A 72,089-nucleotide genomic window follows, 5' to 3' on the forward strand; every position below is an offset into this window, starting at 1 on the left:
TGTTTTTGTTTTATCCATTAGGTACCTTCGTTTTTTCAGCTCATTTTAAGAAATGAGCCTGAAAAAATATCGGCTTGATACAAAACTTCAGGGTATTTTCAATACCCATTACTTCGGGTGGTGTGGTCCATTTTTAGGCTCATGCAGTAAAATAATCTTGCAAAGTAAATGAACAGCATGATAAAACACATCTATCATGGTGGGGCTGACAGAGTTTTGTGAGGTATCTAGTAGCCTGTAGGTGCTGTTTTCTAGCAATCCGAGTCCAGTGACCCTATACAAATGTCCATATGACAACGTGGATACTTATTTAAAGTACCATTTTCAGAGATCTGATCACCTACAGGCAACTACACCACTACCAATTTTCAGGTCAGAATACCCAATTTCTGTGATTAAATAAAAAAGGTAATCTTGCTGCTTAAATAAGAAACATCCTATGTAGAGCGGGTCATGGACAGTTTCATGGCCAAGATGGATCAGAAAAGGCCTAGTCGACGACAGAAGTGATCCGGACCATGAGACCTTAAATTAGGTGTATCTCGCAATCCAAAATGAGTTATCAAACATAAAATATATGATTTTAGGTAGAACGGGCTACTTTAGCCACCCAACCCCACTACGCTGGGTTGCGCAAGCCGGATTTGCAAAATACTCTGAAATCGACCATCATTTCCATATTTTATAAATTCTGCCATATTTTAATTCTGTTTTTTACTATAAATAATAAGTTTTAGTTTAATTATAACTCTTCATTCGTTGGGCTTTAGAATAATTAGAAGAACAGCTTGGTGAAGACAAATAGAACATTATTTTTCGCTGAAAACCTTGCGCACTAGTAAACATCAGGATAGTCTATAAATAGGAAGTTGCAAATTCCAGAATGGTTTTGAAATTTCTCTCATTGCTTGGTATCCCTATTTAAAGGGTTCTGAACTCGTTTATTTGATTCATCAATCAAATTACAAATTTATTTATATTTTCTTGGTTTCTTTCTTCATGGATTCGAGAAGTCTATGTGAGGAGTCTGAAAAAGCTCCGTGCATTCGTAGTAGTAGTTATCCTTGAGGAAGATGGTGATCGACCTCATCTGCATCAATTTTCATTATTCTAATGCCTGATACACAAGTGGCATTGTGATGGATGAGAATGATTTGATGGTCAGATGATTTTTGCCTTTCAACTATACCAAAGTGGAAGTGAGAGCAGTTTTAGAAGGGATACTACAAGAAAACTGTCTTTTGCCGGCGACCGCCGGTAAACACCATGAAAACCGCCGCTAAAAGATTTATCGGTAGTCAGAAAACTGCTGGCAAAAGCTCAGTCAGTATAGGTTTTAGCAGCAGTCTATCGTTTGCCGGCGGTTGTGCTGGCCGCCGCCTACTGTAACATTTGCCTGCTTAATCCCAAATAAACACCAGTAAATGTCTACTGAAATGCCGATATGTGCCAGTATTTTTGAGGGCTAATGTTTATATTTGATTTAAAACTATTGTTGTTTTTTTAAATAAAAAAAAATCTATATTTTATACCTGTAGTTTGAATGTCATGCATACATAACAATGGCCCCACACATAGGGCTGTAGGTTAAGCTTAATCTTGAAAGCTTTGTAGTGGATTGTGGGGCCCAAGGTCTGATAATCAAGATTCAGATTGTGTGAATGGGGGGCCCAAGGTCTGATGATCCAAATATTGGATGGTAGATATCTAATATTCAAAGATCTAAACCATCTTATGTTATGGCTTAAGAACACAGAAGAAAAATACATTAGTGAAAACTCAAGAGGGGCCAAATATCAAAGGGTGATTCATCTACAGTGATCCCAATGTATCCCTGAAAACATAACACTGTAAGATGCACTCTGAAATAGCATAATACCAAATGCATTTCATCAGTTCTGTGAGTGGGCCAATCTCGATCTGAGCACTTGATCAGGCCTAAGAAATAAAAAGGCCAGCCGGGCCTATATTGGACAACTACTGAGAAATGGCCTTATTCCATTCCACGGCCGTTCATGTGGCGTAATGCATGCCCATCAACCTACTTCATTTCATGGGTTAAATCACTTACAAGAACACGTTAAATTAAATAATAATAATAATAATAATAATAATAATATAATAACAACTTCACCAAGGCCAGACCCCATCCACCACATTGACATCGCAACACCCACACATCACCTACACCATTGCATTGCCACAGAGGCAAGACCCACCACCTGGTTCTACCAGTGGTTTATCCAACTTCATCATGGTTTTTATGGCCATCAAGCATCTGTATATCCACAAAAAATCATCATAGATATCAGAAAGCATATCAACAAGAAAACCAACCAAAAATTAATGTCAAAAGGTTCAAAATGCAACAGTAAAAAACCATGGTTTTAAGACTCAGATGAGCCTAAAAAATCATGGTCCTGTTTTCCATGACCACCAGAAATCCATTAAGATTTTCCAGTGGATATTAACAAATTAAGGGATTGGAAATAATAGAAATGACATACAAGTAACCAAAATTGAATTGTTCGAAATCATGGGGCCAACAATCCTAAGCTTTGGATAATGGGCATTAGTCTGTTGCATTCAGAACATTGCCATTTTTTCCATTTTAACACCCATTGGATTCACACCATAAGTTGTGCCACTGTTAGTTCAAGAGCAATCAAAGGTGCTTTGTGGGCTTCTGTTGATGAAAGGAACATTCTCTAGTACACATGCTAAAGCGTACAACGTCGACGGAGATATTTCCGCTTCATTCCTGTCCAAAGATGTCAAGAGATTTTATGTGGTATCGTTCAACCCAACAACTACATCATTGTCTCTTTCTGTGTTAGCTGTCCACAAGCGTCTACGATTCAGAGGTTAGGATTCTTTGACGAACCTGATGGCATCTTTACAATGGCATGATACTCTGCTTCTGGAATTCCAAGATGCTTGTTGGAATGTCCCAAGATTAGTCTTTGGGGACTTCCACTCTGGGAAATGTTTGGGGCATAGTCCATCCATAGTGGGAATGTGGATTACTGGACCATGGGTCCAAGTAGACAAAATTGAAAACTTAAGTATATTGTGAAAAGGTGTATCAAACAATTCCTTAAATCTGAAAATACTGATTAGAGCTTTTCTGAATCAGAAAGGTAAAAATCAAAATTCAAACACAAGTGCATAATCCTTACGTTTTCTTTAATACTTTTGTTGTTTGAAGATCACTTTTCTATTGTGAAGGCAAAATCTCAGTTTGTATTTTGTAATGGTATGAACCAAGTAACAAATCAAGAGTCCTCTCATCCATCTATAATACCCAAAAGATTCCTAATGCAACACATATGGCTGGTCACACCAGGAATTTGTAGCACTAGCATCCACTGTGAAACACATTAAAAATTCAACCTATCTGAATAATGAATTATCCAAAATAATAAGCAGCAAAAAGAAAAACCAGCAATCAGTAAATACATACCTGGGCAACCTTGATTGAATTCTGAGTAGCCCCTGGATATATCAAAATGGGATAAAACTGAAATGTTAGTCTGTATAAATAGATATAAAAAATATACAAGACATAACACTCGATCTCATTTTCAAATACTTGTTGAAAATGGAATACGATTACGAAATGATTATGAACAGTTCTCCAAAAAAAGGTTCTCTTCTATAATGTACCAACATCATATTACCTTCACAGCTGATTGACAATTCTCAAAGAAATCAATGATAAAGAACACAGGAAATAAAACGATGCATTCATATTACAAATAGCAATCAAATCATACAATGCAGCCTACATTCACATTTCTAAATAAACAAATTTCAGAATACAATAGATCGCTAGTTGTAAGTATAATAGGAGCAGAGGACGATGATCAAACAGAGCAAGTTAGAGGATCAGACCCAAAACCATCCAAAATTGCTAGCAGGTTCGCTGGAACACAACTCTGAGAATAACCACTACAACCTTGCTCTGACATGGTGACACCAAGCACATTCTAACTCCGATTCTCCATTAAGACTTCATCATCTAGCTCTTGGATCTGAAGAGAAAATGCTTCAGCTAAAAACCTGAATTCAGATTCATCCAAATCCAAAGGAAGCAGCTGGAACCATAAGAAGCTGATCACACTCCAAACATTAGCAGGAAAAACTTTCCCATTCCAACCAACATCAGCTAAAACCCGTCCAAACAAAGGAAGCTGCAACCAATACCTGAACCAACTAGCAACAGCAGCCCATATGGAGCGGTTGCATTGATTTACATTTAAACACAAAACACTTAATTAATACACACTCCTCGATTTCAAACTTCAAAGGATATTAAATAGACAAGAATGACAACCATCCATATTCAACATATGCATGTGATCTACCATATGAGTGGACCGGCCTGTCTTTTAGGCCACGAGCTCGTATCACAATGCACACCATCAGATAACATATCCTGCGATGCACCATATGCTATGAGGCATGATAGATTCAAACAGATCCCACACAACTGCATAGGAGCTTGTTTTGCCAAGGCCACAACTTAGGATCAACAGCATGTGTTGCCCCATGGAGGCTAACATGTAGTGAGGTTCAAAAATCAAAACCATCCTTCCAATTTTGAGGAGACTCTGGTCCAATGATCACACTATAACAGGATCTAGACCATTGTTTGGTGGAGTTGAATGAAAATTTCTTTTCAATGGTCCATGTTAAGCCAGATATGATGATCACAATCATCATTTCATGGAATTTTCTTACTGTAGCACATCTATGAAAGCACCTGGAGGGTGGACAGTTTCGACCATCAGTGCATGTGGGCCCCACCAGGGTGACACATGCTGGCTATCCAATGGCCTGAAATGGGCAAAACAAATTCTGTGCACATAAGGCTTTTTGGAGAGAAGGATGAATCAACACTTTATCCAGGAAAAAAAAGCTAAGGTGTTGCTCTAGATTAACTTCCAATAGTGTTTTGGTTCTGAAAACCTTATTATTAGCTAAGGGCACTTCTAGACTAGATGCATATTCAGAATTTGTTTCAAAGGACAAGATGAGATCTTTCTCAAAATAAGTAAGAAAGAAATCTTTCAATTAATAAAATCTTTCTCAAAAAAAAAAAAAAAAGGAAAGAAAGAACAGAATGAAAGTAAAAGGTTCAACCAGGTTTGAGCTGAACTTTCTACCCTTTTACTGACATAATGGTAGTAGGGGAAGGTTGTATGCTCTTTCTGTCATTCCCTTTGTGTGTTTGTAGATGGTCTGGCCTATGGGATTACCCGCAGTTGAAGATCTGGGCAATTCTCTGCTCCTTGCTGCCACTGTCATAATGGTAGTAGGGGCAAAGCTGTCTGCTCTGCCTTGTGTTCAAAGGTGATTTTTATCATGTCAGCTAGTTAATATCTCAATATGCACTTGTGTGTCATGAATATGTGTGTGTGTGTGTGTGTGTGTGTGTAACGAAAGTTTCATGTTTCATAATCAGCAGTCTTTTTTCTTTTTTCTTTTTTTACTTTGCTAAGAGACTCAAAGATGATCTACATGAATGAAGATCACTATTTAAGAGAACAATAGTCTCTTATGAATATCGGTCAATGCCTAACAAAGTAAAAGAAAAAGTAAAAACCAAAAGAAAGAAAGAAAGGAACGATTAAAAATTCTGCTAGGCTGAATCTTCTAGATCAGAAGACATTTACAGGCTTAAATCAGCATTCAAACACAACCTGTAAATCATTTCAATTAGCCCCATTTACAGGCATCCTGAGAATGAAAGGTTATATAATGGATAAAAAATTAACAGATTGAGACATGAGGAAAAGCAGGAGGGAAAAAAAAAAAAAAAAAACAAACAAACAAAATGGTACCTTAAATAACTTTCAGAAAACCATATGATATCTTCAGCTCACAGATAAGTTTAGAGTCCTCAAGCCCTGAGTTCCTACCAGTGTGGACTACAGTGCAGCAATCTAGACCATTGATCATATGAATGGACCATGCCCAAACAGTCGCCTAGATTGGATGACACCAGCAAACCATTAAATGCCACTTTCCATCGCTAAAGAAAACAAAAAAAGCTACTGATTTCAGGCTTTTTCATACATTTCTAAACCAAACATAGTTGTAGAAACACAGTTGCAAAAATCCACTATGCACCTCCTATTTCTTCTTTGAAAACATTGGAGCTTATAACCAAGAGCTTGTAAGGATCCCATACATTCACCCAAGGGAACTTTGGAAAGCTGCCTGCATAAAAATTTCTTCAAGTTTCTTATAACAAAAACAGAGAAATGAGAAGAAATTTACAAGCACCCACCTTTTCTTTAAGTTTTTTGAGCCACAATGACTGTAAACTTTGGCGGCCAGCTCTCATCAAGGAATTTACAGTCCTACAATGATAAAAGATAAAGGGAGCTCCACAAGCAGACCTACAGAGGAGAAAAGTAGTGTAAAGAAATTGTTTTTCACATAGCCCATGTACATATCGTGAAGTGCAATAAGGTTTCATGTATTTAACTATGGAGTTAATGTGCACCACAGTCCACTCAGACCATTATTAATGGAAGATAACCAGCAAACAAAGAGACTATGAATTCAAAGTTCCAGTCTCTGGATCATTGATATGTTGTGCTTTGGCCCATTCCTTGATCTGTATGCAAAAATCAAATGTAAATCACAAACATCTATGCACATCAGATTTTGGACTTGATTTGACCAAGAAGATAACTGATTGAGATATCCACAACAGATCATAGTATTAGAACCGCTATGCCAATTAGTATTAGAACCACCACACTAGTTAATATTAAACCGAATCCTTTCATCAAGTCCAAGACTTCAAATAGTGGTTCTGTGGAGCTCATTCACATCCTGAGGAAACGTTAGTCAGGAAGGATCTTACTTACCAATGGTTCTGTGGAGCTCCTGTCGTTCGGGCCCGGATTCCTGCATATGTTGTACCATTTACGGATCTCCCAAGAACTTCCTGCAAAAGGAAAACTCATTGAATTTCTATTGATCCCCCCAAGATAGATTTTGGGTTGGAAACTCCAAGATTTTGTATGAAAAAGAATAGAAAATAATCAAAATAGGAATAAAAAAGGAAATGGCAACAAACACTAACAAACAGGAAATCACAATTCGTTAGCAACATATTTAGTCAAGAATCGGCAGGCGACTCTAGTGGCTGAAGTTTAAACATGCTAAACCTGGTAATCTTGACTGTTTAGCTTTTTTCATGGGCGACGATCCTTTATTGAATAGGAAAATATAAAAGACAACATGCTTTGGTACCCTAGCCAACTACATACGAGGCTCCAAGAGCAAAGAAAACAACATAGAAACCCCAATTTGAGATAAAACGGTAACAAACAGGACTCTAATTCCTGAATGAGACCACAGCCCTGAAAGGCTGAAACTGAACTCATCCGACACATGGCCCACAGGCATTTAGAGGCACAGGAAGATTTCTCCCAATTATGCATGATCATCCCCCTTGAGAATCCTCTAAAGTGCTGGATGGCTGTCGCCCAAACTAGGCCTCCATTGATTCTGCTAAGGATGCCACAGACTGGGAACTGTTTCCCCTTGAAAATTTCTCTTATTTTTCTCATTCCATATGCCCCAAATGACAGCATAGAAGACTCCATGCCACAGACATCTTCCAATGGGGCTCCCCATGCACTTGCTGACCAGCTCTGAAATAGACACGGGACAGCTCTGAAAGAAACGAAAAGCTCGATAAATACAATACCCGCTTGCAGATTGTAGTAAATGAAACATGTGGAGAAGATAACAAAAAAGAACTTAGAATTACTTAAAGATGGAAAAAAAAAAAAAAAAAAAAAAGTGGATGTTTGCTAGGTCACGTGTACATCTTCACATGCAGATGAGGATGTGGAACATACGAAAATCAGTTGGCCCCACTGTAGATAACCTGGCCCAAAAACTAGGCTGGTTATCTAAATTGTGAAACTGGAAGATCCAAAACAATCAAAATCTGGGAAGATAAATTAGCAAAAGAGTAACTACAGAATGAATCAAGAATCAAAAGCAGCATACAAGACATCACTAAACAAAACCCAACTAAGAATCTCAACAAAACACACCAAAAATAAAAACCAATTGCAGATTCAAGACGACACTATAAGAATCCAAAAGATTCTTTCGTTCTTTCTTTCTTTCTTCTTCTTCTTCTTCTTCTTTTTTTTTTTTTGAAAAGTAACATAGAAAATTTATTAAAACAAGCAAAAGATACAACCACAGAGAAGCACACAGCAAAGAGAAGGATGGTGAGGGGCCATCCCTCAACCTCACTGTACCTAGAATTTACAACGCATTTACCTAGTCCTGTGAAAGATCTACCCTATCATCACCCATAAAGAGGTTCGGTGCCAACGCCCAAGAAATGACTCTCCTTTGGCCCTAAGAAAAACAGTGTCCTTTTTATCAGATCTGTTATTGAAAGTCCTAAGATTTTGTTCCTTCCAAATCGACAACACAACGGCCCACATGGTGGGCCGCCAAAGAAGTTTCCTTCTCTTACCAATTGAGAGCCACAAGAACCAACTCATATTGCTGAATAAAACTCACAATGAATGAGGAGATACTCCAAACTATTTATGACCAAAAAAATATACACAATAGAATCAAAATTCACCAAGGAGAATCCATGCCAAATGCCGCAAAACCAAAACCCATCAAGGCAATTGATCATAACGAGGTGGAATTAATCAAATACAATATGCAGGAACAATGGCACGAAAACTTCGAAAACCAAAACCTTTATCCAGAATCAACAAAAAATAAATAAAAAATCATGTGAATTGAATTGCAGCAAATATTTAGTTTAATCAAGAAGAAATGAGAAAAACTAATGATGTTTTCTAGTATTTATAAGGGGAAAGAGGCCCTCGTCTTGCAGTCATGTTTCATTTGAGTCCAACTTGAGAGGAACAGGACTGCAATTTGGAGCTCAACCCTCGATAGGAAGGCCAACTACAATCTATTTGTCTCCACTTTATTACACAACAGAATTGCAATCCAATTTAAAATTGCATCCAAACGCACCCTAAAGAACCAAAAACAACATGTAATGCATAATCTTCACCAAATGCTCAAAACCAAAACCTACTACACATAGAATCTACAGGCAACACTGCAACCATTTAAAAATAATCTCATGCAAAATCTTGCCTACTGCTCTGAAAATAGGTTTTGGTTTTGCGGCGTTTGACAATGGAGGAGTAACAACAGAATGGTTCCATGTACTGTAAGAATTTTATGCGTCTTTCAGAACTGAAAAGGAACAAGTAATAATGTAGGAGACATGAATATAGTCAAACCATCCGTTTTCTGTCAACATTCATCTGTTTCACAGTGCTGATTTTAAGGCCCATTTGGATGTCCAGAGAAACAATCAAAGGAAGGACGAATTTCATAAATAATGACAAAAAAGAGGGTTAATTCTGTTTTTCATTCAATTTGTGGTCGAAAAAGTTCTGCTGGTTTCAATTTTTTTCTGGAACAGATAAACATCCTTGTTGCAATGGATGTCCAACCAGCTATCAATTTTGCAGATGGGCAGCCTAATGCAGTCTTTGTAGTCATTGGAATTCCAAGTTCATAAAAAAGGATGTGCCCTTGGACAGTTAAGAAAATGACATATATTAGGATGATAACTTGTATCATTATGAACCACAGAAACAGAATAATTAAATATTTGAAACAGATGAGATAAAAAGAAACATGTTATCAAATTTATCATCATCATCATTATCCTCTTAAGCATTATCCCAGGCTCACAGCTAATTGGGGTCAGCCAAATGAATCCTGTTCCGCCCCATTCCACTCTATCAAGGGCCATAACTTTAGTTGGACCATAGGTCACCAAGTCTTTTCTTACTACCTCTACCCACATCCTTTTTGGGCCCTAAGTATTTGAAACAGAATGACTAAATATTTGAAACAAATGATAATCTTTGGCAAGCAGGATATAATTTATCTGAGTAAAAAAAAAAAACATGTTATCGAAGTGATGCTACATGCACAAGATTATTTCATTGCATATTTAAATTACTGGAACTAGCCATTTAGCACCTAAAGATATATCTCTATATGGCACAAAAAAAACAAGCTAGACAAGACATTTTCTGCACGTTAGAACTTGCTAAGGTAAAACATTGTGAAAAGGAAAGCAAGTTACAAATCCAAGCTACAGTAAATATCGATGAATGGATTCGAACCTTGAAATAGATATCAAGTGCTCTATACAGCCCATCATCAAAGGGCCTTGAAGATTCTGGAAGGGCCTTTGCTAGAGATCACATCTTTTCAGGTTTCAGGTTTACATTTGGCATGGATTCTCTGAAAATGGGCAACACCCATGCAAAAGCCCGTAGGAACCCCTGCAAGAGCCAATGAACCCACATCCACAATCGTCAGAAAATGCTAACAATCAAAATCCACATGCAGAATCAACACAAAAACACTCCAATTACAATACAGAATCAACACAAAAACACTCCACATTTACAGCCCCTGCTCATGGGCTTGTGCAGGCCCTTCTTTACCTGCAACCCATTTATAAAATCGGCAATTTCACTTGCAGATGTAAATAAAGAAAAAGAAGAGTAAGGGCCTGTTTGGATGCCTGTAACTTTTCTAAAATGTAACAAAGTTACAGGTGACTTTGTTACAGTTGGTGTTTGGGGGAGGAAAGTCACAGGTAACTTTCTCTCAACCTGTGACTTTCTTACAGGAGAAAGAGGCGAAAATCTTACAGGCGCTTGAGTCGTTTTTCAAGTTACCTGTATCTTTGATACAGGTAACGGTTGAAATTTTTGAGATGAAAATCGTTGGGAAGAATCGCACCTGCATTTCCCTCTCTCAAGTCTCCTTCTCCCTCTCTCAGTCTACTTCTCCCTGCATTTCTCTCTTTCTATTGCGTTTTCCTTTTCTGTTTTTCTTTTTTTTTCTTCTGCGTTGACGGACACAGCTTGGTGAGGTGGCGTGGATAATGCAGATGATCTGTGGGGCCCACCATATTGTATTTATTTTATCCATGCCGTCCATCCATTCTTTTGGATCGTTGTAGGGCTTGATTCAAAAAACGAGGGATATATAAATCTCAGGTAGACCATACTACCGAAAACAATAATGATTGAAAGTCCACCATTAAAAAACTACTAGGGCCCACTGTAATGTTCGTTTCACATCCAAGCTGTTGATTAGGTCATAAAGACCTGGATGAAGGGAACAAAACAAATATCAGTTTGATCGAAAACATTGGTGGCCCCCCAAAATTTTTTAATGGTAGGTGTTCAATCAACATTGTTTCCAGTGATGTGATCCACCCTAAATTTTGATGTACCTTATTTTCTGGCTGATGACTTAAAATGATCTAGAATAATGGATAGATGGTGTGGATGAAACAAATACATCATAGTGGGCCCACATAATATGTTACCAGCCTTCATAGCTTACTTAAAACCGTAGAAGGCCAGAGCAATTATCAGGTCTCCTGAATTTGTATTTTGATCCATTTTATAAAGTGATAGCATCATTTAAAGATCTTGGATTCAATTTCTTGGGTTGATTTATTATCTTCTTTTGTTTCAATCACTTCTGTTGTTTTTTTGTTTCTTTGGTATTGCTGTTGATCCAAAGATATGGGTTTCTTGATATGGTTGTAATGAATTTCTTTTTCATGTTTTTCTTTTCTTTTTCTTTTTAAAAATGAGGATCTATTTTTCAGTTTCCATTTGTTGGTTCTGATGGTTTAAGATTGATGTTCTTGTTTCTTTCCATTTAATGAGTAAGGAATGATAGGATCTCTTGATTTGGTGGTGATCAGACAGTTGATCTGATGAGAGAATGTCCAAAGATCTATTTCATTAGAAGATCTTGACCATTTGATCTTTGGCCTTCATCAATTAAATGAGGATTGCTGCCTTTTGTTTTGTGTTAATCATCAATTCATGAGCAGCTAGTCTAAAGGTCAGGATTTTCCAATCTAGAAAATATTGGGTTATCCAGTGTGTGCCCATCAGATCAACGGTCTAGATCTTCCACTTACTGTCCTGCATACCGTATATTAGTGCAAGTACCTCAATTTTTGACCTTTATGTGCCTTTTATGTGGGCCACATTACTAGCATTTTGAAAACATGGGCCCACTTTTATGGCCCACCTGTTGATTAGTTTAGCCTAAGCATCAACCAAACTATTCATTTACATGGGCTTCATAAAATGGAATAATTTTGAATGAGTAAAGAAATCACTCACTTTTCCAAGTTCATTGAGATAGCGAGAGAGAGAAAATGCTAAGGCTTTGAAAATGGGATGATTGAGAGAGAGAGAGGGAGAATCAGTTTTGGGCGGATATAGAGAGAGAGAGAGGAAGAGAGATGGCCGTATATTGATTTGGGTGCGCGGCTTTCTTTTGAGAGCGCGCCCAATTATTTTCTGCGTGGTTGGGTACTACGTGGGGCCCACAATGATGTATATGGTTTATCCATTTTGTCCATTAATTTTTATAAATATATTTAAAGAATCATCCCAAAAATTAATTATATTGAAGGCCCAAATGGACCACACCGGAGAAATCATGTGTGATTTAATCTCTACTCTTTCCTACTATGTGGTCCACAATGATGCATATGGTTTATCCATTCTGTCCATTAATTTTTATAAATATATTTAAAGAATCATCCCAAAAATTAATTATATTGAAGGCCCAAATGGACTACACCGGAGAAATCATGTGTGATTTAATCTCTACTCTTTCCTACTATGTGGTCCACTTGAGCCTTCGATATACCTCATTTTTTAGGATGATACACTAAAATTATATTTCAAAACAGATGGACAGATTAGATAGAACACATATATTGTGGTGGGCCTCAAAAAGTCCCTTATAGGACCGTCAATTTCTAGTGGTGTAGCAACTTTTTGCTACGGATTTAATCCTCAGTAATATAGATACGGTTTATATCTATAAAAAAACCTACAGTGTCTGTATACTTTGCGCTTTTTTTTTTTTTTTTGTGGTGATAGTGATCTGATTGGCCCCACCATGGATGGGGGATGGGCCAAGATATCTCAAGTTTGAAATAAATCTTTGGCATATTGTCCAATATGTGAGATTTCTAGGGCATCTTCTGTTAGAAAAGTAAGTGTTTTTTTTTTTATACAACGGAGGATAGAAGAAAACTATAACGAAATGATCAGATCCATCAGGTTCAAGGCTCGACTAGAATAGTCAATTTCTCAAGACAGATTTGTTGCCATTTTTCTGGAAATTCCAGCAAGTGCAAATGAAAGAAATCTGCAAATTGTCTTCAGGATACAATGAACTCTCAATCTGATTTTCAACACGAAAATTTGCACATTTAAGTGTTGAACAGATCTCTAATTTTGACACTGATATGCCTTAAGACGTTCAGAAAATATTTAGCAAGAGATTAGATCGAGAGTAATTGCACAGAAGATGATATAATATCAAGGATTAAGAGTATCTTCTTCTGGATTATAGTATCCACGATTTATATCAATTGAAAGGTTATGAATTTCTTCCTAAAGAGGCGCTAAAGTGCCTCTTCATGAAATCCATACCCATTCACAGCAAATAATTGCCTTTTCATGAAAGGACATGACTCTTTGTCCTACGGCAGTTATTTTCGTACTCATTTAGACAGGAGCAGTTATCCAACAGGAAAAACTGAATCCACATAAGCGACACATAACATAGGTGCCACATGTACAATCATGTCTCAATTACTCTCAATTAATAAAAAGGTAATAAAACATCAGGGTACCATGGCCCAAAAAATTTAAATTGAGTGCCAAAAAGACTAAGGCTCTCTTAGCTCCTTGCGACAATGCGCACGTGCGAAGTGCTAAGTGTGTCTAATAAAGCGCCCAAGCAGCCCTATAGCCCACGCCGCGCGCGCACGTGCGAGGACGGTGCGAACCCTGGTTGCATAAGCAAAAACCCATTCTCTTACCGATTGACTATACACACTATTTATGGAAAGTTTAAATAATTAATATATTTATTTACTTTCTAAAAATAACTTTTATTTTTGAAATTTATTTTTTTATTCTAAAAAACACAACAATCCCCCACAATTTCAAAAACAAAATCAGATTCTGGAACGAATAGCATATCAGTATAAATAGATACATAAGTAAAGGTATCTTTTGGATTTGAACTTTTACTTTAGTGTATACGTATCAAAGTTATGTTAGGTACTTAGTAACCCATTAGTCTTGAACTAAGGACCTTATATGACTCACCGGACAGATAATACATATCTATTCATATATAACTGGAGATCTAAAAGTTCGCACATTTCTGGCCTTGTGCGTATCCTTATTTCATGAGTATTCTAGAGACGATCCCAATCTCTTCAAAAGCGGCCTCACTTCTCTACCCATATAGGTAGATCTATTAAAGATGATTCTGCTTCATCTCAGCAAAGTCTGCTTATAGATCTATTAAGAGTTAGTACTCAGCCTCTTATGAAATGCAGAAACCAAACACTAGACTTTTAAGAATGCGACTCAAATTTTCTTTTTCTAGTGTATATTTCAGTCACATACTTGACTTGTTTGTCCCTTTGAACCTAGCCTTTATTTCAAAACATAGGCAGGGTTGACATCAAAAGTAAAAATTACATCTTTATGGATCTTAGTCTCATTCCTTTAGTGGTTCTTCTTATTTGATCTCTTGATAAACCTTTTGTCAAGGGATCTACTAAGTTCAAGATGGATTTAACATATTCTACTGTGATTACTCCATCTCTGAGCAATCCTTTAACAAAGTTATGCCTTAGACCTACATTTTTAGACTTACTATTATAAGTCTTACTCATAGCACGACAAAAAGTAGTCTGACTATCACAAAAGATAGAAATGGCAGGAGTAGGTTTTGGCCAATATGGGATTTCCAACAGTAGGTATCTTAGTCATTCACCTTCTTTACAAGCTGCACCAAGTGCAATAAACTCACTTTCCATTGTAGAGTGAGATATGCACGTTTGTTTCTTAGATGCCCATGATATTACTCCTCCTCCAAGAGTGAATATCCAGTCACTTGTAGATTTAGATTCTATACTATCTGCATTCTAGCTTGCATCGCTGTACCCTTCAAGTACAGCGGGATATGATTTATAATGCAGTTCATAGTCTATGGTTCCTCTTAGATACTTTAAAACTCTCGAGATCGCATTCCAGTGTACTTGTCCTGGATTACTGGTATACCTGCTTAGCATTCTTACTGTGAATGTTATATCGGGTCTAGTGCAATTCATTGCAAACATTAAACTCCTAGTAGCACTCGCATATTCTTGTTGTGTTTTACATCTACCAGTATTTTTAACCAATTTAATACTTGGATCAAATGGGGTTGGAATCGATTTACTATTATAATGATTAAACTTCTTTAACACTTTCTCTAGGTAATGAGATTGTGTTAAGGCTATTCCATCATTAAGATTATAAATCTTAATACCTAATATTACATTGGCTTTGCCCATATCATTCATGTCGAAGTTGGTACTTAAAAACTTTTTAGTTTCTTTCACACAGTCCTCATTTGGTCCAAATATTAGCATATCATCTACGTATAGGCAGATAATGATTTGACCTTTAATATATATGCACTTATCTGCTTGGTTTACTCTAAAACCATTAGATTGTACTACTTGATCAAACTTCTCATACCATTGTTTAGGAGCTTGCTTGAGCCCATAGAGAGATTTGACCAGTTTACATACTTTCTTCTCTTACCCGGGTTGAACAAACCCTTCAGGTTGTTTCATATAGACTTCTTCATCTAGATCACTATTTAAGAATGTCGTTTTGACATCCATTTGATGGATTACTAGGTGATGAATTGCTGCAAGAGCAATTAAAGTCCTAATGGTAGATATACGGGCAACAAGAGCATATATATCGACAAAATCGATACCTTCCTTTTGTCTAAATCTTTTGGCTACCAATCGAGCTTTAAACTTATTTATGGTTCCATCAGGATTGAACTTTCTTTTAAAAATCCACTTACATCCATTTCATCGTCTATGGCTTTGAACCTGGTGGAAGATCGGCTAAACACTAAGTGTTATTTGAGACTATGGAATCCATTTCATCGTCTATGGCTTCCCTCCAAAACTGTGCATCAGGAGATGAGAGAGCTTCACTAAGTGTTGATGGATCACTTTCAATACTTAGTGGTAAAGTAATCTTCTTTCGTATTTCATTTATATCGCCTTCTATAAGGAACATATAGAAATCTGGGTCAAAAAATGTTTCTTTTCTTGCCTTTTTCGATTTCCTTGGTTCATTTCCTTTTGGATGAGTATTAGATGTATCATGAAAGTTGTTAGGCTCTTCGTTCATTAGTTCTATTATATTTTCATCAACCTGCCTTTTTGTATGATTATTCATATAGTCTTTGTATACTGCGTTTTCAAAAAATATATCATCCCTAGACTCTATAATCATGTTTTTGTCAGCAAAAGAAGTTTGTTCTAGAACCAAGAATCTATATACGAGACTATGAATCTCATAACCCACAAAAGCACACCTGTTCCTCTAGGACCTAACTTTACTCTCTTAGAATCAATAATCCTGACTTCTGCTATACTTTCCCACACTTTGAAGTAATAAAGATATGGTTTCTTCTTTTTCCATAATTCATATGGGGAGATATCCAATTTTTTATGTGGGATAGCATTTAGAATACGGTTTGCTGTTAACAATGCTTCCCCCACAAATTCAGTGGTAATCCAGAATTTAATATCATACAGTTGATCATCTCAACTAATGTCCTATTTTTGCGTTCCGCTAGGCCATTTTGCTGAAGTGTGTAAGGTGCCGTAAATTCATGGATTATACCATTTGATTCACAGAAGTCATTGAATTCATTAGAAGAGCACTCACCCCCTTTATCACTTCTGAGGGCTTTAATCTTTATATTCAACTAATTTTTCACTTCGGCCTTATAAAGCTTAAACTTTTCAAAGGCTTCATCTTTAGATTTTATCAAGTATACATAGGAAAATCTAATTAAATCATCAACAAATGTGATAAAATATATTTTTCCTCTACGAGTTAAGGTAGTATTTAAATCATAGATATCGGAATGAATTAACTCCAAGGGTTGTAATTTTCTCATGCCAGTCTCAAATGGTTTTCTGGTTATTTTAGAATGGACACTGACATCACATTTCCCTTCATATTGAATTTCATGATTTGGTATAAGGCCTACGATCATCATTCTTTTCATTGAATGATAATTAACATGACCTAGTCTAGCATGCCATAAAGATACAGAATCCACTATATAAACGGAAACATCATTATTATTATTAATATTCAGTTTAATCATATCATTACATGAATATCCTTTGCCTACAAACATACCATTCTTGGTGATAATCAACTTATCAGACTCAATCACTATTTTGAATCCTCTCTTATTGAGAAGATCGCCTAACACTAGATTTTTAGACATGTCAGGTCCATATAATACATTTGTTAGTGTCAGTCTTTTGCCTGATGTAAACTGAAGCTCTACTATTCCTTTTCCAACAACGTTCACACGAACGTTATTACCCATTTTCACTTTTTGTTCAGTTGTTATACCTTCATAGGTCTTAAAGATGTTTCAGTCTTTCGATATATGAATGGTTGCACCAGTATCTAGTCACCATCCACCATTAGATATTACTGTGTTAGCTTCAGTAACCATTGCTATAAGTTGGTATTCTGCCATGTTAGCCTGAGCTTTCAGTTGTTTCTTCCTGTTTCGACATTCCTTTATGTAGTGTCCAGGCTTATTGCAGAAGTGACACTTGCCCTTTTTCTTTCCTTTTTTCTTAAACTCTGTATCTTTATTTAGGACAATAGATTTGGAGTTTTGAGATTTTGGCTTGTCATCTTCTACAATATTTGTTTTGGAATGATTTTTCGAAGCACTTTCTTTTTTGTTTCGGTTTCTGGACTCTTCTTCTATACAAAGATGTCGTTGAAGCCCTTCAAGAGTGTATTTCCTTTCATCATGTTTCAGTTTCTTTTTATAATTAAACCATGATGAGGGTAATTTTGCAATTACTACACCGACCAGGAATTCTTCAAGAAGATCTATCCCACCAATCTTCAATTCATCAACCAAGTTCTGTAGTTCGGTTACTTGGGAGAGAATTGGTTGATCATCTTTAAACTTGAAGTGGACATAATTGTCGATCAAAAAAACTTACAGGTCATCCAAACAGAATATTCAGCTTTCTACCTGTAAGTAACTTACAGGTCATCCAAACAGAAAAACTAACTTAACTGTAAGTGACTTACAACTTACCTTCAAATAGGTTACTTGTAAGTAACTTTCACCTGTAAGTAACTTATAGGTAAGTCACTTACAACTTAAAAGAACTTACAGGCATCCAAACAGGGCCTTAGATCGGGGTGGGTTGTATCGGCGATATCGATGATGTATCGCACGATATCGACAATATATCGCACGATATCGACGATAATATCGTACGATATCTGAAGTTTTGGATTTTTGGTATCTTCCGAGGGTTATCGGAGGAGTTTCGTCTTGTAATGTTGCGATACCGATAATATCGGCCGATAGTATCGATATTTCGAACACTGGTTTCAACATTGTTTTCCTTTGAGGAATGGTAGTTGCATACGGCTGTGTGACCATTTGCTGGAGTAAAACAAAAGCACCTTACAGGTGCCAAAGTAGTGCTGACGTTTGAGATCCAGGTTACTCATCAGGCAGTCTCCACAATGAAAGTGCCATGGCCTGAAAATAAGTCCTGTCTGCTTGTCAGGTCTCCCACGTGTTTGTGAAAAAAAAAAAATATAGACAGTTAAAAACAATGACCAGTGACCCCATTCCACATACATGTGCAGCTCACCTGATTGGTGGACCTTCCTATTTATTGAGCTAGGCCACATTCACCATGAGGCCTGCCTGATGAAAAGCTCAAATATCGCCATTGTCTACCACACATGTTTGGTGCTTGCTGATGTTTGCTTGCAAGTAGCGTTTCTCCTTTTATTTTTCTAGATTCGTACCACTGATTTTAAACCTGTGCAAGGTTACAAGGGATTGGCGCATTTTGATGTCGACACATTTGTGGAAGAAGTACTTGTGAAAGACACTGAATGGCTACCTGGAACATCTGAAACTCTAAAGGGTTCATACGTTTTCGTATGGTCTCATGGGAGCAGAGATCGGAGACGTGGTGTTTGTGGTCCTGCTCTCATTACAAAATTCAAAGAAGTGATAGATGCACGTGGCCTGCAAGGTCAAGTGTCTCTCAGCCCCTGCTCACATATTGGGGGCCATAAATATACAGGGCCACAATAACAGGTCACTGGTAAGTGAAATCCATTCACTTGATTTATAGCTTATCTTCTATGCCAGTCACCTATTTATGGTTTCATCTTTTGTTTCTGGTTTCCAAAATGTTCAGGGAAATTCATTTGTATAGAATAGTTGTTGAAGTATAGTTTACTGAGATGCATGATTCTGAACAAGTAGGGCCTTCAGCGATCCAGACCGTGATCTGATTGGCCCCACCATGGATGGGGGATGGGCCAAGATATCTAAAGTTTGAAATATCAAAAAATCTTATAAATCTTTGGCCTAGTGTCCAATATGTGAGATTTTTAGGGCATCTTCCTGTCCACCATGATGTCCATTGATCAATTGTGTCTTCAAACTGGATTCGTGTAGTATGGTCCACACTGTATAGACGTCCACCTCTGTTAATTCCTCAAAAAAGTATTCTCTTGTTAGTTTTCATGGTATGGTCCATCAGGTCAAATGACTGTAATCTGGATCACTGGAATGTGGGCCTTACATGTACAGTATTGCAAAAATCTCAACAAATGATCCTTGTATTTCAAGAAAGTCTCTCTCTCTCTCTCTCCCTCTCTCCCTCTCTCTCTCCCTCTCTAAAATATTTTAGAGTAAAATGGATTTTTAGTCACCTGGTTATGTTTTTCACAGGTATGGGTATGTCACTCCAAATGATGTCCCGGTTTTGCTTGAGCAGCATATTGGTAGGGGAGAAATTGTAGATGCACTGTGGAGGTAGCTTTTCATTCCTGAATTAGCTCATCTTGATTTCAATATTTCTGATTATTTTCTTTCTGTTTTTCTGTATCAAAGGTAAAGCTTTCTTATTCCAAGGAAAATTCAATAATTTTATGTGTAATTTAGAACTTTTGAAATAGTAACTGCAATACAATTTCTTAGAGAGGGTTTTGTGCGTTAGGATGCATTCCTTGACATGAGTATCACCTAGTGGCTAGTCTGAGATGTTGGAATTAGTTTGGCTTGCTTGATTTTCATTTGTCATTTCTCTAAGAGAAGGTTTGAAATTGGTGTATCAGATTCAGGTATCATATCATTAACCACTGATATGGCTCTGTATTGACCTGTATTGGGCTGTTTATGAACACAAAAAACAAAGATAGGATAACACAAATTGGGGAAGCTTAATTTATGAATAACAACACCAAATACAAAAACAAAGTCAAATATGAGGGAACTTCCAAAAAAAAAAGTATAAATAAGAGGGAACTGTTGGGAATTCACTTGCCCAAAGAGAGGGTATATCCAATGAGAGGAGTCATGACCTTTCCAAATAAACTATTCAGGCTACGGCCAGGCTTCCAATAACAGGGTGGAACTTTGGGCCCTTCACGATGCTTTGCATTTCAGTATATCGCTGGGATTTCATGAGGTGCTTATTGAATCTGACTCCTCTTTTGTGGTGGATGCTATTAAGGGGTCCTCGCTTCTTCATTGGAAGTGGGATTACTGGTTGTTGAGAATCAAAAGTCTTCAATTGAAAGGGAATTTTTCCATATCCCGAATTCCTCGTGAAATTAATGGGCCGGCGGATGGGCTCGCTCAAGTGGGATCGGCCAATCAAAGTACTTTCTAGACGGACAAGATGGCCGCCCTCCCAAGACTGATTAGGGGCCTCTGTTTTCTGGACAAAGCGGGTATAGGAGCGTTAAGGGAGTCCTGATCTGTTTCATTTTTCATCTCTTCTGTTTAGCCATAGTAGTATAGTGATATGATAGGCGGCCGGGCCCTTCTTTTTGTTGGCCCATGCCTGCCCGAAAACTGTGATTTTGTAAGTTTTGTTGACGATATGAATACAATATCAGATTTTCTTGAAATTTTTATAATTTAAAAAAAAAAAAAAAAAAAAAAAAAACCCTACAAGAAACTCTCATTGAAGTGGAATAGAAATTCTTGAATGCCTTTGCTAGGTGTACATAAGGGCATATATAGAAGAGGGTCACCTTATGGGAAAACGCAGTCATCGTTGACCCATTGGACCCAGCGCCCAGGTGGTTTGGCCAATAGTGGGTCAAGAAATATTGAATGGTGATGTGGGTGGGGGTTTCCGAGGAATACAACATCATTGGAAACTATCATCGACGACATCCATGGAAACTAAGGTTCATTCTTTGCATGTACGGGGATTTCACCAAGTCATATTTGAATCTTCCATCCTTTCTCAACATTGAAAATCTTCTTTTACTTTATGGTGCTACTGTTTTCCAAGCTTTGCCATAGTGCTTCAGTCACCCACAACCATGCTTCTTGTCTCACCATCTCTTTGGTGGGCCAAGTTCAATCCATTATCTTTGGGCAATATTGCTGCATCAGTCTTCTCGCTGTGAAAAGAACTTACCCTCCTGTTTGGTTTTGCAACTCTTTACCGTAAGGCTTTGTTAAAGTTTCGTAGTTCTTCATAAACCATGTGTTTTCAGATCCCAATTTGCTTTTCCAATAGACAAGTTATTGAGCTAGTCTTTATGACCTGTAGAGGTTGATAGCACATCAGGGATTTCAATAATCTTTGGCTAATTGAATGGAGAACTAATTTCCAAATCATCTAGATTTTGTGGGCGACTAGGGATTGATCTAGTCCTTCATGGCATGCATAAAGATAGGTAATGTTAAAGATGGGATTGATCCCCATCTCTTTCAGTTTTCTTAGCTGATATTTATTTGGCCCAATTTTCTTTGTGATAAGGCAAGGCCTTTGTTTTGTGCTCTAGCTTATGATATCTACCCATTGGGAACTCTTCCTTAAGTAAACCACTACCAAGTCATAGTCTTCATACTCCGGATATTGATGATGGGAGTTATTGATCCTTTTACATTGATCATTAAATTTTTTGAAGGTTTGCTTGAACTTGTTGATGAATTGGACAAATATGGCTAGCAAGCTCTTTCGCTTCCTTGCTACTTTTTTATGGGATTAAGTAAGGGACTAAGGGTATATGGTCCTAGATTCTATGGAGTCTCAACACGAGGTCACAGGTTCGAGCACCCCTTGTGGTTTGAGTGCGCGAGAGTGTGTGGGAGGGGTGATGTGTGTGTGTGTTAAAAAAAAGGTATATGGTCCTAGATGTGATTTGTGCCTCTACCATGTGCTACTTCAAATGGCGTCTTCTGTGTAGATCAGTTCTTAGAAGTGCAAAGGCAAATTTGACTTGGTTAAGACAAAGTCGCAACTATGTAGATTGCAACCTACAAGGCTTTGGAGTAGATTGCCTTGGGATAGATTCACAACTTCAATTTAGCCATCAGTTTGGGGTTGATAGGTATTGTAAGAGTGGAGTTGGGTTCCCATGTGTCTCTATAGGATGCGCTTGCACGGGTCACCAATTCTGTCTTGGTAGAATTTTAAGGTTGTTGGCACTCCATGGAGTTGAATAATCTCTTTGAAGAACAGGTAGGCATTAGGGCAAGTGTTAGTGGTATTTTTGCAAGGGTTATGAAATGAGTTGTTTTTGAGAACCGTATTTTTTTATTTTTTATTTCGAAGCGATAATCATTTTATTAGAAAAAGGCGAAGCCAAAGAATACAAAAGAAAAAGAAAAATAAAATTATGACCAAAAGATCCTCTACAGTTCTGACCACTTAACAGGCAACTGATTAGAATCTAAAATACTAGTTGCTTGTGCCCACTCCAATTTAGTTGCTTGTGCCCAATCCAAAACATTCAATTTCGCTCTATGGAATACTTCCTCAAGACGACCTCTTCGATTTCTGAAACAGCAATTGTTCCTTACCATCCAGATGCTCCATAAACCTGATAGGAGACACAAATGCCAAACTTTCTTCCCTACTTTACCTTTGTCTCCTCCATGCCAAGCGAATAAAAACTGATTTATCGAACCTGGAACAATCCATGCAATTTCGAACAATTGAAGAAACCATACCAAATCTTTGTAGCAAAAGGACAAGGAATAAAGAGATGATTGACCGATTCGGCCATCTTGAATGCATAATAAACTAACATTTGGAATAATCATGTGATGCTTACCAAGTTGTCAATCGTAAGTACCTTATTCCTCCCCACTAACTAAGCAAAAGCTGCCACCTTTGAAGGAGCACCATAGCGCCAAACATCGGCCGGATACATTCAAACTGATCTCTTTGACTGCCATCAATCATCATAAAAAATGATTTCGCCAATTTTATTTTTATTTTTTTTATTCAGATATATCTTTTAGCCACATCATTGAATCTGCCTCTCAGATGGATGGATGACAATTTGAAAGCATATCTAACAACCTAACCAATTCATCCATATCTTCATCTTTCAAATTTCTTCTACAAGGAGCCCAGGTAATTTCCTCACCATGCAAAGAGAAAAAATGATCAACCGAAATATTTCCTCCTGAAACACTTGAAAGAAAGATATAGGATAACCATTAAGCTTGGGGACTTTATCCCTTCACAAATTTGAAATAACTTGATCTCCTCATTGATTGAAACTAATCAATTTACATCTTCCTCACTTATAAAATTAGAACCCATTACTGATGGTTTAGATAAATTGGGTGTCTTAAAAGTCCTATAAATGTATCTGTCAGGAGAGTTGAGATCTGTGTCCTATCGTGATTTTATTCTAGGCAGTCACGTGTGCATGTTGCGTGCATGCATGGATGTGTGTGCATGTATGTGTTTGTGTTCGAGTGCATGTATGTGCATTCATGCATACACATCAGCATATGTTTGGGCATTTTAGCTTCAGGTTAGCTGGATAAGGTGTATTTTCTCTGGTTCTGCCTTTTTCCTTGTAATTGCTTTGTGGCTTTTCAATAAAAAATCCATTCATTAAAGAGGGCAAATTATCCAGAGAAGGTCATTACTATTCTTCTGTGGATAAAGCGATAAAAGCTTCGAGTTAAACCACTTCATTGCAAATTGCATGCTTGTTTGCTTTCTTCTATCATTTTCTATTCTTATGGTTCTTTTATAGAAGAATTTAGTTCTTTTACAAATTATAATGTGAAATCTCTTTCCTATCATTTTGTTCCCTAGGTCTCCTAGCCCTCCTTTGGTAAATCAGTTTATGATATTTGCATGTTCCCTTCTTTTCTCGCCTTTAGTGGACATGTCAATAAATTTAATATTATATATCTCTCAATTTTTATTTTTTTGCATGTGAATATTTTTTTTTTTTGCATGTTAGACATGCTAATAATAATAATATATATATATATATATATATATGTGTGTGTGTGTGTGTGTGTGTGTGTGTGTCTGTGTGTGTCTGTGCGCGCATGCATGTGTGTGCGTGTATGTATGTGTGTGTGTGTGTGTGACACTTATTTCCAAATTGGGTGGTGTTGTTGCTTAGAACCTATTTCCACACTTCTTCTATGATTCTATATATGGCCTACCATGGCATTTTGTTTAGGCCTAGTTTTCATTATGGGTTCGGACACAAAACTTGACCCAACCTGCCAACACGACTCGGACCGACTCAAAAAGTAAGGTTTGGGTCGGCCCATTTCCCCTATAGGTTGGGTTTGGGTTTGTGTTTTGTCAACTTGAAATCAAATGGGTTGGGCTTGGGTTGTGCTTTGTCAACTCGAAATCAAATGGGTTGGGTTTGGGTTTGGGTTTGTTCGGCCGGACCCGGCAGTCATGAATATATTTCCCCCTGCTTCCTCGCTATATGTGTATTTATATTATAATATAATGTTAGTTTAAAAACTATAAGCTTGAGTTATGATGGTTGTAATTTGGTTGTAGTAAGAGTTTTATTTTATATTTATTAGGAGACCTAAATATGTGGTTGATTGTTTATATTTTTTCTCCAAAATGAAAATATTTTTATTTTTAATTTATTTATTTTTATTTTTTTTTAATTAAATTGGTCATGTGGGTTGGGTTTGGGTTGGCCTTTCAACCCCTTTAATAAATTCGTTGGTGATGTAGAACCTGTCACAGACACGTTCCTAGCATGGTTGAGCCAAAAGAAGATGGACCGTGAATTGACTATAACTTTTGATCCGGGTATCGTTACAGGGCGCATAACCTATCAATCTTTACTGAAATGGGCCATCCGAGGTGAACCGACCCACAAAGTGGGTCGCATCTGTCCGTTTCGTCAAAAAAGGCGCGCTTTCAGCTCAAAAACGAATTTTTAGGAAAATTTTACTATTTTTAGTAATTCCGATTTTTTAAATATTTTTAGAGCTTTAGATTTTCTTTCCTTTTAGAAATAACTTTTAGTTATACTAGGACTCTTCTAGAGAAAGTTTATTTGCAATTTTTATTTTTAGAAATTAGGCCTTAGAAGAGTTTTATTAGAATTAGGATTTTTATTAGAGTTAGAATTTTGCTATTTTTGGTAAGTACGAATTTTAGTTTATTTTTTTTCCTATATTAATGGTGTAAGGAGACACATTAGGGAATTATCAATTTTCATCAATCAATTTCGAATTTATCAGAATTTATTTCTATTTTCTGCTTTCTTTCCTCGTGGATTCGAGAAGTCTCTGTGAGGAGTCCAGAGAAGTTCCGTGGATTCGGAATAGTTATCCTCTTGAGGAAGACGGTGCTCGACCTCACGTCCTCCCCTGCGTCAGTTTGGTATCAAAGCGAGGTTTCTCCTCGGATTGATGGCTTCTAACGACGGGTCGGGCAACAATCCCATGGGCGGTGCTCCAGGGAATTTACCTTTAACGGCGGCAGCTTTTGAAGCAGCACGGCGAGAGAATCGGCAAGCCATGCAAGGGCTGCAGGCTTCTATCAATCGCATGGTGAATCGTTTGGCGGAGGCCCTAGGGCAGCTCCGTGTTCATGGTGGTGATCCACCATCAACAATTACTAGAATTCGTAATCATACTGATTGTAGGGCGACACTATCAGTGAACCACAGGATCACTCCTGATAAAGTGGGATCTAGCAATATGATTTCACAGCATCCTAGACGAGGCATTGATCAGATGGATCGGATGGATCAAGAATTGCAGATGAAAGTCGATCTTCCTAGTTTTAATGGTCAACTCTACTTCAAGGACTTCCTCGATTGGTTGCTTAAAGTCGAACGTTTCTTCGACTACATGAACATAATGGAAGAAAAGAAAGTTAAACTCGTGGCCTACAAGTTGACGGGCAGAGCTTCAGATTGGTGGGAGCAACTTCAACTCGAGCGAATGAGACGGATGAAGGCGCCAATCCGCATGTGGCCGCGGATGAAAAAGTTATTGTGCATGCGATTCTTCCCTACCAATTACGATCAGGTATTATTCCAACAAAATCAAAATTATTGGCAAGATAAACAATCATTAAAGGGTTATGCAGAGAAGTCCTATTATTTGTCGGCGAGAGGTGACCAAGTCAAAACGGAGTTGCAACAAACCACAGGATTCATCAGTGGAAAACATGTGACCCCTATGGGAACGGTGAGCCAACTCAAGACTTCTAAAGTGGAGGGACAATCTCTCATGACTGAACAGGCCTTTGTTAAACAATCTGAGGAAACGGGAGACATATATGCAGTAGTTGAAGAGAAAAAATATGTGGAGCCTGTGAATATCCTAAAGGATTTGGAACCAGTATCGCAGGAGTTCAAGGGGGTTGTGCTCGATGAACTCCCTAATAAATTACCTCCCATACGAGATATGCAAAATTACGTTGATCCCATCGCAGGGGCAAGTCCGCCTAATTGCCCACACTATCAAAAAAAATATGAAATCTTGAAGACAGATGTGAAGGAATTAATCGATATTAGTCAAGTCAAGGAAAGCATGAGTATATGTATCGTATCGGCTCAAAAGCTTAATGCCAAGTACAAAAAAAAGTCTAATGAACATCGGCGTCAGAAGTTATCTCAGACTCATGTGCCAAGTCTCTTGCGTAACTCGAGGACGAGTTTTTTTCAAGTGGAGGGGTCTGATGTAGAACCTGTCACAGACACGTTCCTAGCATGGTTGAGCCAAAAGAAGATGGACCGTGAATTGACTATAACTTTTGATCCGGGTATCGTTACAGGGCGCATAACCTATCAATCTTTACTGAAATGGGCCATCCGAGGTGAACCGACCCACAAAGTGGGTCGCATCTGTCCGTTTCGTCAAAAAAGGCGCGCTTTCAGCTCAAAAACGAATTTTTAGGAAAATTTTACTATTTTTAGTAATTCCGATTTTTTAAATATTTTTAGAGCTTTAGATTTTCTTTCCTTTTAGAAATAACTTTTAGTTATACTAGGACTCTTCTAGAGAAAGTTTATTTGCAATTTTTATTTTTAGAAATTAGGCCTTAGAAGAGTTTTATTAGAATTAGGATTTTTATTAGAGTTAGAATTTTGCTATTTTTGGTAAGTACGAATTTTAGTTTATTTTTTTTCCTATATTAATGGTGTAAGGAGACACATTAGGGAATTATCAATTTTCATCAATCAATTTCGAATTTATCAGAATTTATTTCTATTTTCTGCTTTCTTTCCTCGTGGATTCGAGAAGTCTCTGTGAGGAGTCCAGAGAAGTTCCGTGGATTCGGAATAGTTATCCTCTTGAGGAAGACGGTGCTCGACCTCACGTCCTCCCCTGCGTCAGTTGGGTTGGGGTTGAACCTAATCTCATTATGATTGGAACCTAACCTGACCCAAACCCAACCTTACATGATCCATTGCCACACCTAATAGTGGGAACTGAAAATTTGAAATAGTACACTCAAAATGTAAATGGGTGCAAGGAAATCAATTAAGGATGAGTAAAAAGTGACTCCCATAAATCATTCTTTTAGCCGTGGGATACATTTTACCAATAAATAATTTGTCATTAAGTCATCTACTACTGCTATAATTTTCGGTTGTTGTATATCAATAATTGCAATAAACATTTTATTATTTTAAATAATGTTTATGGACATTCAGCAAATTTGACTTTCAAAAGCAACCATTGATCTCATCTTTATATTTGTGTCCACTGCTGACACACATGTCAATGTTCAAGTTTAATAGGTTCATGTGTTAATGTATGGCTGATTCGCTGATGTCCGTGCAACTTTCTTTGTACGGGGACTCTTTATTTATTGCATTGATGGATCTTTGTTTTCTTTAGTTTGATGGGCTTTTTCTCAATGATTTTTTGTTATTTGTTAAAGAAAAAAACATAGGTTCATGTATTACTTGTGTAAGAATCAAGATTAGTTAAAAAAAAAAAGTTTTGAAGAAATGGAAAATAAAAAAATATAAATAAGTGCAATATAACTATTTTATCATTTGAAATAATCTAGGACTTGTTGGCAAATCAGTCTTTCAAAAGTCACCTTGTTGTACACCATGTATTCATGTCCAACACCGCTACATGTGTCCGTGTTCAAGCTACAATGTTACATCGGCTAATTTATTAGCTATGCAAAATTAGTAGAAGCGTATAAAATTCTCAAAGAATGGAGAAAAATATTACTTTTCAATTAGTCATAGTAATATGTCGGAGCAAACTATATTCAAGTTATTACATTCTTCGAGATAAATGGGTACAAAATTGTCTAGACGGATCATGCATTGGTGAGAATTCTTTCATGGCATGACCTGCAGTTAGTTTTCAACCCATCTAAGAAAACTATTGCAGTTAGTCATAGAATTCATGTTTAATCATGAACCATTTCAATTGTGTCTGAATTGAATCATATGCTGTGAATTGTCAATTCTAGCATTTTAACAAGTCATACTAATGTTTGGAGGAACTTTTACCGAGAATGGGTTCTAGCAGTGGATGCTTTGTGCCTAACTATTCATGTACGTGTGTTTGAATGTATATATTGATTTGTGCATGTTGACTTTGATTTCAGGGGTCAGATGGGTTTGTCGGAGGAGGACCAAAAGAAGGCCCAGGACCTCAGATTTCGACTTAATGAAGAAACCAATGCAGAGAAAAGGGCAAAAGAATTTACCCAAGCAGTTGAGATTGGAAGCAATGTGAATGACACCCAGACTGATGTGGTTGGATGCTGCCAAGGTGCTGGAAACTCTTGTTGCCAGAATCCAAGTCCAAAGGAAAAAATTAAAAGCAATCAAGTCAATGGAGAGGGGGTGAAGGCCTTAGAGACGAGCAACAAAGTAAGAGCAAGCAATAGTGGCAAAGGGGCTTGCACTCGCAAGGCGTGTGCAATGCCAACATGGTTTGAGAGTTGTGAACGGGAGGACACATATGCAGCCCTTGCAGTCGTTGGGGCAGTTGTGTCAGTCGCCATAGCTTAGAGCTGTTACAGGCAGTTGAGATAAGAAGTCTTCACCTTCAAAAGCTATAGTAGGTAAGATTTTTTTCTTTCTTTGTTTTTTGTATTGTTTTCCATGTTACATAGGGCCTGTGTATTCAAATGGTAGAATTTGGTTGTATTTTGTGTATGATCTATGGAAAATGAAAGAGAAGAAGTCCAATCTTTCTAGAAAATGGGTAACTAAGTTACATGACTTGGGTTATGATCTTTATTGCAATTAAATCAAAATTCCCATCTTTGCTTCTACTGTCATTTATTCCTCGTAAGGGTTGTTTGGATGCACCCAAAATGCAAATTGCAGTGTGTTATTCACATGTTCGCATTTTAAAGTAGCAACTGTCCCCTTGTCTTAAATGGAGGGCAATGTACCACTTAACGCTCATTTATGAAATAACCTCAAAGCATGAATAAAATGAAAATGGGTCTGACTCCTTTTCATCCCATCTTCATTCTGGGCAGCATATGGGATGAGCCAGCTGCAGCGTTGTCTGATTAATCCATTGTTCTTATCGGTAATGGCATGAAATGCCGATAGTGCAATTCAGGGTGGATGAATCTTCTCACCAGTGTGAAGGTCGTTGGCCTCTGGTGACCTCCAATCTTCTAACATCAGAGTAAGTGTGGCCCACTTTTCAATCTCCTGATCATCTCAGTTGGATTCAAATGGAAAATTTGTCTTGGGAGCAGGCAGTTGTGTCATTTTCCTCCCTGACAAAAGGGTGCATTTGGATATTGATTGAATGATGCTGGAATCATTAGTTGCATTGAAATTTTGGAAATTGATGGTTGGCTCTGCTATGTTTGGTGTGATTTGAATTTTGAGAAATACAACAGATGAATGTAGGCTTTTTTTAAAAAAAATAATAAATAAATAAATAAAATTGGTTTTGTTTTTCATATCTTTATGCATTATCAATGTCTAAAACATTCTAAAATTGAGATTCTGCGCTAATGGAGGATCCAGTATATGGATGGACCCAATCAGTGTATCATGCTGCTACACGCCGGTGAGAGAAATATATTTTATTCAAATTCAAAGTGAGAGAGAGCTATATTTATTTCAGATTCTTCGACTACTGTTTCATTTTCTGGTACAAGGATGCATTGATGATATCAATTGTGAGGGTTGAAAGGTTTTGTAAGTTGAACATCTGTGAGAGGTTTGATCAACACAAAAGCGTTTATAACAGTCGTGAATAAAATTTGGTGAGGTTTGATCAACACAAGCGTTTATAACGGTTGTGAATGACATTTAGTGAGGTTTGATCAACACAGTAGCGTGTATAACATCATCACAACATTGCGCGCTGGTGCAAGATTTCAGCCAATGATCAGTTGGCTCTCGGTCATCAGTATTATCTGGTCCAAAAAATCAGTTTGGTTGGTTGGATTTATGATTATGGACTTACTAAAGTGGGGCTCGTGATTCAACCTAAAACATGTTACACCAATTTTCAGCCAGACAAAACATGTTACACCAATTTTCAGCCAGACATGGGTTTTCTATTATAATTTGGACTTCAAAACAGGACGAGATGGATTTTCTATTATTATTTAAGACTTTGAAACAGGACAGCGAAAACATGAAATATGCTGACCATCAATATATGGTTGGATAGCGTTAGATAGAAAAGTATAAATTATATCATCCTTCTTACCTGGTGCTTCTATTCCCTTGAGATATTTTGCTCCTCCTAGCTCCAATTCTCTTATTGTCTTAGTATTAGATCAAATGCTGCAGAGGGAAAAATCTACAATAGCATTCGATCAATAAATATAATACATTCTCTGATTCTCTTTCTCGAAAGTGTCAGAGTTCGCAAAAGAATTCCCATTCCCACTCAGTATTCGATTCTAAACCCAATACATATGGATCCCCAGTCATATTTACTTTTCGATTTTGTTGATGGTGGTGAAACGTTTGTATCTCTTCATTTAGTTAATGTCGACGGCTCCATAATTGTAAATTTTCTTGAAAGGATTTGTTTGTGAGTGTAGGAAACTGTTGACTCTATGGTATTTTACCTATGGGGTTGTTTTGTGAAAAATTCAGCATAGTAAAGAATGTTAACTTTGTAAGTTGCAGATGAATCTCACCTGACAATTTACTCTTCTTTGAGAGATTTACTGATTCAAGATTCTCTGTGTTTCCTGATGATGCTGGAATTCGGTTTATGAAAGGGTTGTGTAGGATATATTAAGCACATGCAATGACTTTAGATCCCCAATTAATTCTGGGATATCGTTATGAAATTGGTTATTTGTGGGATCTACTATAGTGAAGACAATAAAAATCTTTACCAGTTCCATTTCTTGCCCTTTGCTCGCTGTAGTCACTTATCTTAATAGTATTAGTATCAAATTCTTTGCCAATGAAATTGGCGGACCATGCACCACGTGCTCCCATTTATGAGATAACCTCAAAGGAGGGCAGATAGGGCACTACCTCCACTAAGATCTAGCTAGAGACAACCAGTCCTGTTAGGGGCTGTAAGGCCCATCATGACGTATATGTTTGCTGTCCATTTATTTAAAATATCATTTTAAGGCATTAACCCAAAAAAGGCCAGATTGAAAGCTCAAATGGTGTCCAACACATGAAGCAATGGGGATTGAACTCCGACCGTTTAAAATTTCTTAGGGTCCACCGTGATGTTTATTTGCCATTCAACCTGTTAATAAGGTCATATAGACCTAGATAAAGGGAAAACATAAATATCAGCTTGATCAAAAACTTCTATGGCTCCCCAAAAGTTTTCAGCAGAGAGCTTTCAATCCCTGCTACTTTCTATGGTGTGGTTGGATGGTGTTGATAAAACATACACATGGTGTGCCCCATGGAACCCTAACAGGATCATTTGTCTCTAGCTAGGAAATGGTGGGGGTGGTACCCAATCCGTGTCCTTCCCAATGAAAACAACTCCTACAATAAGCACTGTAGGTCGACCCTGATGTCTGTATGACATCCACTTTGTCCATCAATTATACTACATCATTCAAGGATGGAGTGGGCTGCACCACATGACATAATGAGATTTATAGACCCAAATGATGCACCATGTTGCCACATGCATGATCTGGTAAGAGATGGCTGTCATATTTCAGGTCCTCTTGGAAGATGGATAGATTGACAATATGTATGCGAGGGTTGAGAAAGTTTGTGGGGTGAAATCCATGGGTTTGTGATAATAATAAAAGTACATGGGCTAACATCTGCTGAGGTTTGAAAAGCCAACAAGCATGTATAAGACAATCCATCTCCATGCCATCATGTATCACAATGTGTAACATCGGTTCGAGATCGAAGATGTCCATTAGTTGGATCCCAACCATGTAAATCATTTGGTCCATCAATCAGGCCGGTTAGTAGGATCCATTATCTATGGACTTTATAAGGATGGGTTTAACTAATAAAAGACATGCCACATGTATAATTTTCAATCAAAGACTAGTTTTCTGTCACACCATGGTCCACAAATGGGATAGTAAAAGCATGAAATGTGTGCACAACAACACTTAGTTGAATACATGTAAAACATAATATTATAAATACAATCCTTATTCCCTTTGTGCTTTATTCTTGAGTTTTTCCAACATTTTGCTACTTTTGTTTTGTTTTTTTTTAAAAAGAAAAAAAAAAAAAAAAAAAAACTTTTGCAGAAAGGTGGGAGCTCACCACCTATAACTTTGTTGATATGATTAAAATAATGTACAATCATTTGGGTGGGCTCCACAAAAAGAAATGGACCTCACCTAACTTAGTATCGATGCATTAGACTAAATACCTCACATGGAAATATTAACAAAAGCATTTTATCAATAAACATAATGTATTCTCTCTTTCCCTTTGTCGAAAGTGCTAGAGTCCAGAAAAGAATTCCCATTCCCACGCCGTATCCAACTCCAAACCCAATGCACATGAATTTCCAATCATATTTGCTTTCTGTTTGTGTAACCTTAGTATTTTCACATTTCTTTGATATTGGAGGGCCACATAATCCTAAGTTTTCTTGAAAGGATTCATTCATGAATGAAAAAAACTGATTGCTTTGCGGTATGCTACCCACAAGGTGGTTTTGTAAAAGATTCAACACCTCAAGGAATGTTAATTTTGTAAGTGCTTGAGGAATTTCACCTAACAAATTATTTCGTGAGAGATCTAATGACTCAAGATCTTTTATATTCCCAATAGATGCTGGAATTCGGCCCGTGAGATGGTTGAAGGACATATTTAGCCCATGCAGCGACTTTAGATCCCCAATTGATTTTGGGGTATCCCCGTAAAATTGGTTATTTGAGAAATCCACTATGGTAAAGGCAGTAAGGATCTTTACTAGCTCCATTTCTTGCCTTTTGGTCACTACGGTCACTTTATCTTGATAGTATCCATATCCAAAATCTTTGCTAAGGAACTGAGATTGGGATTTGCCCTCCTCCATCATTGCCTTCCAGCTCTCAAACATATTTGATGGTAAGCTACCTGTAAAGTTGTTAGAAGAGAGGTCGATGATTTGCAACAATGGGGAAGTGTGAGTTGCTAGGAATTGTCCAATGGTGCCATCAAATTTGTTGGATCTTAAGATGAGAATGTGCAGCCAGGGAAAGTCTTCCAACTGAAAAGGGAAGGTGTCATTTATTTGATTGTTCCCAAGGTTTAACACCTCCAGTTCCTTGCAATTGGCCAAAGACCTTGGCACCTGCCCTTTTAACTGACTTCGACTAAGATCAAGTGTCTGTAGAGTACATTGTTCTTTGAATGTTTTAGGCAAGATACCTTGAAATGCATTTCCTCCCAAGATTCAAAACAGTGAGGCCAATGTTGTTTTCGCCTAGACATGGTGGAATCGAACCATTGAAGTGGTTGTCGGACAGAATGAGGACTTTTATTTGAGCATTGCAAAAATGCAGTGGAACTTCTCCACTAAAATTATTGCTCGAAAGTGAATAGAATTCGATGGAAAGTGAAGGGATTGGGATTGAGCCTTCTAGCTTATTAAAGCTTAGGTCAAGGTATCTCAACTTGCTTATGGAAAGATCAAGAATTGGTGGCACTAATCTTTCCAAAGCATTATGAGAAAGATTCAAATAATTCAAATCCCCATTTCCAACCTTCCATATCCAATTGGGTATTTCACCATTGATTTTGTTATTGGAAAGGTCCAAATAATGCATCTCGTCTTGGCTTCTCAAGATATCTGGAAATTTGCTGATGTTGCAAGATCTTAATGACAACCATTGAATTTTGGGGAAGGATATGGAGGTTGCATTGCTTCTGCTATTGCCGACTGAGAGGAGGTGGTTATCTGAAAGATCAAGGTACCGGATGTACTTACCAGTTTGGAATAAGCCAAGGTCCACATCACCGCTGAAATTGTTTGATGAAAGCGTGAGTTCATAAAGCTCGGTGAGTGCAAAGAAGGATCTCGGAATAGGCCCTTGCAAGCTGTTGTTACTCAAGTGAATCATCCCTAATTGTGAAGAGGATGCGTTCTGGAGCTCACCAAGCTGACCACTAAATTGGTTATCTTGGAGATGCAGCTCTTGTAATGATGGGAGTGAAAACAATGATGATGGAATGGTCCCACTAAGTGAATTGTGGGACAAATCAATCATTGATAGCACTGAAGAGGATGTGTATTGGAACTGGTCAAGTTGACCACTAAATTGATTATCTTGGAGATACAACACTTGTAATGATGGGAGAGAAAACAATGATGATGGAATGGTCCCACTCAGTGAATTGTTGGACAAATAAATGCTCTGTAGCACTGAAGAGGATGTGTATTGGAACTGGTCAAGTTGACCACTAAATTGATTTTCTTGGAGATACAACTTCTGTAATGATGGGAGTGAAAACAATGATGATGGAATGGTCCCACTGAGCAAATTGTTGGACAAATCAATGATATGTAGCACTGAAGAGGATGTGTATTGGAACCGGTCAAGTTGACACCTAAATTGATTATCTTGGAGATGCAACTCTTGTAATGATGGGAGTGAAAACAATGATGATGGGATGGTCCCACTAAATGAATTGTCATTGAGCATGAGCAATTGAAGATTTTGAAACTTGTTGCCATAGGAAGAAGGGATTGGACCTGAAACCATTGTTTGAAAGATCCAAATGCATGAGTTTCTCGAGCTTCACAAGCCATGATGGCAATGGTCCGCTGAAACCATTGTATGAAAGATCCAAATACATGAGTTTCTCCAACTTCACAAGCCATGATGGAAATTGACCGGTTAGGTTGCAATATCTAAGCTGGATCATTGTCATCAGTTTGGAATTACTTAATGAATCCCGTAGGTTGCTACAAAATCCAGTGTCGGATAGGGAGTTGGGATTTCACCTGTGAGAAGTGGATTGTATCCTACATCGAGGGTTTGTAGGTTTGGCAGCCTGAAAATACTCTCTGGAATTTTTCCATGCAATCCACATTGACTGAGAGCTAGTGAGGTTAAAGAAGACAAGTTCCCTATGAAGTTGGGTACCACTGATGAGAGATAGTTTCCACTGAGGTGGAGTTCAGCTAGGAAATGGAGGTTAGAAAGGGAAGGATGGACGGGGCCTGATAGATCAACCTGCGTAGTTGAGGGAGTGCCGAGGATAAGGTCAGGCCCCACTCACTACCCTGAGCTGAGATGTATACCCGATCGAGATACAGTTCTCTCAGACTGGACAGGTTTTGGACGAATGCTCCAATGTTTGGATTTTCGAGTTTCAGCAATCCAAAGTCGGAACGATTGAAATATTGATTGTGAGATAGATCGAGGGACACCAAAGTGGTCAAGCGGGAGATTTCCAGCGGGATTTGGCCATAAAAATTCGAACGAGAGAGGTTGAGATGGGTCAAACTGGTGAGCTGCTCAAACCCAGATGGGATTGTAGAGCCATCGAAGTTATTGTAAGCGAGGTTGAGCTTCTGAAGGCTCTGAAGACGAAAGAGGCTTACATAATCAATCTGACCTGAGATACGGAGCTCGCTGAGGTCGAGACTGGTCACGTGACCAGTGGCACCATCGCAGGTGATGCCTTCCCAAGAGCAGCAATCCCTGTTATCAGGATTCCAAGAGGGGAGTCTAGTCTTGCTGAAAGCTCTGTTTCAAGTGGAGCAATGTTTCAAGTGGAGCAAAGCAGAGAAGTGATCTTCAATGCATTGCTCGTGGGTTGATAAAGCCTTACTGTTATTGGCACTGGCAAAGACAAAAGAGGAAGAGAAAAGGAGGAAAGAGAAAAGGAGAATTGAAAACGCAGGGTGGAGGAGATCCATTTGATTTTCTTGGGAGGATTTGGAATGTGTAGGAAGAGAGAAGGTTGGGAGGCATTATATAGGGTAGGGAGAAGTGTTTAAATCAATGCCAACTAATCATTATGTGGGCCACACTCACATGCAATCACCAACAGCAGAGATTCGTTTAAGAAGCACGGCCCACATAGAGAGCATGGAGAGCCCCGCACGGGACTTTTCACAGGCATGCAACAGAAGGGAACTCGGATGGGTTTATCCACGCCGTCCATCCGTTTTTACAGAGATGTGTGGAGCCAAAAATTTAAATATATCCAAAGCTAAGTGGAGCATACCATCGGAAACAGTAGAAGTATTGATTTCCACCGTTGAAACCTTTCTAAGTGCCACAGTGATGTTTATTTGTCATCCAACCTTGTTCATGAGATCAAACCGACATGGTTGAAGGGAAAACACAAACAGTGGGCCCCAGGTGGTTTTTAACGGTGGGTGTTCAATCACTACCGCTTCATGTGGTGGGCTCAACCTGAGATATGGATCTGCCTCATTTTTTGAGCATGGTAGGCCCAAGAGCATTTCCAGCACCGAGTACAGGAAGGATCACTACCAAAGCCGAGTACAAGGGGAGGGCTTTCCAATTCCCAGTTCCTTGTCCAAAAACGCACACGTTCTCATCTCTCCTCCTCCTTCTTTTGTCTCTTGCTTTTGAATGCGGATCGCCTATGAAAAGGCACAGCGTCTTGTTATTGGTCCACATCAGCGCCTGTGATATCAGCGGAGAGGAAGCCGATTTCGTCCTACCCCCCTGTGGGGTCCACCTTGATGTAAACGTCTTATCCACGCCGTCCATACATATTAAAAGATATACATATTAAAAGATCATTTTATGGCATGATCCAAAAAATGAAGCAGGTCCAGATGTCCAATGGACCACACCAAAGGAAGCAGTGGTGATAATGATACCACCATTGAAACCTCTCTAAGGGCCACTGTGATGTTTTTTTTACCATCCAACGTATTCATAATGTCATATACACCTGTATGAAGTGAAAAAACAAATATCAGCTTGATCCGAAACTTTTGCAGCTCCTAAGAAGTTTTAAATGGTGGACCTTCAATACCCACTTTGTGACCCAATTAAGCCTTGGTTCTGCTTCATTTTTGGGTTTGTTCCGTATAATGATCTGTAAATAGGGATTGACGGCGTGGATAAGTCGTTTACATCACGGTGGACCCCACAGAGCTCTGCCCGGACGGATTACGTCCAGGCGGTGACGGATTTCAGTTGGGAAATCAGCTAATAAAAACTCAAAAAAGAAAGAAAGAGGAAAAAAAAAAAAAAAACATTAGGATTTATAATTGGAAAATATACATGTTTCCTCTTTTGTACACAGATTTTCACACCAGAGAGTGTTTTGACACTTGCAATCACCCACTGTGGACTGCACCACGATGCATGTGTTAGATCCACATTGTCCATCCATTTTTTAAACACGAGCCGAAAATTGAGCCAGATGCAAAGCTCAAGTGGGCCGCAGCAAATAAAGAAACTGCCATTGAACGGCTACAATTAAAACCTTTCTAGGGCCTACCGCCTACCATGTCGTTTATTCTCCATCTTACTTATTCATAATATCACACATACGGACATACCTGGATGAAGGGAAAACACAAATATCAGCTTAATATTGGCCTTCTTTTAGCTTAAAATGAGCTTTGAATACGGCTAGACGGCATGGATATAGTCACATACATCAGTGGATCCCACAGTGAGGGGTTCCACCCACATCGATGGATCCGGGGTCTCACCTAATCTGCTCCCATGCACACGCCACCAAGCGTGACAGTTAGGTGCAAAATTCAGGCAACCCACAAGGTAGGTTTGACATTGTAGATGTTTACATCTAGTCTGGTTGGTCCCTACATTGGAAACTGGTGTACGGGTAAGAAAAACTTCATCCCAGTTTTATGCAGCTGTACATTTGTTTTGCAAACCAGGGTCCACCTGACCAGTAGGCAGACCTGATCTTGGGGCAGACTATCTACATCGTGGTACCCCTCTGATGGATAGATGAATTTGGACGTGCGTGCGGGTTGAACAGCAAAAGTTTAAAATAGACTAGAAATAGAATTTCAAGGTCAGCTTCCAGTCCTTGCTTGAGTAGTACCCTCTTAAGGAGTTTCAACACGAGGCCTTGGGTTCGAAACCCACGTCGTGAAATACCACTACGATGTGTGTGGTGGGTGCGAGTGTTAATAATAATAATAAATAAATAAATAAAAGAAGAAGAAAAAGAAAGAATTCCAAGAACACGTACTTTATTCCGATCTCGCCCATACGCATGATAAAATGGCTTTTTATTTTTATTTAAGAACGGCACTAATGTGCCATGCCCATTGCGCTAAATAACATAAAAGTTCCATCGACGGTGGTCTAAGCATCCATTATTTTTATTTAAGAACAGCACTAATGTGCCATGCCCGTTGCACTAAATAACATAAAAGTTCCATCGACGGTGGTCTAAGCATCCATCAGCACTGTATGAAGATACTCCTCCATCCGAACGGGGAGCAGGCCCTAGTGCTGGAACCAAACCGGGTGTGCACAGCCCCTTTGCAATCGGCCTGGTTGTACATCGCAGCTGTCTGCCCGGTGTAGGTGAAGATGTAGCCGGCCTGGCGGTTAATGTTTGAACACCCGCACTGGCTATGCACCTCCCAAGCGCCGCTGCACCTGGGCCCAGTATACGACGTGAAACGGCTCGCATGTGCATGGTTGCTTCCTAGCACAAGCAGTGCCATGACCACAATCACCATATAGGTTGAAGTCTTCTCATGGGCCATCGGATTAAGGGATGATCAAAAGACTTGTTACTCTTGAGGGAAATATAAGCTTGGGGTGATGGACGGCATAGGCTCTTCTCCTTTTATAGGGAGGAAGAGATGGATGAATGGTTACGTGTATGGTGAAATTTCTTGTCCTAGGCAAATTTCGTGAAGGGGGAGATGAATGAACATATCAACAATTCTTGTTCTCGGCAATTTCTCTGCCCAGGAAATTTTCAGGAGATTTTTTAAAAAAATCTTGTGATACTATACACAAAATCTCATTAAAAATAAAATATTAAAAAATATTTATTATAAATTATTAAATGTAAATTATAAAAATAAAAAATAAAAAATAATAATAATAAACACGTATAAACTATTCATTTCAATTTCAAAAAATAAAAATCAATAAAACCGCAGTATTTTCATAATACAATAGCTAAAACTTAAAATCCGGTGACATATTGAATATATAGACATATTATCCTGATAATATTGTTTGATCAAGATGTCACGACACTGTCACGAGCTTTACAAGATCGGGGCAATATTTTTCATAGGAATTTTGGTTGTACTAACCTTCACGTTCAGTCAACTTATCTTGGGAGCCACGATGTTTTGTATATCCCAAGAGTGGTCTTCTGACATCTTTTGGATATTGTTTCAGACAAAAATACCCCTGTCCGTGGTTCAGAAGTCGTATGGTCTTGGAGTGAAGCAGAAGTTACCTTTTGTTTCAACCCCCAAGAAAGTGATGGATCGGCTACTCCCCCGAGGTGGTCTCTGGCCCCACCACCATGTATGTGTTACATCCATGCCGTCCATATATTTTGGGGGATCATTTTATGGTATGAGTCCAAAAATGAGGTATACCCCAATCTCAAGCGGACAACATCACAAGAAACAGTGTTAAATGACCGTCATAGACCATTAAAAACTTTTTGGGGGACATAAAAGTTCTAGATCAAGCTGATCTTTGTTTCTTCCCTTCATCTGTGTTTGTACGACCTAATCAACAGATTGGATGTCAAATAAACAGTACTGCAGGCCCTAGGAGGATTTTAATGGTGGAAATCCAATCATTATTGTTTTCCTGTGTTGTGGTCCACCCTAGATTTATATCCCTCTCATTTTTTGGGATGAATCCTTAAAATGATCTGTAAAAACAAATGAACGGAATGGATAGAGCACATACATCATGGTGGGGACCACAGAGCACCGAACACCAACACCATGGCATGGACGGAAGCATTTATAAGCTCGTGAAGGAACAAATGTCACCTTTATTCACCTTTTACAGACCTTCTTCTTCATCTTCTTCTTTCGTTTTCTTAGATCAATGAAGATCCAGGGACCAACTGCCAGAGAGGGACATTGTTTCTCCTTATCGTTTCTCTCGTCTGAAAGCCTCTTCCACTACGAGGTTAGTATTTTATTTTTCTGTAGGCATTTGCTAAAGCAAAGGAAGATCAGAGTCGAGAAGCTGAGGGTTCTGGTTGTCACGTGAAAGGAAATTTACTGTAGGGCACGCCTTGATCAAACCTCCACCATTGATAGCAGAAAATCACGACTTCACGTTTTCAAACCTCCACCACTGACAGTGACAACCACGACCCTTCGTCTGGGTCAAAACCACAACCCAGATGTAGTGTCGTGGTTCACATGCACATTGGATCTTAGTTATCATGTTAGAAAGATCATGCTTTTCACATGCACATAATGTTACATGGGTCATGGTTGGCAAATGTTATGGGTAGTGTTGTCATGCCAGATGGGTTGTGGCTGCCAGCTGTTATGGATCGTGGTCGTCATGTAATATGGGTCGTAGTTTTCATCTTACACAGGTTGTGGTTTTCAGCTGTTATGGGCTATGCTTGTCACGGAATATTGATCGTGGTTGTCATGTATATAATATGGGTCGTAGTTTTCATCTTACATGGGTCATGGTTGTCAGTTGTTATATGGGTCGTGCTTGTCACGGAATATGGATCGTGGTTGACAACCACGATCCACGCTAGATACAACAACAACCCATTGTTCTTCATTATCACGACCCAACGTATATAACAACCCCGATCCATTGTGCATTTGAACCACGCCCCATTTTCCATGACAATGGGGACCAGTTTCCCTTCGTACTAGCCTCGATTCATGGTCATACCTCTCAAATATTCTGAGGGTGGCCTTCTGACAACCTTTATATATAAAATGTTTCCAACAAAAATGTCCCTTGTCCTTAGCTCAATAGTTATACGTTTTCAGAGTGCAGAAGATGTTACATATTTTGAACAATCCTGAGAATGTGACGTAGACCGAGGCCTTTTTGATCAATGGATTGTGGTTTCATCTAGAGTGGGTCATAGTCGACAATCACGATCCAACATGGATGATAACCATGATCCAATATGCATGTGAACCACGAGATCACAGGATAGGGTCGTGGTTGTCATACACACTGGGTGGTGGTTCCCAACCACGATTTATTATGGATGATAATCACGACCCATTGTTAGCCATATCCACGACCCTTCTAATGGATCGTGGTTGTCAGTCACACAGGTTGTGGTTGCCTTCTTGTCATTCACAACGGGTCGTGGTTCACCAACCACGAACTGTTTTGGTTGAAAACCACGACCCTTTGAGTGGTTCATGGTAGTCTTCAACCACAACCCAATGTGAATGACAACCATGATCCAAAGTGGATGATAACCACGATCCTTTACAGATGACAACCAGTATCCTTCATTTCCGACAACTTGTACCCATTCAATTTTTTCACGGATTAACCAATATTAGAAGAGTATGGGTTGTAGGCCTATATTATGCTATTATGATGGAGAGAGTGTATATGACAAGAGAATGTTTACCTATAATGGTAGAGACTCAAAAGGATTTGTTGTAAGTGATGATATAACATATCGGCAGCTCCTAGATAAAATGCATCAGATTACGAAGACTGCATCGGATGAATTCGATTTGATAATTAAAGTTGTGTACGGTGATGCACTACATGGATTCCTCCGTCCACATAGAATCAAAGACGATGAAGATCTCGAAGCATATATGTTATTCTATGGACAGACTCCTCCAACACAAATGCCATTGTATGTAGAGAAAGTGAGTTGTTGTCCTCTCGTTGAGGATAATAACATAAATCATACTTTACATTCGAACCTATCGTCTCTTCATTTGTAGCCTTCAAGCAATGATCGGATAGTCAATGATTCCGATATACCTGGCCCTTTAAGTAATGATAGATTTCACGATCGATGACTTGACGATTGCGATACACCCAACCCTTTATGTAATGATACACATCATGATCTAGGGAATGATGACTATGATATACCTGGCCCATCAAGTTATGATTGAGGACTCGACGATTGTCGATGATACACATCATGATCTAGAGAACAACTGACCATTGCAATCTCCAAATTCCATCCGTCAATGATGCATCTTTTAATCCATCCGTGCAAGTCAATCTGCAGCCTATACACTTAAATTTACCCATACCGGTGTATGAAGAAAATGGAGATATTCCTAAATCATTGTATACTATCTTCGCTCCATCTGATGAAGCTTCTATCAATTCAGATCATCATTGATATCTGGAATTTGGGGAAGATCCAATCGAAATATCTGTTGGGCAAGTATCCAAGGACAAAGGCCGATTACAACATTTTATATGTAAATATGCGATGCGTCACAAATTCTAGTATAAGGTCTTGAAGTCTAACAAGCTGAGATATACGATTGGGTGCATTATAGAAAATTGTAGTTGGAGGATGCATGCTTTAAAGTTGGACGACACAAGGATGTTCATGCTAAAGAGTTACAACTCAAAGCATACATGTAGCATGTTGTTTGAGGCGATAAGCTACTCTGACTCAACGATCATGGAAGACGATCGTGATATAGTAATCTCGAAGAGGAAGGGAAGAGATCATCGCCAAGCCACCAGTTTGATAAGTAGTAGATTTGGCGTTGGTCGCAGGAGTTCAAGACTGACTTGCACGCCAAAAGAAATTCAATATCGAATGAGTGAGATGTATAGGGTTGAGATCAACTATAAGAAAGCACGAAGAGGTAAAGAGATTGCAATAGAACAAGTCTTGGGATCTTACGAGGGTTCTTATAATGAGCTTCTGGCCTATCTTCACGAGTTGAGAAATGCCAATTTAGGGACGATGACGAAGTTACAGGTGAATGACAAAATAACTAGTTTTGAAAAATACTTTATTGCAATTGGACAGTGCATCAGAAGCCTACGTTTATATATTCGGAGGGTCTTGTGTGTTGATGCAGCACATTTGACAGGAAGGTATAAGGGTGTTCTTTTCATAGTTACTGCATTGGATGGAAATAATCACATCCTCCCTGTGGCATATGGGATCGAAGAATCCGAGAACAATAGTAGCTAAAGGTGGTTCCTTGGGAATTTATCCAAAGAAATCAGGATTCTTCCAGGATTAGTTATAGTGTCAGATCGTCACAAAGGGTTGGTCAGTGAAGTCCCTAACATTTTCCCATATGTGATCTATGGATATTGTACTCTTCATATTCTTGGAAAATGAAGAAGGCATGTTTAGATGATTCTGGGAGGGATTACTTTTGAGGTATTGTTAAGACATACCGGACATCCACGTTTTGGGAGATGATGCGATGCATTCAAATGTTGAATCCCATAGCATATCAGTTCCTTAATGGTATAGAAAAGGAAAGATGGGCATCTGTTTTCTTTCCTGACATGAGGTATAACATTGTAACCACCAACATCGTTGAAAGCATGAATGCGTTGTTTATAGATGCACGAGAGTACCCCATCATGAAACTTCTTGAATCAATAAGGAGTAAAATTCAAGACTTCTTCCTCCGCCAACGAGACGAGGCCTCCACTTGCAAGGGAGTTTTGACTCCTTGGGCAGAAAAAAGGATGACCGAACTTTATCACTCAGAAGTGCGAAAGACACAATGTATCGCGATTTTAGCGGATGAGTTCCAAGTGACAGCATGGGAAATGACCGATATAGTGAAGCTAAGAGGAATGAAGTGTACGTGCAGTGAGTTTGGTCCAATGTTGCTGCCTTGTGTTCATGTGATAGCGGCCTGTGATAAGTATCAACTTGATATGTACAAATACTGCTCTCAATTCTACTCCAATGAAATATATTATAAAACATACCAAGAGTCAGTTTACCCAATACTTGACAAGACACAATGAAACATTTCAGACAAAGTGAAGGTTTTATGTGAGAATACGAAGCCTCCACAAACGAGAAGATCTGCTGGAAGACTGAAAAAAGTTTGATTACATCCTAGGGAGAAGATAGGCCAACACCCAGATGCTTGAGATGCAAAAGAATAGATCACAATCGACGTCGATGCACTTTCATCCCTACAGGCTACGGTTGATGGTGACTTATTACTTTGATTTTTTCTATTGTTTGTAATAATCTAATGTAATTACCAATGAGCATTTTGGCCTTGTGAACTATAATATACTAATTGATTCATGAACCGTTGTGCATGTTAACCATGACCCAATGTGTATGATAATCACAAACCGTTGTGCATTTGAACCATGACCCAAAGAGAAAATCGTGTACTTAACAATGGATCGTGGTTGTCAGGATATATGGGTCGTGGTTGTTACGTTATATGGGTCGCGCTTTCACATAGGGTTGTGGTTGTCAACAACGATCCAATATGGATAACAACCATGATCCATTACAACTGCGAACCACGACCTATGTAACATGTCCATGACGACCCACTCAACATGATAACCACGACTCGTATATCATGACAACCACAAACCTATATCAACTGATAACCACGATTAATGCTTCACGACAACCACAACCCATATATCGTTGCATTCGGGGATAATGTATCACGATAATTACGACTCATACAACATTACAACCACGACCCATATATAATGACAATAACGATCCATATATAATATCAACCATGACCCATGTAACATGTCAACCACAACCCCTGCACTAAATTTGGTGGTTATGATGAGATCATGCGCCGGATATCGCTCCATATATGTGTTACTGGAGTCAAGTCTCAAGCGCGATATAGGGCTTGTCTCTATCCAAGCCGACCTTATAATCTGAGTCCTTCCTATGATAGTTTGCCATGTTGACGATGAGCACCTACTCGGAGTCAGTGGACGAGGAGTGTAATGGCTTTTTCTGGGTTTCAGGCTGATGTCGAAGCTCTACAGAAGAACTTGGACGGAGTCCTCTAGCTCGAGCTAATGAAAGACATTTTTTTCACGACAGTTTAGCGATGTTGTGATTGAGCACCTACTCGAAGTCTGCGAATGAGGTGTGTAATGGCTTCTTCTGAGTTCCAGGCTGACGTGAAAGCTCTATAAAAGAACTCGACCTTTTGTAACATGACAACAACGATCCATATAACATGACAACCACGATCTATATAACATGACATCCACGACCCATGTAACTTTGACAACCACGATCCATATAACATGACAACCACGATCCATTTTACATGAAAACCACGATACATAAAAACTGTCAACAATTACCCTTTGTCTGGGTCGTGTTTTGACAACGTGAAGGATTGTGGTTGTCATAAACGAAGGGTCTTGCTTGTCACTGTAAATGGTGGAGATTTGATTTCTTGGAGGGTGGAAGGTTTGAAAACGTGAGGTCGTGGTTTTCAACTATCAATGGTGGGGGTTTGATCAAGGTGTGCCCTACAATAAGCTCCCTTCACTTGACAACGAAAACTCTCACGTTCTCCAGTTTGATCTTCCCTATCCGTAGCAAATGCCTAGAAGAAGGTTTGATAAATAGATATATTCCCCCTATGAGGAAATGGTCGTTTTCTATTTGGAAATCCATTATATTACATTCCTCCTATGAGGAAACGGATGTTTTCCTTTTCCCAATACATTCCCTGTATGAGGAAATGATCATTTTCCATTGAAAAACCCTCACCTACTTGAATTGCATTTTGTTTGATCCGATCCATTTATTTTCTTAGTAATATTAAGAAAGTCAAATGTCCAAAGAACGATCAAAATATTCAAATCTGATGGAGCACAACGGTATAAAATAATAGGTGGATGGGTCGTGGTTGTTATCCACACTGGATCGTGGTTGGGAATCACCACCCATTGTGTATGACAACCATGACCTGGAAATCAGGTCGTGGTTTTCACAGACATTGGATCGTGGTTGTTAACCATGATCCAAGGGACATTTTCGTCTGAAAAATTTTATAATATGCAACAACGATCCATATAACATGATAACCACGACCCATAGCAACTGAATAATTGATCGTGGTGGAGGTTTGATCCCCTTCACATGAATAATGATCGTGGTTGTCATCAACGTTAGGTCATGGTTATGATAAACAATGGATCGTTGTTGTAAAATGACAACAACGATCCATATGCCGTAACAAGTGAAAAGGGTGAGCTCTCAATCCTAGAGGAGGGGGGTGAATAAGACTATGCCAAATAAAAAATAAATGCGGAATATAAATGCAGATAGCTGAATCAAATAACAAACTCAAATGCAATAGTATTGAGAGGTTGATTCAAACATTATTCAAAGGACAACCTCTCACTAAAAACCAAAGTTTATGGTAGGACAACATGATGTCTTGAACTTGGTAAGGATTAAAAACTCAAACTAAAATAATAAAGAGACTAGATATTACAACATTCACCACATGTACATGAAATAAATAAAGACATTCATCACACATACATCATCATCCACTAAACTCCAAGAATTATAGTGGTTCGGTGTGTACACCAACTATTCTCATATAGCTACACCTACTCCACTCCCAATAATCACAACCCACATGATATTGGCTTTCACTATGAAAGAAGGTTTTCCGAGGTTCACCTTAAAACCTTTACAATTTTATTTTCAAAGGGCTATCACAATTAAAAACCCCGCGCTGAGATTTTCTGGCTTATCTCACAAACCAAAAGATGTAAATGAAAATACTTATCTAAAGATTCTTCTTTGATGTAGCTCGGTAGAACCGCTTCTTTGAAGATGTAGATGTTCAAAGTTCAATCACATAAATGGATAGGTTATAGGTCTAAATGAATTTTAAATTAATCCAACCTCAGGCTACTTTGATTCAATTTCTTGGATCTCAAAAGGGATAGATCAAAATTCATTTTTTATCAAATCAGATTGAAGTAGCAAGAGATCAAGAAATTAAAAATAAAAAAACTATAATAAATAATCTTAAATTACCGTGCAATAGCTTCACAATCACGGGGATCTTTTTCTTAGAGAGGTGGCTTGACTTGGCTTTGAATGAATATCAAAAGCTAAGAAAAGTCCTCTATTTATAGGCTGAAACTAGTCAAAGGTCAACCTCGACTGATCCTAGGACAACCAAATTTCAAAAATTCTAGCGCGATCGGATAAAACGGACCATTGACTGGTCGAGTGGGGCTCAAAATAGTTGTTGGACTTCGAGTCGAGCCCTACTCGATTAGTCGAGCCAGGTCCCACGACTAGTTGAGCAAGGTGCTCGACTGGTGGTGACCCTACCAGAAAAATCTGAAAAATTGAATTGAATCTTAGATTGATTGAGAAAAATCCTGGACTGGTCGAACCAGAGACTGGACTAGTCGAACATAAGCTAGGACTAGTCGAGACAAAGCCTATAATAAGCACAATGACCCAAATGAAATATACAATATGAATGACCTAAACCTAAGGTCTTTCTAGGGTCATATATACTTGAATTTTGAACATTGGACTATGTAGCTTCGGTAGTTAGTGTACTTGAAGCAGTTAAAGCTTGAACTTGCATACTTGGATCTTAATCTTGTAATGTAGTTGAACTTGATCTTGATCTTGTAATGTACTTGATCTTGATCTTGTAATGTACTTGAACTTGATCTCGCATTTGATGTTTGTATTTGAAGTTGATGTAGATAGTGTAGCTCATCTTCGTATGAAGGTGAACTTTTCATCTATGTACAAGTTCATCATTTTAAAGTGGCTTGTCACTATGAAATTTGACAATACAGGGTGCTAGATATAACATAGCACTTACAATCTCCCCCTTTGTCAAATTTGTGACAAAACCAACTTAGAAGATCAACCTATACAAAATGTACAAGTTCACAAACTTCAAAGACTCCACTTCATAACATAATACACTTTCAAAGACTCCCCCTCAAACTACTCCTCAACTTGAGCTTAGTTGGTGACTTATAGAGTCCTATATTAATAAATACAATCCCAAAAAAAAAAAAAAAAAACACATGCACATGCACATGCACCACTCTACACCATTCACCAATCAAACATATATAACCACCAAATTCTCCAAATTCTCCCCCTTTTTGTCACAACATGACAAAGGAAGATAAGAATATAGAAATCAATTATAGTAGTGATTATGATAATAGCAGAGAATAGTGGAAAAGAGTTAAATGAAAAATTAGCATAAGCAAAGTGTCAACTCAGCAAAGTCATATAGGTCCAAATAACATCAAGTCACAAAGTGAAAAGTGCAAAGTTAATGTTATACATGACCAAATCAAGATAAGAAAACAAAACTAATCCGATCCTGATGCAGAAGGAGGTGGAATAGATGTATTAATTTGATGGAGTCCTCAGGTAATGTGACGAAAGTATTTGTGCATGTATTTCATTGATGATTTATGACTCTTATGCAGATTATCCTAAGATATTTTTAATGCATCCACCTTCTCCTCCAAAGAGCAAAGATGCTCATCATACTCAGGTGGCTTATAATTCGGGTTAGCCTAAGTATCATAAGATTCTAATTCATCAAATATATCTTTCATCATGGTTTTGGTTGGTAGCGCATCTTCTTCTCCAACTTCCTCTACTTCCTCAATCCCTTGGCCAGGATTAAGCTTCAAGTTCATCTTGTTTATATTAACATTTTCGAAAGGAAGAAGCGTAATTGATGCTTCACTAGAAAGCATGACCACATTACAATGCGAGGCTAGGGTGGTCATCAAGTAAGCAAATGGGATATAGCTATGGCTCGGGTAAAGACGAAACTGAATGATTATATAAAATATTAAGGATGGAAGACAGATGGGAATACCCGATACCATGGAGTGAATAATACAAACCATAAATGATGTCAATTCAGCTTTTTGCCCGATCAGGGATAAACATTAGAAATAAAAATATGATGCAAAACTCTGTATTTGGGCAACATTTGGTTGGCCCGAAGCACATTTCCCTCACTCCATTCTGAGTCCATGTTACATAATTTTCGGGTTAGAGAATGTTTTTCCCTCTCAAACATTTTTTCCACTAAAGTCGGTATAAGAATACCATCATCATTTACATTAACATCAAGTAAGTCTGAAATTATGTAACAATCAACTTTAAATAAACCTTCTCAAAAACAATTGTGAAGGTTAATTCATCAAGCGATAAATTGCCAATGCCAGCATACATCCCTTACACAATGGAGCGGTATGCCGGTCCACCCCAATTCAAAATGTTCTCCCAACCTACAGTGACAAGGATGGAAAGAATCTGAAATTGAGCAAGATTATTCGAATTGACCGACCGCTCAACAACAACCTCATGAGAAATTGAGCAAGATTATTCGAATTGACCGACCGCTCAACAACAACCTCATGATGGCGAAAATCCCGCACATACTCGGGGTCCTCTTCAAGAGGTCTCAGGGTTCTCACCCTAACATGAGTAGTTCGAGAAGATGAAGCTCTAGCAGTTTTCTTAGAAGAACGGCCTTCCATTGCAAGATAAAAAGAAAGAAATATAGCAATGGAAATAAGAATTTCAAACCCACAGATTTTTAGCTAGAAATCCCTAGAAACCACAAGAGAAGCTCAAATAAACTCAAGAATCTAGCAATATATGATCCAAAGAACCCAAATATGAAAGGAAATAAAAAATGGAGCACTTACCAAGCATTAATCAAAGATGGGTTCGACGGGTCGGAAAGGGGCCGGATGAGGAAGAAGAGAAAATGAGAGAAAAAGTAATTTTCTCACTCATAAAGGGCCTCCAACTGCACAACTCGACCGGTTGAGTATGTACTCGACCCGTCGAGCCACGACTGGTCGAGAAAAATCCTGGACTGGTTGAACCAGAGACTGGACTAGTCGAACATAAGCTAGGACTAGTCGAGACAAAGCTTATAATAAGCACGATGACCTAAATTAAATATGCAGTATGAATGACCTAAACCTAAGGTCTTTCTAGGGTCATATATACTTAAATTTTGAACATTGGACTATGTAGCTTCGGTAGTTAGTGTACTTGAAGTATTTGAAGCTTGAACTTGCATACTTGGATTTTGATCTTGATCTTGATCTTATAATGTACTTGAACTTGATCTTAATCTTGTAATATACTTGAACTTGATCTTGATCTTGTAATGTACTTGAACTTGATCTTGCATTTAAAGTTCCACTTGCACTTGGTCTAGTACTTGAAGTTGCACTTGTACTTGGTCTAGTATTCGAAGTTGAACATGCACTTTGACTTGAAGTAACATTTGATGTTTGTACTTGAAGTTGATGTAGATAGTGTAGCTCATCTTCATATGAAGGTGAACTTTCCATCTATGTACAAGTTCATCATTCCGAAGTGGCTTGTCACTATGAAATTTGACAATACAGGGTGTTAGATATAACATAGTACTTACAACAAGCACGACCCATGTAAAATGACAACCACGATCCATGACATCTGACAATCACGACCCATACAACATTACATCCATGACCCGTATATAATGACAATCACGACCCATGTAACATGTCAATTTGATGTAAATTATCAATCTACACTAATTATTAGTTGTTTGGGTATGTCTTAATCTTTATCTAAGTGACAGCATGGGGAATGATCGATGTAGTGAAGCTAAGTGGAATGAAGTGTACGTGTGGTGAGCTTGGTTCAATGTTACTGCCTTGTGTTCATGTGATAGCGGCCTGTGATAAGTATCAGCTTCATATGTACAAATACTACTCTCCATTCTACTCCAATGAAATATATTGTAAAACATATCAAGAGCCAGTTTACCCAGTGCTTGACAAGATACAATGGAACATTCCAGACAAAGTGAAAGTTTTATGTTAGAATATGAAGCTTCCAGAAACGAGAAGATTTGCTGAAAGACCGAAAAAGGTTCGAGATGCAAAAAAATAGGTCACAATCGGTGTCGATACACTTTCATTCCTACAGGATGAGGCTAATGATGACTTATTACTTTTGTTTTTTTCTTATATTGTTTGTGATAATGTAATGTAATCTCACCAATGAGCATTTTGGCCTTGTGAAGTGTAAAATACTTATTGATTCATGAACTGCTCTGTAAGTTAACCACGATCCAATGTGGATGACAATCATGAACTATTATGAATTTGAACCACGACCCAAAGATTAAATCGTGTACTTAACATCTAGTCATTGTTGTCATCATATATGGATCGTGGTTTTCATTTTATGTGCGTCATGCTTTCACATAGGGTTGTGGTTGTCAACGACAATCTAATATGGATGATAACCATGATCCATTACAACTATAAACCACGACCTGTGTATCATGTCGACCACGACCCATATAACACGACAACCACGACAACCACAACCCATACATCATTCCCTTCAGGGTCCATGTATCATGACAACCACGACCTATACAACATTACAACCATAACTCATATGTAATGACAATCACGACCCAATTTATATCATTACATTCAGGGTCCATGTATGACAACCACAATACAACCATGACCCATATATATATAATGACAATCATGACCCATGTAACGTGTTAAACACGACCTAAAGAGGATGATAATCACGAATCGTTGTACATTTGAACCACGACGCAAAGATGAAATTGTGTACCTAACAATGCTTTATGGTTGTCATGATATATGGATCGTGTTTGTCATGTTGTATGGGTCGTGCTTTCACATAGGGTCATGTTTGTCAACGATGATCTAATATGGATGATAACCACGATCCATTATAACTGTGAACCATGACCCGTGTTTCATGTCTACCACGACCCATGCAACACGACAACTACGACCCGTATAACATAAAAACCACGACTCATATAACATGACATCCATGACCCATAACCACTGGAACCCACGAACCATATTCCATGACAGCCATGAACCATATTACGTGACAACTACAACCCATGTTCAATGGGCCGTGTTCAAGGCCCACCCCTTTGGCCCACAACTTTGTATCGTGGTTGTTATGTTATATGGGTCGTGGTTTTAATATGTGATGGGTCATAGGTTTCAGTTATTATGAGTCGTGGTGTTCATCGTATGTGGATCATTGTGGTCATGTTATATGGATCATAGTATTTGAATTTTATAGACCAATATGCCCTTCACACATAAAAAGAGGTAATGATGAAAAGGTAAGGTCGGTGCAGGATTTCTTTTATTGTGTTGGTATGTCTCGTATGGCTATGGTTATCCCTAATTGTGGGACAAATCTGATGTAAATTATCAATCTATACTGATTATTGGTTGTTTGAGTATGTCTTAATCTTTATCCAAAAATATGAACGTTACTTACAGATGAAGTTGACCACACTGAAATAAATAGTTATGAAGTGTTGAGAACTACATGCGTCGTACACCCTTCTGACAACGATCCATTTTTATGTTATGCCTTTATATATGTACATTACATACGATGATCAGGTTAGATGACACTTACAGATCACTCTGGGCCCCACATATCTTAGTTTGTACTGAAATAATATGTCGCATGTACGTACAAAAAAAAATGATGAGAAAAGGCGAAAAGGTTAGGTACATAAAAATGGCGAGAAAAGATGAAAAGGTTACGTACATAAAAAATGGTGAGAAAAGGCGAAAAGGTTTGTGTACGATTCCCAACACGTAATACCAATCGTCGATCATCTTGTTATAGTCTATGGGCCCATTATAAATCGGATCTAATCCGTTAGAATTGTTCAAGGCTAATATATTCCTTGGAAATTCTCATAATGATACCGTATCGAGCCATCAGTGGCCCACACTGAGTAAAAAGGATAAATTGTTTGCTTTTATGGCACCTATTAGTTTGAACTGTTGTGGTCCACCGGATTTGAATATTTTGATCATTCTTTGGGCATCCCCATACAGAACACCAACATTATTTGGAAGCTTCTTCTCTGAGACCCCATTCCCTTCACGTTTTCTTGATTTTGAATCTTCTTCCCTGGGCCCCTCCATTGCCACTTGGGGAGTACATCTACAAGTTCAATCCAGCTCAGTCCATATAAATGGCAAAGCAAGGTATGTGTTTTGCCAAACTCTATTCTCAATGTTTAAAGAGGGGTCGTGGTTTGTATGAAAGCATGGTCGAGGTTTACATTCATAATGGTCCGTGGTTGATATGTACAAAGGAACCCGGTTAACACATACAATCGATCGTGGTTATTAAAAAATGGTTGTAGTTGATAGGCATAATGGATCGTGTTTGACGGCTTACAAATAGGGGTAGTGTGGCTCGCGATTCACTTGTATAACGGGAATTGATTGTAATCATGGTTGACAGTGATAGTGGATCATGGATCACATGTTATGTGGGTCGTGACTATCAACCACGACCCAACAGTGATGACAACCACGACCCATATAACATGACAACCACGATCGTGAATGCAATTGTGGTTGATATGCCCATTGGATCGTGGTTGATAGGCACAGTGTATCGTGAAACATATGTTATGTGGTCGTGACTGTCAACCACGATCCAACATAGATGAGAACAACAATCTGTGTAACATGACAATCATGATCGTGGTTAATATGCCCAATGGATCGTGGATCACAAGTTATGTGCGTTGTGACTGTCAACCCCAACCCAAATAATAGGACACCCATGACCAGTATAGCATGACAACCATGATCCTTAAAACTTGTGATAACCACGACCCTTCATGGGTTACAATCACGATTGACTATGTACTACATTTATGACCCATGCTAAACTACGAGTCCACATGGAATGCAGGTCGAAACAAGTCAAAGATGACTACATGCTTAGACTTCAAAAAGGCACAGGTCTCTCTAAAGTGCTTCATCGATTTTTTGAAGGAGTACATGATTGAAGATATGAAGAAGAATCTTGATAGAAAGGAATTATTTAGGGACATCTGTTTTCGATTTCTTCTTGACTTTCCACTGGTTGGGTGGATGGCACACTCTCGGATCATGCATTGCCTAATGGAGAGGCATATTGGTGATCTAACATTCGATGTTCTGGGCATCACGTTATTGAGCTCGATTTTGCGTTAATAATAGGTCATAAGTTTGGACCAGTTAGGGTAGATGGTGGTGATCATGCCAAGGCCGGAATAGTAAAGGTAGGAAAAAGTTATTAAGGAGACATATCTGAGACTAGTTAGTGTGAGTAAACAAGAACTGAAAGAAGCCTATCTGTCACTCATTAATAAAGAAGAACATATGAACACGGTGAAGCTGTCTCTAATAATTTGCATTGAGAATATAATAGTTGGATCTCCGCAAAAGATTTATTGACATGGTTGATGACTTGGAATATTTAATAACTACCTCTAGGGTAGTGTGGTGTATAAATATTTTATGGATGGGGTTAACACTATAATTGGCAGTGTTCGGGCGAATGGCCAATACCCCAAATCATACAACATATGCAGATGCGCGTATGCCCTACAAGTAAGTTATTATTATCCTTATTCATACTTTGAGTTTGAATTTTTACTCTATACATGTTAACCAATATGTAATGCATGATAATTGATTTTAAACAGATTTGGGCATACGAACGGTTCCCCAAACTCACCGGTGACAGTGGGTGGGCCGTTAGAAGACTGCCTACAAGGATTCCTCAATACTAAATTGGGATCCCATAGAGTAGGCAAATATCCCCCCATCTCCAAAATCTTCACAGTTGTACCGGTAAGAGTTATTTATTTAGTAGTGTAATTTAATTATGTAGTATGTGTATAATTAATAAATCAAATTTTCTCCCACGGGTGATGCTAGTTCCAGAGCTTTGACCAACAGTCGAAGAAGCAGATACCGAGATTGACAGGAGTATAACTGATGAAATTTATAGAAAGGACAAGGCTTTGCGGGCAACACCCACGACAGATAAAAATCAAGAGGACGTGGAGGAAATAAAAAATAAAATTGAGGTTGATCTTAAAGCCTCCCTTGAGGAAATAAAAAATAAACTTAAGGCTGATCTTAAAGCCTCCCTCGAGACCTTTATTAGCAAGATATTTAGCGATAATAAAAAATCAAGATTCGCGATAAATAAATTTAATCAGTGGATTGAGACCATTGCCACTGAAGTGGGAGGAATAAAGGATGAAGTGAAGCAGATTGATGAGTTTTGAGGAGAAATAAAGCAACTCAAGGAAGAAAATGCTTTTATTCGCGAAGAAGTGAAGTTGATGAGAGGGGATACTAATACAAAATACATATGTGAAATTGCTTTGCTTCATTTGTTAATAGGTCACTGTGAATGTACGGTCTTCTAATATAATATATGATTTTGGTCATCAAGTAAGCAAATGGGATATAGCTCTGGCCTGGGTGAAGACGAAACTAGATAATTATATAAAATATTAAGGATGAAAGACAGATGGGAATACCGGACACCACGGAGTGAATAATACGAACCATAAATGATGTCAATTCAGCTTTTTGCCCGATCGAGGATAAAATTTAGAAATAAAAATATGATGCAAAACCCTGTATTTGGGCAACATTTAGTTGACCCGGAGCACATTTCCCGCACTCCATTCTGAGTCCATGTTACATAATTTTCAGGTTAGAGAATGTTTTTCCCTCTCAAACATTTTTTCCACTAAGGTTAGTATAGGTATACCATCATCATTTACATTAACATCAAGTAAGTCTGAAATTATGTAACAATCAAATTTAAATAAACCTTCTCAAAAATAATTGTGAACGTTAATTCATCAAGTGATACATCGCCAATGCAAGCATACATCCCTTACGCAATGGAGCGGTATGCCAGTCCACCCCAATTCAAAATGTTCTCCCAACCTACAGTGACAATAATAGGAAGAATCTGAAATTGAGCAAGATTATTCAAATTGACCGACCGCTCAACAACAACCTCATGAGAAATTGAGCAAGATGGTTCGAATTGACCGTCTACTCAACAATAACCTCATGATGACGAAAATCCCACACATACTTGGGGTCATCTTCGGGAGGTCGTAGGGTTCTCACCCTAACATGAGTGGACCGTGAAGAAGAAGCTCTAGTGGTTTTCTTGGAAGATCAGCCTTCCATTGCAAGAGATAAAGAAAGAAATATAACAATGGAAATAGAAATTTCAAACCCAATAGATTTTTAGCTAGAAATCCTTAAAAACCACAATAGAAGCTCAAATAAACTCAAGATTCTAGAAATATATGATCCAAAGAACCCAAATATGGAAGGAAATAAAAAATGAAGCACTTACCAAGCACCAATCGAAGATGGGTTCGACGGGTCGGAGAGGGGCCGGATGAGGAAGAAGAGGAAATGAAGAAAAAAGTGATTTTTTCACTCATAAAGGCACCCAACCACGCAACTCCACCGGTCGAGTACGTGTTCGACTAGTCAAGCCACGACTAGTTGAGAAAAACCCTGGACTGATCGAACTAGAGACTGGACTAGTCGAACATAAGCTAGGACTAGTCAAGACAAAGCTTATAATAAGCACGATGACCTAAATTAAATATGCAATATGAATGACCTAAACCTAAAGTCTTTCTAGGTCATATATACTTAAATTTTGAACATTGGACTATGTAGCTTCGGTAGTTAGTGTACTTAAAGTAGTTGAAGCTTGAACTTATATACTTGGATTTTGATCTTGATCTTGATCTTATAATGTACTTGAACTTGATCTTAATCTTGTAATATACTTGAACTTGATCTTGATCGTGTAATGTACTTGAACTTGATCTTGCATTTAAAGTTCCACTTGCACTTGGTCTACTACTTGAAGTTGCACTTGTACTTGGTCTAGTATTCGAAGTTGAACATGCACTTTGACTTGAAGTAACATTTGATGTTTGTACTTGAAGTTGATGTAGATAATGTAGCTCATCTTCATATGAAGGTGAACTTTCCATCTATGTACAAGTTCATCATTCCGAAGTGGCTTGTCACTATGAAATTTGACAATACAGGGTGTTAGATATAACATAGCACTTACAACAAGCACGACCCATGTAAAATGACAACCACAACTCATGACATCTGACAATCACGACCCATACAACATTACAACCATGACCCATATATAATGACAATCACGACCCATGTAACATGTCAATTTGATGTAAATTATCAATCTACACTAATTATTAGTTGTTTGAGTATAATCTTTATCTAAGTGACAGCACGGGGAATGATTGATGTAGTGAAGCTTAGTGGAATGAAGTGTACGTGTAGTGAGCTTGGTTCAATGTTACTGCCTTGTGTTCAGGTGATAGCAGCCTGTGATAAGTATCAACTTCATATGTACAAATACTGCTCTTCATTCTACTCCAATGAAATATATTGTAAAATATATTAAGAGCCAGTTTACCCAATGCTTGACAAGATACAATGGAACATTCCAAACAAAGTGAAAGTTTTATGTTAGAATATGAAGCTTCCAAAAACGAGAAGATTTGCTGGAAGACCGAAAAAGGTTCGAGATGCAAACGAATAGGTCACAATCGATGTCGATGTACTTTCGTCCCTGCAGGATGAGGCTGATGATGACTTATTACTTTTATTTTTTTTCTTATATTGTTTCTGATAATGTAATGTAATCACACCAATGAGCATTTTGGCCTTGTGAAGTGTAAAATACTTATTGATTCATGAACTGCTCTGTAAGTTAACCACGATCCAATGTGGATGACAATCATGAACTATTATGAATTTGAACCACGACCCAAAGATTAAATCGTGTACTTAACATCTAGTCATTGTTGTCATCATATATGGATCGTGGTTTTCATTTTATGTGCGTCATGCTTTCACATAGGGTTGTGGTTGTCAACGACAATCTAATATGGATGATAACCATGATCCATTACAACTATAAACCACGACCCGTGTATCATGTCGACCACGACCCATATAACACGACAACCACAACCCATACATCATTCCATTTAGGGTCCATGTATCATGACAATCACGACCTATACAACATTACAACCATGACTCATATATAATGACAATCACGACCCAAGTTATATCATTACATTCAGGGTCCATGTATGACAACCACGACCTATACAGCACTACAACCATGACCCCATATATAATGACAATCATGACCCATGTAATGTGTCAAACACGACCCAAAGAGGATGATAATCATGAACCATTGTACATTTGAACCATGACACAAAGATGAAATCGTGTACTTAACAATGCTTTATAGTTGTCATGATATATGGATCGTGGTTGTCATGTTGTATGGGTCGTGCTTTCACATAGGGTCATGTTTGTCAACGATGATCTAATATGGATGATAACCATGATCCATTACAACTGTGAACCATGACCCGTGTTTCATGTCCACCACGACCCATGCAACACGACAACTACGACCCGTATAACATAAAAACCATGACTCATATAACATGACATCCATGACCCATAACCACTGGAACCCATGAACCATATTCCATGACAGCCATGAACCATATTACGTGACAACCACAAACCATGTTCAACGGACCGTGTTCAAGGCCCAACCCCTTGGCCTACAACTTTGTATCGTGGTTGTTATGTTATATGGGTCGTGGTTTTAATATGTGATGGGTCCTAGTTTTCAGTTATTACGGGTCGTGGTTTTCATCGTATGTGGATCATTGTAATCATGTTATATGGATCATAGTATTTAAATTTTACAGACTAATATGCCCTTGACACATAAAAAGAGGTAATGATAAAAAGGTAAGGTCGGCGCAAGATTTCTTCTATTGTGTTGGTATGGTCTCATATGGCTATGGTTATCTCTAGTTGTGGGACAAATCTGATGTAAATTATCAATCTATACTGATTATTAGTTGTTTGAGTATGTCTTAATCTTTATCCAAAAATACGAACGTTACTTACAGATGAAGTTGACCACACTGAAATAAATAGTTATGAAGTGTTGAGAACTACATGCGTCGTACACCCTTCTGACAACGATCCATTTTTATGTTATGCCTTTATATATGTACATTACATACGATGATCAGGTTAGATGACACTTACAGATCACTCTGGGCCCCACATATCTTAGTTTGTACTGAAATAATATGTCGCATGTACGTACAAAAAAAAATGATGAAAAAAGGCGAAAAGGTTAGGTACATAAAAATGGCGAGAAAAGATGAAAAGGTTATGTACATAAAAAATGGCGAGAAAAGGTGAAAAGGTTTGCATACAATTCCCAATGCATAATACCAATCGTCGATCATCTTGTTATAGTCTATGGGCCCATTATAAATCGGATCTAATCCGTTAGAATTGTTCAAGGCTAATATATTCCTTAGAAATTCTCATAATGATACCGTATCGAGCCATCAGTGGCCCACACTGAGTAAAAAGGACAAATTGTTTGCTTTTATGGCACCTATTAGTTTGAACTGTTGTGGTCCACCGGATTTGAATATTTTGATCATTCTTTGGGCATCCCCATACAGAACACCAACCTTATTTGGAAGCTTCTTCTCTGAGACCCCATTCCCTTCACGTTTTCTTGATTTTGAATCTTCTTCCCTGGGCCCCTCCATCGCCACTTGGGGAGTACATCTACAAGTTCAATCCAGCTCAGTCCATATAAATGGCAAAGCAAGGTATGTGTTTTGCCAAACTCTATTCTCAATGTTTAAAGAGGAGTCGTGGTTTGTATGAAAGCATGGTCGAGGTTTACATTCATAATGGTCCGTGGTTGATATGTACAAAGGAACCCGGTTAACACGTACAATCGATCGTGGTTATTAAAAAATGGTTGTAGTTGATAGGCATAATGGATCGTGTTTGACGGCTTACAAATAGGGGTAGTGTGGCTCGCGATTCACTTGTATAACAGGAATTGATTGTAATCATGGTTGACAGTGATAGTGGATCATGGATCACATGTTATGTGGGTCGTGACTATCAACCACGACCCAACAGTGATGACAACCACGACCCATATAACATGACAACCACGATCGTGAATGCAATTGTGGTTGATATGCCCATTGGATCGTGGTTGATAGGCACAGTGTATCGTGAAACATATGTTATGTGGTCGTGACTGTCAACCACGATCCAACATAGATGAGAACAACGATCTGTGTAACATGACAATCATGATCGTGGTTAATATGCCCAGTGGATCGTGGATCACAAGTTATGTGCGTTGTGACTGTCAACCCCAACCCAAATAATAGGACACCCATGACCAGTATAGCATGACAACCATGATCCTTAAAACTTGTGATAACCACGACCCTTCATGGGTTACAATCACGATTGACTATGTACTACATTTATGACCCATGCTAAACTACGAGTCCACATGGAATGCAGGTCGAAACAAGTCAAAGATGACTACATGCTTAGACTTCAAAAAGGCACAGGTCTCTCTAAAGTGCTTCATCGATTTTTTGAAGGAGTACATGATTGAAGATATGGAGAAGAATCTTGATAGAAAGGAATTATTTAGGGACATCTGTTTTCGATTTCTTCTTGACTTTCCACTGGTTGGGTGGATGGCACACTCTCGGATCATGCATTGCCTAATGGAGAGGCATATTGGTGATCTAACATTCGATGTTCTGGGCATCACGTTATTGAGCTCGATTTTGCGTTAATAATAGGTCATAAGTTTGGACCAGTTAGGGTAGATGGTGGTGATCATGCCAAGGCCGGAATAGTAAAGGTAGGAAAAAGTTATTAAGGAGACATATCTGAGACTAGTTAGTGTGAGTAAACAAGAACTGAAAGAAGCCTATCTGTCACTCATTAATAAAGAAGAACATATGAACACGGTGAAGCTGTCTCTAATAATTTGCATTGAGAATATAATAGTTGGATCTCCGCAAAAGATTTATTGACATGGTTGATGACTTGGAATATTTAATAACTACCTCTAGGGTAGTGTGGTGTATAAATATTTTATGGATGGGGTTAACACTATAATTGGCAGTGTTCGGGCGAATGGCCAATACCCCAAATCATACAACATATGCAGATGCGCGTATGCCCTACAAGTAAGTTATTATTATCCTTATTCATACTTTGAGTTTGAATTTTTACTCTATACATGTTAACCAATATGTAATGCATGATAATTGATTTTAAACAGATTTGGACATACGAACAGTTCTCCAAACTCACTAGTGACAGTGGGTGGGCCATTAGAAGACTGCCTACAAGGATTCCTCGAATACTAAATTGGGATCCCATAGAGTAGGCAGATATCCCCCCATCTCCAAAATCTTCACAGTTGTACCGGTAAGAGTTATTTATTTAGTAGTGTAATTTAATTATGTAGTATGTGTATAATTAATAAATCAATTTTGCTCCTGCAGGTGATGCTAGTTCCAGAGCTTCGACCAACAGTCGAAGAAGCAGAGACCGAGATTATCAGGAGTATAACTGATGAAATTTATAGAAAGGACAAGGCTTTACGGGCAACACCCACGACAGATAAAAATCAGGAGGACGTGGAGGAAATAAAAAAAATAAAATTGAGGTTGATCTTAAAGCCTCCCTTGAGGAAATAAAAAATAAACTTGAGGCTGATCTTAAAGCCTCCCTCGAGACCTTTATTAGCAAGATATTTAGCGATAAATAAATTTAATCAGTGGATTGAGACCATTGCCACTGAAGTGGGAGGAATAAAGGATGAAGTGAAGCAGATTGATGAGTTTTGAGGAGAAATAAAGCAACTCAAGGAAGAAAATGCTTTTATTCGCGAAGAAGTGAAGTTGATGAGAGGGGATACTAATACAAAATACATATGTGAAATTGCTTTGCTTCATTTGTTAATAGGTCACTGTGAATGTACGGTCTTCTAATATAATATATGATTTTAATATAGGTCAACAACACAACAACAACAACAACTGTTGATGATGGGATGAGCCATCTCAAGCGTTTTGAAGATGGGATAAGCCATCTCAAAGATGACAATGCTTCATTGCAGGAGCAGATGAAGTAGTTAATAGATGAGTTTCAAGCAATGAAGGTAAATAAACAATGGATCGTGGTTATCATTCACAATGGGTCGTGGTTGATGCATGACCCAACATTGATGGAAGCCACGATCTAGCCATGGGTAGTAGTTACTGTGAAAAATGGGTCATGGTTTCTATGAACGATGGATCGTGGTTACCATACATAGTGGATCGTGATTTTTAACTAAAAGGATCATGATTTTCAACCACGACCCAATATGGACAACAACCACACTCCATTGGTCGTAATAACCATAACCCTTTTCTTGATCATAATTGTCTTCCACTGCGGGTCGTGGTTCACAACCAGGAAGGGTCGTAATAACCACAACCCTTTTCTTGAGTTCGTTAATAAAGATATATTGAAATACATAATAATATATGATTTTATTACAGGATAAAGTTACATAATTGAGTCATCTGAGAGGAGAGAGTGCTTCACTGCAGGAGCACGTGAAGGAACTTAGAGAGGAGATCCAGTCAATGAAGGTATATGCATTTGAATTTATCCTAAATCTTATTTGGTCATTGTTGCGTCCCTTTTTGGGTCCCTGTTATAACTCCAACCATTTTCTGGATCGTAGTTGTCATCAACAGTGGGTCGTGGTTCACAACCAGGAAGGGTCATGGTTGAATTCATTTGAAAAAGACTTTCGATTTCATTTCTAATATATGATTTTATTACAGGACAATGTCCCTTCGATGAGCCCTCTCAGAGGAGATAATGCTTTACTGCAGGAGCAGGTGAGGAAACTTAGAGAGGAGATCAAGGCAATGAAGGTATATGAAATTGAATCTATCCTGAATCTTATTTGGTCATGGTTGTATCCCTTTTTGGGTCATAGATATGATCCAGTGATGGATCGTTGTTATCATCCACCAGGGGTCGTGCTTGTCATATACACACTGGGTCATGGATGAATTACAACCCAAGGTAGATGAAAACCATGATCCAGACCAGGGTCGTGGTTTGTATGAACTGTGGATCCTGATTATCATTCATAGTGGATCTTGATTTTCATCCACGACTCAATTTAGTCAACAATCATGACGGTTGAATTCCTTAAAAAAAGATATTGAAATTCATAAATAATATATGTTTTTATTATAGGACAATGTCCATTCAATTAGCCCTCTCAGAAGAGAGAATGCTTCACTTCGGGAGCAGATGAAGCAGCTTAGAGCGGAGTTCCAAGCAATTAAGGTATATGAAATTGAATTATGGCTATTGTTGTGTTCCACCAGGGGTTGTGGCTTTTGTCAATGTTGGATGGTTGTTATTATGTGTAATTAGTTATGGTTGTCATCCACAACGGGTCATGGTTTATACACGATCCAGTGTGGATGATATCGGATATACATACAAAATATGTACGTAACTTACCTTTGGTTTAATAATTAACAAGTCACTATGAATGAAATGTCTTATAATATATGATTTTATGACGGGCTAACAGCTGAACTATTGAGGCTGGGATGAGCCTGCTCACTAATTTTGAAACTGAGCTGATCCATCTTAAAGATGACAATGCTGCACTGTGGGAGCACATGAAGCAGATACTAAAGGATTTTAAAGCTACAAAGGTATATGAATTTTAATTTATTTTGGTCCTTATTTGGTTGTGGTTATCTTCCACAATGGATTGTGACTATCATCCATAGTGGATCACGGTAGTCATGCTATGTGGGTTGTGGTTATGCCCAGTCCAGACGAGGATCGTAGTTATTACTCATAATGGGTCGTGGATATAATATACATTGGGTCTTGGTTTTGCAGGACCTAATGTGGATGATAACCACAATTCAATATGGGTGATAGGTGACAACCACAACCATTCATCTGATTGATACATATATAATATATGATTTTATTTCAGGACAATATTTGGACAAGCCCTCGCAATCGTGAGAATGCACAATTAAGGGAGAGGATTACGCAGCTAAGAGTGGAGTTTGAAGCATCAAAGGTATATTTATGGGTCGTGATTATCCACAATAGATCTTGGTTGCCAGCCACAAAGGGTCATGGTTTTATACATAGTGGGATCGTAGTTGACGCACGACCGAATTTTGATGACAACCACGATCCACATAAGGATCGTGGTCACTGTCAACATTGGATCATTGTTATCATGTATAATTGGTCGTGGTTATCACCCAAAGTATATCGTGGATGTGAACCATGACCCACAGTCATTAACAACCACGATCCTTCGACTATTTCTTGCTAGGAATGGAGGATCGTTGTTTTCTTCCACACTGGGTCGTTGTTCATCCACGATGGTACGTGGTTGTGAACCACGAGCCAATATGGATGACAACAACGTTCCATTTGTAGGGTCGTGGTTCACATTCCCAATGGATCGTGGCTTCCATCCATATGCTAACCATGATCCATGATCTAGGCCAAATGTGAACCACAATCTTATATGGATGACAAACATGATCCACGACTATATATGGATAACAACCTCACTCACCTACATAACGTGTTGAAATACATAAATATTGTGCTTTTGTGTTACAGGACAAATTCCCTTCGATGCAAATAGTCGAAGTAGAGATTGTGCAGCTAAAGGAGCACAATGCTTTGTTAAGGCAGGAGATGAACTTGCTTACAAATGAACTTAATAAGAAAATTGTATGTAAAATTGCATTCGTTTAAATTTTTAAGTTGACAATATGTTATGAATTGCATAGATAATATGAGATTTTATTATAGCTCAACATCGATACTTCGCAATTGAGTGAGGAAGGGAGAGGACAACCAATGGGTGCAGGATCTGCGACTGTGGTGGAAGCTAGTCTTGATGCAGATGTACCTAGGCCACAACGCAATGTTTTGTCCTCTAAATTTCTGTCCTCTCCATACATGGCTCCATCTTCTTCTCCTATAAAGGAGAGTCGTCAGGGGTTAGTGGATCCCCACCGAACTCTAACTGATGTCGAAGACAACGAGTTGAGTTTTGTTATAGATTCAAATGCATATCAGTGGTTGAAAAGCATCTATGACTTAAATTCATGGGTCGATTCTTAGGTAAGTTTCTAAACTTTCTCTTTATTTATTTAATATCAATGTATGAATATTATATCACACATTTTCCTCATTGCGTAGGCCATCGATCTATACATGAACTACCTATCATCCCATCATGAAAATTGATCGTGAGGTAGACAGGATTGTGCATTCGTCCCATCACTATTTATGGTAATGTGAAAATCACGACCATAGTTTTCTTTAAAAAAACCATTAATTAGTTATGTTTTTAACACTATCCAATATCTCAACACAACAGCAAATCATGGAAGTTTAACTTGACTTGTTGCGCACTTATTGAGCTGGGAACCATAAGGATCGACAGGTCGTGAAGTCTGTTAAGTTGAATGAAAATCTTATAGATATAATCCTCGGTTATGGTAAACCTCTATGGAAATATGAAGTGGTAAGATCTTAGTTACTTCTACATGTACATGGACTTAAATTATTTTATCAATGATAGAAAGGTATGAGTTTAACTCTTGTCGTATTTTTTGTGCTTGACAGTTATACATCCCTCTCAACGCAAGGCAGCAACACTGGTTTATGACAGTTGTTTATCCAAAGAAGAAAGATATCACTTTATATGACAGCATGCATATTGATTGGAAAGAGAAAAATGAGTTGATCATCGTGTAAGTAATGGACGGACTGAGGTGGTTATTCCATATTCTTGATGGTGGAGCTAAGGTCCGGGAAAAGCCATGGAATGTGAGGACAATGCGCAACACAACTCTGACGATTGTGGCATATACATACTAAAATACATAGACTTCTTGAGTGGCATGCATGCAATTGATTTTACACCTGTAAATATATATATATATATATATATATATTAGTCTACATTAAGTCTTGATTGCTTTGTCTTTTGTTTTAATATTAGTTCATTCTTTTTCTGTAGGAGGAAATTTCTAAATTTAGAAACATAATTGCATATGACTATATACAGTACAAGAAAGAAGCTGATGCTGCTTTCGCAAAGAAACAAGAAGAAATATTAAGTGAGCCAATGAAGAGAGTCAAACACTAATTTGGTATTGAATGTTGCATGGATTGGTTTATATAAACATTTCTTCTATTATTATCTGTATTGGTTATGTGAATAAAATGGGTCGTAGTCGTCTTGCACTTAGGCTCGTCCTTGTAATATTATATGGCTCGTGGTTGTAAACCACGAGCCTTTGTGGATGGCAACCACTATCCATAAAGCGTAATAACCACAAACCATATTAATTGACAATCACGATCCATGCAACACAACATCTATGACTTATATAACATAACAATCAAGACCCGTATATCATTACAACCACGACCCATATATAATGACAACCACAACCCATATGACATAACAACCACAATCCATAGCAACCGACAATCATGACCTGTATAAGCTTACAACCACGACCCTTATAACATTACAACCACGACGCATATAACATTACAACCATGACCCATCTAACATGTCAACCACCACCCATGTAACATGTCAACTACGATGCAACGTAGTGGGGCCAATGAGTTAGGACTTTAATTACAAGAAGAATAGGACATGGAAGAAGTTTAATTACAAGAAGAATTAAACAATGAAGAATAAGAGGACCAGGGTGAGAGCTATAGGTTAGCCGATTTGAGGGCTTTAAATCTTTTAGTAGCCTTAGCTTTCGTTTCCTTTACGGCGTTGCACCTCTTGATCCAGTGCAGCCTTTTCTTGTTAAAATCTTGCTCGCGAGTACAGTGTAGTATGTTCTTCCTAGCTAGTTCAAAGCGGGCTAGCAGAGCCCTACACTTAGCACTAAGGGCCGACAGGCGAGACAGAGCGGAAGAACACAACTCAATTTCTTTGTCCGCATCCAAAAAATTATCTCTGAGTTGTCGGAGTTCTAAAATTATCTTCAGAATTTCCTATGGAGGCCGTTGATCTTCAGGAAGATTGTTGACATCTCTGAGGAAAGGGAATGGATCACCCATAAAGGAGGAATGCGAGAAGAACTCAATGCCTTCTTCAAAAATCTCCTCCATTAGTCTGATTGATAGAGCAAAGAAATCCATAAATGCTTAAAGTGTTACATTAAGGATTCTGGTTCGGATTGGCTTGTGAAGGTAATTTGAAATCCAAGACTACTTTTATAGGTTGGTGAACCAATGGTTAATGTGATTAGGATGCAGTGCAACTATTCATTTTTCGATGCTAAGAATACCATTTCTGGAATTACGAGGAAGTAGCGACATTAATGTGATTTTCTGAAAAAGAATATGACGCTGTTACCGAAGGGTCGTGGATATGACAAACAATGGGTCGTGGTTGAGAACAACGACCTAGTGTGTATGACAACCACAACCCTGTCGTGTGATCTTGGTTCACATGCACCTTGGATCGTGGTTGTTATCCACTTTAGATTGTGGTTGTCAACTAATCTTGGATTGTGGATGGGGGGGAAAATGGATTGGCTACTCCCCCTGTCACCAGACATGGGCCCAACCATGAATTATGTGTTTCATCCATTCCGTTCATCTATTTTTACAGATCATTTTAGGGCTTGATCCCAAAAATGAGATGGATATAAGTCTAAGGTGGAACACACCACAGGAAAATAATAGTGATTGGATATCCACCATGAAAATCCTCCCAAGGCCCACTGTACTGTTTATTTGACATCCCAACTATTGATTAGGTCATACAGACAAAGATGTGGTCCACTTGAGATTGGGATATACCTCGTTTTTGGACTCATACCATAAAATGATTTGCAAAAATGTATGGACGGCATGGATGAAACACATACATGGTGGTGGGGCCCACAGATCACCGAACATCAGCCATTGGCCGGTGGCACTACATGCCTTTCGATCCTAGGAATACCATTTCTCACCAGCCATGGGCCCAACCACGACCCAAATCAGCTAACAACCACAAGCCGTGTACCATGAAAACCACGACCACATAACATGACAACTGTGATCCATAACAACTGGAGGCTACGATCCATATACTGTGACAACCACGATACAAGGTTATGGGCTAGATGAGTTGGGCCCTGCACAAGGTAGTGAAAGGCACGATCCTTGTAGCATGACGACCACAATCCATATCAAATGAGAACAAGGATCCATGACAACCACGACCCATGTAACATGATAATCACGACTCATGTGCATTTGAAAAGCACGATCCATTTAATATGACAACCAGGGTCATGGCAGTCACTGTCAGTGGTCGAGGTTTGAAAACGTGAAGTCATAGTTTTCTACTATTAATAGTGCGAGGAAAGGGAGTGAAAGCAACGAGGGTATGGTCAAATATTCATGAAACCAAGACCCATATATCATGACAACCATGACCCTTATCAACTGCGTCCTTTACTACATTACAACCATGATCCATATCACAAGAGAACCACGACCCATATAGCCTGCATTTCCTGCTCATGTAGTCTATCAATAGTCATCTCTACGTTGTAGTCCATTTTAGATATATATTTGAATGAAATTTAGTATCCACGGTGTAAATAGATCATTTCATTTGATGGACTAGCCCATGTAGTCACCAATTTAGTGCAAGTTACGCCATAGTACCACTCTTATAGGCTGGTGAACTAATGGTTAATATGATTAGGATGTAGTGCAACCCAGTGTGTATGACAACCAATGGATCATGGTTGGGAACCATGACCCAGTGTATATGACAACCACGACCTTGTCGTGTGATCGTGGTTCACATGCACATTGGACCGTGGTTGTTATCCACGTTGGATCGTAGTTGTTATCCGCCTTAGATCGTAAATCGGGGGAAAACGGATTGGCCACTCCCCCTATCACCAGCCACGACCCAAATCAGCTGACAACCACAACCTGTGTACAATGAAAACCACGACCACATAACATGACAACCACGATCCATAACAACTGGAAGCTACGATCCATATACCGTGACAACCACCACCCATATAACCTGCCAACCATGATACAAGGTTATGGGCTAAACAAGTTAGGCCCTGCACAAGGCAGTGAAAGACACGATCCTTATAACATGACGACCACGACTCATATCAAATGAGAACAAGGATCCATGACAACCACGACCCATATAACATAACAACCATCACTCCATGGGAAACCACGACCCATATAACATAACAACCACGACCATAATTATGATACAATATGAAAAACAGTTCTCTTCAACAGGCACCCAACAAGCTGAAAAACTCTGTTGAGAATATCTTCTTTGAGCCTGGACATAAATTGCAAAACGACAAGTCTATAGGAAATGAACAGTTCTCTTCGGCGGGCACCCAACGAGCTGAAAAACCATGACTCCATGGGAAACCATGACCCATATAACGTAACAACCATGACTCATATAATAAGACAACCACGACCATAATTACAATACACTATGAAGAACAGTTCTCTTCGACGGGCACTTACCGAGTTGAAAAACTCTGTTGAGAATGTCTTATTTTAACCTTATCAAAAACTCTGTTGAGAAGGTCAGGTTAAACAAGACATTCTCAACAGAGTTTTTCAGCTCACTGGGTGTCCGTCAAAGAGAATTGTTCTTCATAGTGTACCGTAATTATGGTCGTAGTTGTCATGTTATATGAGTCGTGGTTATTACATTATATGGGTCGTGGATCTTCACTCTCTGACATTTGGTCCTTGGATCTTCACTTATCTACGAAAACGAAAGAAGAAGAAGAATAAGGTTTGTAAAAGGTGAATAAAGGCGACGTTCTGCCCTTCACAAGCTCATAAATGCTTCCATCCACGCCATGGGGCTGGTGTTCGGTGCTCTGTGGGCTTAACCATGATGTATGTGTTTCATCCATTCCATTCACCTGTTTTTACAGATCATTTTAGGTCTTCATCACAAAAAATGAGAGGGATATAAATCTAGGGTGGACCACAACACAGGAAAACAGTAGTGATTGGATTTCCACCATTAAAATCCTCTTAAGGCCCACGTTACAGTTTATTTGACATCCAATCTGTTGATTAGGTCATACAGACACAGATGAAGGGTAGAAACAAAGATTAGCTTGATCCAGAACTTTTATGTTCCCTAAAATGTTTTTAATGGTCTATGATGGTCATTCAGCACTGTTTCCTGTAATGTTGTCCTCTTACGATTGGGGTATACCTTGTTTTTGGAATCATACCATAAAATGATCTCTAAAAATATATGGACAGCATGGATGTAATACATACATGGTGGTGGGGCCTATAGAGTAACCGATCCGTCACTTTCTCAGGGGTTGAAACAGAAGGTAACTTCTGCTTCACTCCAGGACCGTACGACTTTTGAACCAAGGACATGGGCATTTTTGTCCGAAACAATATCTAAAAGATGTGAGAAGGCCACTTTTGGAATATATGGAATGCCGTTGATTTCTGAGGTAAGTTTTCAATGGTAAGAATTTAATCCCCTTTGTGTGGTCCACATGAGACTTGGGATCTTTCTTATTTTTGGGCTCATATTGTAAATCATTTGGAAAAATGGATGGACAGTGTGGATGGAATCCATACATTGCATGGGCCCCTCGGAGCCCAACCTGTGTCGGGCTCAAAACAGGCCGGGGAAGTACCTAATCTACGCCCTCCATTTTGGCACCTTATTTCAGGGCATGAGCCCCATGTAAATTTAAATCTCAAGTGGACCACAACATCTGGAAACGGTAGTGATTTAAATCTAGGGAATGTCTATTGTCTTGTGTAGGTTTTCCTCCATGAGATGAAGAATAGGTTTTATTAAAAAAAAAAAAAAATTTAAAATTAAAAAAAAATTAAAAAAATTAAAAAAAAAAATAAAAAACCTCTCACCCTTAAAACTTCCTTAGATCCACTAATGTTTATTTGTCATCAAACCTGTTGATTAGGTCACAGAACCCAAGATGTTAACAAAACACAATTATGGTGACAGGAACAAACGTGTAAGTAGTGCATATGGTCATATATGACCATAGTATAATTACGATCATCTCACGAAAGAACTTTTCTTTCACCCTAGAGATCCTTTTGCCTCAATTGCGGTTGAGGCTCAAGTCTCAATCGCCAAATACAAACTGTAGGATTAAATCGAGAGTTTGAGATAAACTGGTGAAGGAAAATTTTCTTATGCTTGTCTTCCCACTTAGGA

General features: G+C 38.4%; 2 protein-coding genes and 1 long non-coding RNA gene across 4 annotated transcripts; 1 reads left to right on the forward strand and 2 right to left on the reverse strand.

The window, feature by feature from the left end:
• Positions 1–2,737: 2,737 nt before the first annotated feature.
• LOC131255857 (uncharacterized) lies at positions 2,738–12,368 on the reverse strand. Of its 2 annotated transcripts, XR_009176483.1 has the most exons (9): positions 12,264–12,368; positions 10,479–10,550; positions 10,224–10,385; positions 7,848–7,915; positions 6,885–6,964; positions 6,296–6,407; positions 5,847–6,225; positions 3,464–3,495; positions 2,738–3,368 (listed from the first exon to the last, which is right to left on the reverse strand). It is a non-coding gene; the product is annotated as an uncharacterized LOC131255857 (long non-coding RNA). The 2 variants fall into 2 exon arrangements; XR_009176484.1 differs by lacking the exons at positions 2,738–3,368; positions 3,464–3,495; positions 5,847–6,225; positions 6,296–6,407; positions 6,885–6,964 and adding an exon at positions 6,972–7,698.
• A 16,770-nt stretch (positions 12,369–29,138) lies between these two features.
• LOC131255238 (uncharacterized) lies at positions 29,139–29,540 on the forward strand. Its single transcript, XM_058255931.1, has one exon. It carries the CDS (start codon positions 29,139–29,141, stop codon positions 29,538–29,540), a length of 402 nt encoding a protein of 133 aa, XP_058111914.1.
• A 3,778-nt stretch (positions 29,541–33,318) lies between these two features.
• On the reverse strand, positions 33,319–39,651 carry LOC131255239 (receptor-like protein 7). The gene is made up of 4 exons (XM_058255932.1): positions 39,404–39,651; positions 36,192–36,658; positions 34,335–35,658; positions 33,319–34,279 (listed from the first exon to the last, which is right to left on the reverse strand). The coding sequence occupies exons 1-4, from the start codon at positions 39,649–39,651 to the stop codon at positions 33,319–33,321; spliced, it is 3,000 nt and encodes a 999-aa protein (XP_058111915.1).
• Positions 39,652–72,089: the final 32,438 nt, after the last annotated feature.

This window comes from Magnolia sinica, chromosome 9, assembly GCF_029962835.1.
Source record: "Magnolia sinica isolate HGM2019 chromosome 9, MsV1, whole genome shotgun sequence".
Lineage (NCBI taxonomy): Eukaryota > Viridiplantae > Streptophyta > Magnoliopsida > Magnoliales > Magnoliaceae > Magnolia > Magnolia sinica.

What these genes read in the sequence shown, in the direction of transcription:
- LOC131255238 (XM_058255931.1), top strand. Translation starts at nt 29,139, where the DNA reads ATGGGTTTGTCGGAGGAGGACCAAAAGAAGGCCCAGGACCTCAGATTT.
- LOC131255239 (XM_058255932.1), bottom strand. Translation starts at nt 39,651, where the DNA reads ATGGCCCATGAGAAGACTTCAACCTATATGGTGATTGTGGTCATGGCA. An exon ending in GGTATACATCTCAGCTCAGG is followed by an intron (nt 35,659 to 36,191) that starts GTAGTGAGTGGG and finishes CAATGGTTTCAG; the next exon opens with GTCCAATCCCTTCTTCCTAT. An exon ending in GGGAGGAAATGCATTTCAAG is followed by an intron (nt 34,280 to 34,334) that starts GTATCTTGCCTA and finishes ACTTGATCTTAG; the next exon opens with TCGAAGTCAGTTAAAAGGGC.